A 71,178-nucleotide genomic window follows, 5' to 3' on the forward strand; every position below is an offset into this window, starting at 1 on the left:
TACTGAGGCCATAAACAAGAGTGTCAATTTGTTAAGTCAACAACAGGAGTCACTGTGCACTTACTCCTCATGTAGGATCTCTGTCCTTAGTGTGCTGTACATTGAGATTTAATGCTATAACTAGTACTCAAACAGTATTTTTCACTTTATGTTTCTGTGTGGGAGCAAACTGTTGAAATCTTTACTTAATGTATGCTAAACTGATCTTCTGTATATAAAGAGAATCGAAAATGAATCTTGATGTGAATGGAAGGGGAGAGGGAGTGGGAAAGGGGAGGGTTGCGGGTGGGAGGGACGTTATGGGGGGGAAGCCATTGTAATCCATAAGCTGTACCTTGGAAATTTATATTCATTAAATAAAAGTTTAAAAAAAAAAAGACTGTGGCCAGATGCCTGTATACAGGAGGCACTCATCGCTAGGATTTGCGGGTAGCGTCCTGCACACCCTGTGGACTTCATGTTCCTTATCTAATAAAACATTTTTGTTCTATAAAGCACGAGATTCGGATCAGCTGTCAGATCTGCTGTTAACCTCTTTTTCCCTTCCTTCCTTTTTTCTTTTTTAAAGATTTATTTATTTGAAAGGAAGAGTTACAGAGAGAGGGAGAGACAGAGAGTGAGAGAGAGACAGAGAGAGCTTCCATTCACTGGTTCACTCCCCAAAAGGCCTCAATAGCCAAGTCTGGTACAGGCGGAAGCCAGGAGCCAGGAACTTCATCTGGGTCTCCCACGTGGGTGGCAGAGACCCAAGTACTTGGACCATCTGGAGACAGAGTGGAAGGGACTATGCCTGGACGAGGTGAAGGGTGTGCAATCAACAGAAGTGGAGTTGGGCAGACAGATTTGTGAGTCAGGTGGAAATACTGGGATGGATTCCAATGCTTGGAAAACTTTCTGTGTTCATATATGGATATATGAAGCTAAACACCTGAACCCGTTTCTGATCTGGTGGACACTGCAGGATCCTAAGCTCTCTTGGCAGAAGTACAGCTGAGGATACATTAAAGACACTATGGGATGAAAATCATTAAGAGACCAGGAGTCCAAGACGGCATTGTTTTAGGTTTTGAGGTGGTTCTGTAAATTGCCTGTGTATTACTGTTTTCGTTACAATAATGAGACACCAGAGGCTGGTCACTTTCTAAAAAGGTTATTTAGCTCACAGTTTTGGAAGCTGTACATCCAAGATTGGGTAGCCTCACGTGTGAAGCCTCTGGGGAGGGCCCAGTAGCAGATGGCTTCGTGATGGGAATGTGTGTGAGAGCAAGAGATCAGAGGCTTGCTAACAACCCACTCTCCCAGGAAGTCAGGGTCACGTGAGCACTATCTTAATCCCCTCTAAGGGTAAGCCTCCAGCCACCTAAGGGCCTCCCACTAAGTCCCACCTCTACGAGTCCCACTACCTGCCACACTGCCACACTGAGAGCCAAACCTCCAGTGTAGGAACCCTCGCGGGACAAACCGCACCCCAAGCATAGCACCATACCCGTTCATCAGATTTTCCATCTTTACACAGACTATGTTGAATCTAGTGCAAATGCTATTAAACATTGATACAAAGTATTATTGTCCCGCACTGCATAACAGTATTTCAGCCAGTAACAGGCTACATGTATAACAGTGGTCCAGTAAGATCATGATGGAGCTGAAAAGTTCCTATGCCTAGTGACGTTACAGTTACAGTTGTCGTAATGTTATACAGTTCAACATGCTTAGAGTGATCCTGGTGGAAATCTGTGCTTGTGCTCCCGGGTGCATAAAATTGTGGCACATAAAATTATATACGGTGTATAACACAATGATGATAAGTGGTATTGATATGTGTTTACTATACACTCCTACTACACTTTTTGTCATTCTTTTAGAATGCACTCCTTGCCTGTTTTTTTTTATTTTTATTTTTTGACTGGCAGAGTGGACAGTGAGAGAGAGAGAGAGAGAGAGAAAGGTCTTCCTTTTTCTGTTGTTTCATCCCCCCAGTGGCCGCTGTGGCTGGTGCGCTGCAGAGAGCTGGACTGGAAGAGGAGCAACCGGAACAGAATCTGGTGCCCCGATCGGGACTAGAACCTGATGTGCCGGAGCTGCAGGCGGAGGATTAGCCTAGTGAGCCGCGGCGCCTGTTTTTTTTTTTTTTTTTTTTTTTTTTTTTTTAAGATTTATTTATTTGAAAGGCAGAGGCAGAGAGAGAAGTCTAACATCCGCTGGTTCACACCCCAGATGGCTGCAATGGCCAGAGCTGGGCCAATCCGAAGCCAGGAGCCAGGAGCTATCTTCTACTGCTATCCCAGGCTATAGCAGAGGGCTGGGTTGGAAGTGGAGTAGCTGGGTCTGGAACCGGCACCCATATGGGATGTCGGTACTGCAGGTGGTGGCTTTACCCGCTACGCCATAGCGTTGGCCCCACTCCTTGGTTTCTAACAGGACACCACATAATCCTGCCTGTAGCAGCCTCATCCCTCCTGTGCTGACCACATCTCTCGACGGCATTAGAAGGCCAGGCAGAGTGACTAACCCATACCGTCTCCCCATCACTGGTACATGACTGCATCCCCCAAGTCCCCGCCATGCAGAACCGTCTTTGGGAAACGCACACGGTTATGACTAGAGGAAGCTGCTCGAGCAGCCTCACTCTGAAGTGGGCTGACTTATCACTGTTCTTCAGTAATGAGCCTTAGACCACAAGGCACCTCTGGGTAGGAGCAGAATAGCGAGTGTGTGCTAGGGAGAATTTAAGGGATGAATGGACACTCGGAAGCACCATCCACCACCCGCTTCAGGGACAAAATTCTTCTTCCAGCTGTTGGCAGAGAAACCTCATGGCCAGCCCTCCCTCCCAGAAACTGTCTCCGCTGAAGTGAATGCCCCCTACCCAGGCAGCCACGTCCAGTGACTGATTGATGCAGGGCCATGAAGGCCCAACTCGGGACATGTCCAGAGGGCCATCCGTGTCAAGGTCCCCAAGAACACCCCCGGGTTTGGGGACTCACTAGGACTCATAAAATTTAGAATATAATCTTATTCATGGCTAGACTGACAGAAAACGTACCATTACTCCCCACCCCTACAAAAAAATAAGGAAAATCAGCCAAAGGCACATGGTACAAAATCTGGAGGAAGCCAGATGCAAGACCCCAAGTCTTTTTTTTCCTCTAACGCAGTGACACGAGACACATAATCCCTGTAGCACTCAATCATCACAGTATGTATGCAATGTTGTCTACCAGGGAAGCTCATTAAAGATTCTGTATCAAAAATAAAAACAAAAAGCCCAGAAGGAAAAACTAGGAAGCAAAAAAGATTCAATGACCACATTTTCTTGGGTGCTGGTCATAGAGGCACCTTTTCCCTAACATTCCCAAATTCCAGACTCCCAGACAGGAGGCAGGTGTTTAGAGTAAAATACAGGCCGGCGCTGTGGCTCACTAGGCTAATCCTCCGCCTTCGGCGCCGGCACCCTGGGTTCTAGTCCCAGTCAGGGTGCCAGATTCTGTCCCGGTTGCTCTTCTTCCAGTCCAGCTCTCTGCTGTGGCCCAGAGAAGTGAGCCACTCTTTCTAGTTAGGGAATGCTGGGAAGCCTCCCATCATGCCAGAAAAGATCAAACTCCGCAGGCCTTCCTAGGAAAGCAGTCTCAGGCCTCTGCCGCTTACTTTTGCGTTTCCATCACCTGTTTCAGTTTTCTGCGGGGCTTCAGGTGCCACCTTTATGGACTTATAGAATACAGGAGTAGTGGCCCCATCATTTCATCATCTAGTTCACCATTCTGGCACCTGCAAAATTTAACCAGATCCTGCAGGGTGACAGTCACTAATGCAAACTCACCAAGCAGTAGCCTTGACACAGTTGCCTTGCCAGATGTGCTATTTTTGTTAAAGCGGGTGAACATGACCATGAGTACTTGCTATGGTGCATGCATGCTTTTCCATTCATATTAGAGACACAGATCAGAAGCAAGTTACATCTGCATGGAATGGACAGTATACACGTACAGTCTTGCCCCGGGCTATGTGAATGCTTTTGTTCCTGCTACATTGAAATAGACCTAAACCAGAAAATTGCTTAATTCTTTTATCAGGGAATTACATTAATCCAATGGGATGAGCAAATTGGAGACCCTTTTAAGGCACATGTGCTCCAGAGTGGAAAAAAAAATCTATAATAAATTCAGATGCCTGTAAAATTATTATATTTTGGGGGGGCAGGAAAGTCCACTGATCTAATCTGATAGGACATCATCCCCTCTACAGTCAAAAAACAAATTGTTGCAACTTCCAGCACGAAGGAAGCACAATGCTTGACTGGCCTCTTTGGGTTCTGGAGTCAGCGTCCTCAACACCTAGGAACAGTGCTATCCCCGATACACTGGTGCCAGCTTTGAGTGAGGCCCAAAGCAGGAAAGCACTCCATGGCCAGGTCATGATTAGGGGCGAGCCCAGCGCCACTCAGGTCATCCAATCAAGCAGACGCCATGTTAGAGTGGTTGGTGGACAGAAAAGATGCCAAAGAAATGACAGCAGAATCTCATTTTTCTCTACAAATTTTATTGACAAACTGAATGTATAAAAACCACGTAGACATCTCACTGGAGAAAATACTTTATTTTTCAAATAAATAATGCATTTTTCAACCCTCAATTATTTCTGTAATAATTCTATATTAAAACTAAACATATAATACATTTCATCTTTTCTCAAGTTAAAGACGATGGTATAATTGTAATTATCTTTAGCAACCAAAGTCTGTTTCCAGAAATTTAAACTTGACATGGAAAAAAATGCCACGTCAAGTCCTTCGTACCTGATTTGGTGCTGAGGTTGAACTGGTATACTGGTGTGTTCCAGGATCCAGAGGCTGTTCCGAGCTTTAAAGCGAACTAGAACCCTTAGGCAGCCTTAGCTGCCTGAAGAACGTGTGGATGGGGGGTGTCTTGGCGTTGCTTTGTGCCAGACAGTTCTTCCCGGGCTGGGCTGGGATCGCTGGGAACAGAGGACTGAGGTATATACTGTGTGTATGTATTTGGGATGGTGGGTGGCGAGGATCCTGTTTTGTAGGCTAGATTTCTACTGGAAGCCATTTCCTCCTAAGAATAAAGAACAAACGGGCAGCTCCAGGTCCTTCACAATACCAATATTTTGCTCAAGTTACCTAATTCTCACTGATCTTAGGGACAGTGGCAGAAGTCCAGTGATGTGAACACAAGCAGCCAAAGAGCTTGTGCAGGTGGTGGTGGAAGCAGATGCCAGGACCTTCCTCTTGGAAAGCCCCTCCAGGCTGGATTTATTCTAAGCAGCCAGCAGAGTACTAACACCCGGAGATACTGCATTGGGACACATCCTGTTATTTTCTGTCTTCTAGTGCCTTTTTAAAATTTATATGCTCACAAATAGAGTGAGGGAAAAAGTACATCTCCAAAGTATCTCCGTAATACTTAAGATCACACCCAAACTTGTTACCAGAGTGGCTGTTATGGTTTCAAAATTAAATAACTAAAGTAAATAATGGGTAGCTAAGGAAAGGCTTTGTTTTCTTTTTTTAAATAGTAAAAATGTAAAGCATAATGCTTATCTCTCATAAATGGGTAAAAATCCTATTTAGAGGGAAGGTTTAGAATCCCACATAAAAACATAACATACAATAAAACACAGAAAATTCTTAAGTACAAAAAAGTTCAAGTGACTGTATCCTTACCAATATCAATATAACACAAAAAAAATTACAATGAGCAAATCAGCACAAAATGTGATTCATACTACAACGAAACAACCAATACTCAAACTCTAACCATGATAGCATGAACTTCCAAATGAGGCTCACCTATGTATACATGTGCTTCAAAACAGAGTGTGGCTTTGGCTAGTTTTTATTCTAGTCCAGAGTAGTTATGATAGTTTCAGTTGTTTTTAGTAAGAAATTAGGAGAAGAGCTAAATTTCTGATACTTGGATCAATCAGAAAATAGCTAAGTTAATTTTTTGTATATTCTTTAAGAAGCTATTTTAAACTTGCTGTTTTACTTATTTCTCTAAATAAAAGCCCTTGGTCAATCATCTATACTCTCCTCATTAAAGAAAACATTTTAATCCTCTCAAATTCCTTAAACTAGAAGAGCCACAACTATTAAAATCTTAATGGTTTCATCTATGTTTTGTGTTTTTTAAAAATGTCAGCAAAATTACTTTCTATAAAATACAAAGCAGCATTAAAATTATTCAGCTAATACTGGTATTCAAAAAGACCTTTATGAAGATATACCTTTATGATGAAATAACAGTCATAAAGCAAAATGTCCAGACCTTTCAGAGTAACTAGCCACTTTAAAATAAGACAGTTTGTTTTAAAAGCTATATTGGTTTACATCAAAGTGCTCTTAGTAAGAAGAATGATGTACTGTATTGAAAGACTGACAACTCATGGCTCTTAACGATTTTAAAGCCAACAAATCTTCACCAAGTGTAATTCTCAGTTCAGTATTATGGGAAGCCTTATAAAAAAGACCCTTTAGTATTATTGGCAACTAAAGTACCTTGGATTGGATCCAAGATGGATATATGCTATAAATGAGCTGTGCTTCATAAGTAAAATTCACCATGTCATAAAGTGTATGATATTGCGTTCCTCGGAAGCCACAAGTCTTGTGCTGAAGAAACAGGTAGTTCCTACTACTGTAACTTCACGTGATCTTAGTCTTGCACAATTTTCTTCAGATTTTAACATCTTACAACAGTGACCTAGCACTAGTTCAGGCCTATAAAAACATAATTGTCACAAGTCACACAAAACCATGATAACTACCACATATGACTGTGCATTTTCAAAAAAAGTCTTTGGATAACAACTATAACACAGTATGCTTCAGAGGCTAAAGAAGCACTTTTAAATGATGGGCATATTTAGTGATGGAAATGACAAGTATTTTCTAAAAAGTTGTACCAATGCCAATTTTCGGTAAACAGAATATTATTTCATGAAATATAATCTCTTTCTATGCTCTCCTGACAACACTCCCAACAGAAGGCATTCAGTCTATTTGCTGTTTCTTGGCTTATCAGACATTCATCCTTTAATTCCCTGATTGTCTTCATCAGTGATTTTTGGAAATGTTTTTCTCGTTCTAAAACATTCCGTAGGCTTTCCTTGGTATCTTCCAGCTCGCTGATCACATGATCTAATTTATGCTTAAGTTTCTTTGGACTGTCCATTACACTGTAGCTATGTTCCTAAAAACATAGACATTAAGTTATTAAATCACACAGGTAAGAAGTTAGATAAAAGCTTGTAATTAAGTCTTAGTTGTTTGTTTATAAAACTTAGAGATCTTTGAATTGGCGCTGTTTAGAGGTTTAAAGAACATAGGAAAAGTGGAAGCAATATTTATGGTGTGTAGGGCTTCTCTCCTTTTTTTAAGGCTAGGCACATGTGAGGAGGGGAGAACGTTACTGATGGCAATCACTTTTCATCCTGGGATAGGTATCTGCTATGAACATGATAGTTGCACTGATTACACAGTTTTCTTTCCTTAAGGGAGGGGCCGGTAAGTAACAAACACACTTTCATTGTTAAATTTTCACTGAATTACTTAATTTTGATGAGTACTTCACTTTATAAGGGATGACAGAAAAAGAACACTGGTCCTGGTCCTACAACTGAGATTTATAGGACTCTGGTCTTGAATTTTTAGAGATAATTTAATTTTTTCAACATTCGTTAAGATTATATGTAAGTTTGCCTGGTATATTTTCTTTATTTGAAAATCAGGAAGCTAACACTGGCATATTTTACAGAGGTACTGTAAAATAGCTTTGCAAAGCTACTGATATTAAAATCAGTGAAGAGGACTTTTGCTGCCAGCCAAGATGAAGTAACTGGATGGACTCCTACCTCAAAGAACCAATATATGGCCAAAAGATGTACAAATAGTTTTGAAGATAATGGACACTGTGCAAGGAAGTCAGTTATTGTGGAGACGCTGGGCAATAAAGAAGTGAGCCTGTGACTGCTGCAGCCTACTATCTTGAGAGTTCTAGGCCTCAGTGCCGGGGGGGGGGGGGGGGAGACCCAGGCAGAGCTTGGGAATCCAAACTGAAGAAACAGTGCAAAGTTTCCAGAGAAACCAAGCTGGCTACAAACCATCAGACAAAGTACTAGAAAGAAGTGAACAGAAAACTGGACATCTTCCAAGGCTCCTCGAGTGTTCCATGAGTAAGATCAGTGCATGCCTGTGTGGAAGCTACTCAAGGTTGAAGAAAGAAAACCAGAGGAGATTAGCAGAGTCCTGTGCTCACGAGGACAGGCACTATTCCCACTGGTTAGATTAGAAAACGTCTACACTTTTGGAGCATTGAGTAGAGTCTTCCTTCAATAGTGGACAGCAAATAGCCCTATTTTGAGCACGTTCTAGACCTGCCTAACAAAGCAAAATCTCAAAGGAAACTGTTTCTAAATAACTATCTCAGAGCAATTCTCAAGAAAACAGAACAGAAATATACTAGAATCTAGCAAACTGAAAACAATGGGTGGATTTCAAAATTTATTAGCTTGGGCCAATGCTGTGGTGTAGCTGGCTAAGCTTCTGCCGGCAGTTCTGGAATCCCATACGGCCGCTGGTTCAAGTCCTGGCTGCTCCTCACCCAACCTTACTCTGCTATGGCCTGGGAAAGCAGTAAGAGATGGTCCAAGTGCTTGGGCCCCCACACCCATGTGGGAGACCCAGAAAAAGCTCAGCCCAGCTACAGCCGTTGCAGCCATTTGGAGAGTGAACCAGCGGACAGAAGACCTCTCTCTCTCTCTCTCTCTCTCTCTGTGTCTCTAAGTCTGCCTTTCAAATAAATAAACTAATTAAAAAATTTTATCAGGCATGCAACTAAGCAGGGAAAAATCCACCACAACAGAGATAAATCAATCAATGAAAAAAAACCAAGTCAGGACTTGATACAACTGTTAGAATTAGCAGGCAAGAAGAATTAAGTTATTAAAACCATATTCTAAATATTCAAAAAGGTAGAGGTGTGGAAAACAGTAAAAGATACAAATAGAACAACTAGAGATGGAAACTACAATGTGTGAAGTGAAACACACAGAGAATAGCAGATTAGACATTTCAGAAGAAGACTACTGAGTGTGAAGAAATACCAATAGGAACTATCCAGAACTGACCATAGATGAAAGGGGGACAGAAAGAACAAAAGCATCAGCAAGCTGTGGTGAACTGCAGATAGCCTCAACACATATGGTTAAGAGTCCCCAAAGGGGAAGAAAAGAAGCTAGGATAGAAATAGATGAAGGAAAAAAAAAAAAAAAAAAGCTCACCCAGGGGCCGGCACTCTGGCACAGCAGGTTAACGCCCTGGCCTGAAGGGCTGGCATCCCATATGGATGCTGGTTCGAGACCCGGGGGCTCCACTTGGGCCATCCTCCACTGCACTCCCGGGCCATAGCAGATAGCTGGCCTGGAAGAGGGGAAACCGGGACAGAATCTGGTGCCCCGACTGGGACTAGAACCCAGTGTGCCGGCGCCGCAAGGCGGAGGATTAGCCTAGTGAGCCGTGGCACTGGCCAATAATACATTTTTAAAGAACTCATCATTAGCAGAACTAATGAACTATATGAAATGGTAAAGTAAGTCCTTCTGGCAGAATGATACCAGATGGAAATATGGACTTAAATGAAGGAATGAAAAGTTCTGGGAATTGCAACCACATGGGAAATACCTGGGTAAGATTGTTAGGCAATATTTAGGGAGAAATCACCTCTTTCAAAGGTAATTTACTACTTATTCAATTAATCCTAAAGAAAGCAGAGAAAGAAGAAAATGGGAACAAAAATAAATGGAATAGGAAAATGACACATTTAAACCTAACTTTATCAATCACCACACTAAGTGTAAATGGTCTAAATAACCAAGTTAAAGGGTAGAGATTTATCACACTGGAATTTAAAAGAAAGCAAGACCCAAAAGTATTTGCTGCCGGCAAAAATTCATGCTTCAAAGAGAAAAAGACAGGAATTGGTTACAAGTAACAGAATGGAAAAAGATACCCCATGATAACACTAGTAAGAGGTCTAGAATGAGTATAGGACTGTCAAAGTCAACTGCACAGCAAATATGAGTATCAGGAATAAAGGACACAGCAAATATTAGTTTTAGGAATACCAGACATTTCTATCTAAATCATAAAGAGGTTAATTTATCAAAACATAAATATGTACTTAATAACAATGTTGCAAAATACAATTAAAAATCACTGAAAACTACAAGAAGAATTAGACAAATTATACTACAAGTTTAAATGTCTTTCCCAAAAATAGATGAACAGGAGCCAGAATCATGGTGCAGCAGGTTAAGTCACTGCCTTTGATGCTTTCATCCCATATGACACATGTTTGAGCACTGGCTACTCCACTTCTGATCCAGCTCCCTGCTAATATGCCCGAGCCTTCCATGAGGGAGACCCAGTTGAAGCTTCTGGCTCCTGGATTTGGCCTGATCCAGCCCTGGCCATTGCAGCCATTTGGGGAGTAAATCAGCCAATGGAGAGCTCTCTCCCTCTCAAATTAACATATAAATCTTAAAAAAAAAAAAAAAAAAAGATGAACAAATACACAGAAATTCAGTTAGAATAAAGAAGACCTGAAAAACATTATCAAACAACTTGATCTACTGACATTTATTGAACATTTTAGGTATCATCAGCAAAATGGATATTTTTTGCAGATATACAGAATACATTTACTGAGACAGATTATTCGGTTGTAAGTCTCAATACATTTAAAAGGATTTAAGCTATGATATGCATATTCTGTGACCACAAAAGAATGAAATTAGAAATTAATAATAGAGGTCTAGAAAATCCTCAAATATTTGGAAACTATATAACATACTTCTAAGCTACTCATGGGTTGAGGAACAAATTAAAATGGAATTTGAAGTATTTTGAACTGAATGAAAATGAAAATATACTTAATTAGTAGAATGCTACTGAAAGAAAACTTTGGAAGAAATTACACTAAGGAAGAAACCTCAAAAAATGAATTCAGCTTCTCTCCTGGGTAACTAGAAAAACATGAGCTAATTTTATTGAAATAGACAGAAAAAAGGAAGTAACAATGAGTGAAAATTGATGAAGTAAGAAACACACAAAAATGAAAACTGGGGCTGGTGTTGTGATGTGGTATGTAAAGCTGCCGCCTGTGATGCCAGCAATATGGGTGCCAGTTCATGTCCGGCTGCTCCATTTCCAATCTGGCTCTCTGCCAATGGCCTGGGGAAAGCAGCAGAAAATGGCCCCAAGTGCTTGGGCCTCTCCACCCAACTGGAAGACCCAGATGGAGGTTCTTGGCTTCTGGCTTTGGGCTGGAGGAGTGCTGGCTATTGTGGCCATCTGGGGGAGTGAACCAGTGGATGGAAGATTTCTCTTTCTCTCTTTCTCCCTCTCTCTGTAACTCTTTAAAATAAATAGATAAATTTTTTTTAACAAAAGGAAATCAATGAAAGCTAGTTCTTTGACAACATCAATAAAATTGATAAATCTTGAAGAATAATTAGCAATAAAAGAGGACAGAAATAAATTATCAATGTCAGACTGAATGCTGTAACTACAGATTCTGCTGATAATAAAAGGATAAATAAGGAAATGTTATTAACAACTTTAAGATAATAAATATGGCAACTGTGATGAAATGAACGAATTCTCTGGAAAAGAGAAGCTACCAACATTTTTTTCTCACACAGAAACTGTAGCTTCAGATAGCTTCAATGGGAATTTCTCTCAAATACATATAGAAGAAATAACACTAATTCTACATAAATTCTTCCAGAAAGTTGAAGAAGTTGATAATATTTTCAGCTCATTCTTTTTTCATTAAGATTTATTTATTTGAAAGACAGAGTTACAGAGCGAGGTAGAGCCAGAGAAAGAGAGTGAGAGTGAGAGAGAGAGAGAGGTCTTCCATCCACTGGTCACTCCCCAAATTACTGCAACAGCTAGAGCTGAGCTGATCCGGAGCCAGGAGCCAGAAGCCTGTTCCGGGCCTCCCATGCAGGTGCAGGGGCCCAAGGACCTGGGCCATCCTCCACTGCTTTCCCAGGCCACAGCAGAGAGCTTGATCGTAAGTGGAGCAGCTGGGATCCGAACTGGTGCCCATAAGGAATGCCGGTGCTGCAGGCTGTGGCTTTAACCCACTGTGCCACAGCGCTGACCCCTCAGCTCATTCTTTCAATCAGCATTATTCTGGATTTGAAAGTAGACAAAGATGTTACAAGGGAAAACCAAAAACCGGGCAAATATCCCTCTTGAACATACAAGGAAAGATTAAACAACAATTTAACAAATCTACTCCAATATTATATAAGAGGGTTGACACATAATGAGGAATAGGTTTTACTCCAGGAACAAAAGGTTTGTTTAACATCTAAAAATTGCTGTAATAAAAAGAAAAATAATAGGCTCTTTTTTTTTTTTTTTTTTTTTTTTTTTTTTTTTTGACAGGCAGAGTTAAGACAGTGAGAGACAGAGAGAGAGACAGAGAGAAAGGTCTTCCTTTTCCATTGGTTCACCCCCCAAGTGGTGCTGCACCGATCCAAAGCCAGGAGCCAGGTGCTTCCTCCTGGTCTCCCATGCAGGTGCAGGGCCCAAGCACTTGGGCCATCCTCCACTGTCTTCCCGGGCCGCAGTAGAGCTGGACTGGAAGAGGAGCAACCGGGACAGAACCGGTGCCCCAACCAGGACTAGAACCCAGGGTGCCGGCGCCGTAGGCAGAGGATTAGCCTAGTGAGCCGCGGCGCCAGCCAAAGCATAGGCTCTTTCTCTTCGTGTATATATATATATACATATATATATATATGGCACTTGACAAAACAGTAATTTCTGATTAAAACACTCAGCAAACTAGGAGCAGAAGGACACTAGCTCAGTCTGATAAAGGCCTTTCTGAAAAGCCTAACATTATATTTAGTGGCACAAAACTGAATGCCTTCCTCTTAACATCAGGAAAAAGGCATTAAGATTGGTTCTCAGTAATTCTATTTAGCATAGTCCTGGAAGTTCCAGACAGTACAATAAAGCAAGAAAATGAAGAATTAAAACTGTCTTCAATCATAGAAAACATGCTTATCTATGTAAAAAATCTGATAACCTCTACATAAAAAGCTGCTATAAAATGTGTGTAACAAGTTTCTTGGATATAACAGCAATACCGAAAATCAATTATATTTCCATATGCCAACAATAAACAAAATAATACCAATCACAATAGCTTCCAAACATAAAATACATAAACCTGCTGAAGAAGCGAAAGATCTGAGCACACTTAAAACTAAAAATACCGCTGAGAGAAATTAAAGACCTCTGTAAATGGAAATGTACTCATAATTAATTCATGAGTTGACAGACTTAGTATTATTAAGATGTCAGTTCTTCCCAATTGGATCTGTACATTCAACAGAAGATAGTTTAAATGCAATTACTTTTTGGCAGAAATTTACAAAGTGATTCCAAAAAACACATAAAAACGCAAAGAACCTAATAGACAAAACAACTCTAAAAAAAAAAGTTGGAGGACTAACACTGCCTGATTTTAAGAATTATTATAAAGCTATAGTAATCAAGATAGTGAAACAGATCTGGATCCCAGGCCTGCTTCTAACATGAAAAGGAAGTGAGCTGGAAAAATAAATGCAAGCTTGAAGACTCTGTATGTGTATGAATGATCTTTAAGAAAACCTAAAGACACAGTTATTTTTTATTAGATATTCTCACACAGGAAATAGAGTGCTTAAAGGGAGAAATTATTTTCTTGGTAGAAATATTCTTGCAAGTGCATCTTTCATACTAAATAGTATATAAACAAAGGATTAACTATTGCATGCATATAAATTACAATGACCATGGGAGGCAATATTACTTGTGGATTTTATATATTGAAAAAAAAATCTCAAACACCTAACCCTTACAAGGTTTTGTCTAATATTCTGAAAAGTCTAGTACTAATGGACAGGACACATTTATCTTAAGAGTATCAACATTAGCTCAGTAGGCAATTTTACTTACACAAATGAACTGGGACTGGAATTCTTCAATACATGAGGAAGCACCAACAAGCTTGTGATTGTGATTTGTTACTGGAATGGTTTTAAGGGTGAAATTTTTTCTACAATGAATATTTTCTCTTTTCTCCTGTGAAGAACAGTTAATAAAGAATCAATGAGATACTCTGTTCATTAAATTTTTATTCCTTAACTTTGTTTAGTGAAAATACCACATTTCTTTTCATAAAAACTACTTTAAAAAAAAACAGTAGATTCCATTCAGATTACTTATTAAAATTCATCTGGAAACACAAATTTTCCAAAAAAGAAGAGTCCTAATGAGGGGAGGATATGAGGATATGTCCTACTAGCTATTAAAAATGTGTTACACAGTAATAACAGTTAATACTTTCTTAGCACTAAATAGAAAAAAATTCCAGGAAAAGATAGTCACGCACAAGACTCTTTTCAACACAAGAAAAAATATAGAACTGATTAAAACCTGAATTTCAAAAAATGAAAAATAGGGGCTGGCACTGTGGCATTGTTTAGCAAATACTAAAAACACAACTTATACCAAGGATTAGGGCTGATATGAACAGCTAGTAGATTATACAGCTTTCTGATAAGCCTTTGGGAGATCTGTATTACAAGCAATTTAGACATGTGCATGCTTTTTGATTCAATTTTACTTCCAGGAATTTAAAGTGGAAGGATATGTATAAAGATCTGCTGTAATAATGTTCATTTTTGGGATCGGCATTGTGGCATAGTGGGTAAAGTTGCTGCCTATGATCTCAGCATTTCACATGCGTGCCATTTTGTGTCCCAGCTGTTCCACTTCTGATCCAGCTCTTGCTAATGGCCTCAGAAAAGCAGTGGAGCATGGCCCAAGTGTTTGGGTTCCTGCCATCCATGTGGGAGACCCAAATGAAAGTCGTAGTTCCTGGCTGTTGTGGCCATCTGAGGAGTTATCAGCAGATAGATGCTCTCTCTCCTTCCCATAAGTAAATCTTTTAAAAAGATGTTCATTTTAGTGCAGTTTAAAATCCTGAAAGGTGATAATCTACCATTGATTGCAAAACTGATAACATTTTTCTTTTACAGGGTCAACTGCTGTACTCCTATAATCATTAAAAATATTCTTTAAAACTGGGAGTGGGCATTTAACCTAGCAGTTAAGCCACTCATGTCCCACATCAGAGTGCCTGTATGTACTTCCTGGTTCTGGCTCCTGACTCTAGTGTCCCACCAAAGCAGACCCTGGGAGGCAGTGGTGATGGCTCAAGTAACTTGGTTCCTGCAACCCATGTGGGAGACTCAAATTGTGTTTCTGGCTCTTGGCTCTGGCCCTGGCCAATGCAGGCATTTTGGGAGTGAACCAATAGAAGAGAGTTCACTGTCTGGGAAAACAGAATAACAACAACAAAAACAAAACAAAAAACAAGAAAAAGAGAGTTTAATAAAACTGTTAAGTCCTGCTGACGTTGTGAACCCAGAGAAACTTTTATGTATGACAGGACGTCTATGGTTTGTGAAAATGGACTAAGATAAAAATGAAAAGTACAAACATTCTCAGCAAAGGCTCCATCAAGTTCAAGATACTCTTCTAAGTATTAATACAAGCCATTTAGTCCATCCCTAAAGAACTAAGGATCATGGGAATTTAACCATGCCATTGCAGCCATTTTTACATTATTATGTGAAGAAAAATCGTGCCCTTTAAAGATTTTTTAAGATGAAGAAGCAGGAGTCATAAAGAGCCCAATCTCATAAGATGTACACCTAATGATTTCCCACCAAACTCCTGCAAAATTGTCCTAGATTGCTAACAGCAATGAGCACATTGTTATGGTACAGGAACTCACTGGTGAAGCATTTCTAAGCATTTTTCTGCTGAAGCTTTGGCTAACTATCTCAAAATACTCTCCTAAAAGGCAGATGTTATCATTCTTTGGCCCTCCAGAAAGTCAACGCAAAATGCTGAGTATCCCAAAAAACTGTTGCTATTGGTTTGCTTGTGTCTTGTTTTCAAGATTGTGCTGGTAAAGCCACGTTCTGCATCTTGTTCCAGTTCTTCAGGATCTTTATCCTATTTTGTTGAAAATTTCCATTGTAAACTCTATTCTTGTCTACAGTTGGACAGTGCAAGTTTCAGTACCCAGGGCAGAAATATTGCTGGCCAGCGCCACGGCTCACTAGGCTAATCCTCAGCCTTGCGGCGCCGGCACACCGGGTTCTAGCCCCGGTCGGGGCACCGGATTCTGTCCCAGTTGCCCCTCTTCCAGGCCAGCTCTCTGCTGTGGCCAGGGGGTGCAGTGGAGGATGGCCCAAGTGCTTGGGCCCTGCACCCCATGGGAGACCAGGATAAGTACCTGGCTCCTGCCATCGGATCAGCGCGGTGTGCCGGCTGCAGCTGCCGACCGCGGCGGCCATTGGAGGGTGAACCAACGGCAAAGGAAGACCTTTCTCTCTGTCTCTCTCTCTCTCACTGTCCACTCTGCCTGTTTAAAAAAAAAAAAAAAGAAATATTGCTACATTAAAAAAAAATATTTATTTATTTATTTGAAAGGTGGATTTACAGAGAGGCAGAGGCAGAGAGACAGGTCTTCCATCTGCCGATTCACTCCTTAAATGGCTGCAATGGGTGGAGTTGGGCCGATCTGAAGCCACAAGCCAGGAGTTTCTTCTGGAGCTTTCCCAAGCCACAGCAGGAAGCTGGATTGGAAGTTGAGCAGCCAGCTCTCAAACTGGCACCCATATTGGACATGTGCACTGCAGACTGCGGCTTTATCCCCTACGCCAGAGCTCCCCCTTATTGCTACATTTTTTCCAGTCACACTTGTAGAAGTGGAATCAATTGAGATGTCTATGGTGTTGGCTATGCTTCTGCTGTTAATTATTGATCCTCTTCAATTAGGGCATGAACAAGATTAATTTTTTCCTTCCAATTGATGCGGATGGTTTGCTGCTACAGGCTTTAACCTTATCTCTTCCTAAAATGAGTTACCCATTTGAAAACTGTTTTGAGGCACTGTACCTATGAACTTCCCATACAGCATCAAGGATTTCACCATTGTTCCATCCAAGCTTCACCATAAATTGGATTTTTGTTGGTTCAATTTGAGTAGAATTCATGTTGCTTTGATAGAGGCTCTTTTCAGACTGTTGTCTTATCTTTTGTGCTTCAAACTAGATCTTACTCATACATACTGTAAAAAGTTAGCTACTGAGTTTATTTTGGTGCAATAAATTTTTGAAATCCATGCATAGTTTATAAATAATATACACTTTCTATGAACCTGTTGAAGCCCCTTATATTAATGGTGGGACTGTGAATTTGCAAAACCACTTTGGAAACCATGGCACTATCTACTCAAGCTGAACCAGCAAACAAAATGTTAACACTTGTAACATTTATAATAGCCCCAAAGTGAAAGCAACTCAAGTGTTCCAGAGTAGAAGGGAGAAACCATAGCTTATACAAATGAATACTACATAGCAAAGAAAGCAAATGGATTACTATCACAGAGAGTAAATGGAATACTAACATGGATGAGTCACACAAAATGTAAAACTAAAGAAGCCAGGATATATAATATAGGACTCATTTATGTAATTAATAGTGACTGAAGTCAGCATAGGTTATCCTTGCAGGAGGTAGTGACCAAGAAAGAGCCCTCTAGGGGGCTGTTAATGTTCTGTATCTTGGTCTGGGAGCATTTACTTGAGTGTATATGCTTTGTGAAAATTCATTATTTGTACACTTATGCTGTGCCCACTTTTCCACATTATAGTTCAATAATGTTTAGTTGAAAGATATATTGGCTTCTTTTTAAAATGTGATGTATACAGATTTGCAGCACAATCTTGTGAGAACTTGTTAAAAAAGGCAGATTCCAGGACCAATCAAAATTACTGAATCAAATTTTCTATAAGTAGAGTAAACTCCCCAGATAATTCTTATGGAATCCAAAGCCTGAAAGCCTTCATGTGGGGAAGATATTTAATGTCACAGAAAGTAATAAAGAGTGGACTTTGGAGACAAAATGCCTGCATTCAATTCAAGTCTCTGATATTTAGTAAGTTGTGTGATCCTGGGGAATGCATTCCAGTTTCCTGGGCTGTGCTTTCCTCAAATGATAAAATGAAAACAGTAGTACTTTCCTCTTATGGTTGTTTTTGAGGAGGAAAGTGAGTTTCTATGTAAAGTGCTTAAACAGTGACTGGCACCTAGTAAGTACTGTATAAATACAAAAACAGAAAAACAAGTATCTGTAAATATAGGTGAATTTATACATAAGCTACAAATGACTGCAGAGATATTCATGAAAGTGTTCATACTGTTATCTCTGGATTATGTGATATTTTGAATTTTGCTTTTATCACCTAATTTCCTATAACGAAAAATTTCTTTGTTATGAACAGTTGTTTTTGAAAGTTGGTAATGTGATTTAGTTGACTATGCTTTTCTTAATATCTTCTAAACATTACAGCTAGAGGACACCTTGCTAGTAGGAAACAAAATCTTTAGAGCAAATTGCACATGAAATTATACATTTATTAAGTAGAAGAAAGTGAGGCATTCTCTACTTGGTCACTCAGGCACTGTGACAGGACCAAGTAGAGAGAGTGCCCGAGTCCGCACAGGACCAAGCACAATTCTGCACAACTTTCCTTGTTTCCAGCTATCAGGAAGGAGAGACCTTTCCATGGAGGCTGAGTACTATATTAGGAATCCACAGGCTTTTCCTGCATTTTCCACACTGGAATTAACCAATCAGGCAACAGTTTCTAGAGGCAAGTACACTTTCAGGTATATAAAGTCAAGAGATACTGAGGGTGAGGTAGTCAACCCATGGTACTATCACTGAGAAAAAACAAGTAATTCAACTAGAGTGTACTTATTTAACCCTCTTTCTGGGTTTTCTTTTTTGACCTTTTCTCTCCTTTCTTTCTCCTATTCATCTCTTTTGATTTTCTTCCTTTTGGTCCTTCCTAGGCTTTAAGTTTGCTTGTATGTAGCTCTTAGAAGTTAGTGGCTCTGCTTCTGACTTACGCACCAGTGTGAAGAGTGTCAACTCAGAAAGTTCAATCTCATGTTAATCTTTATTAAATGTTTTTTTTATTTGAAAGGTAGACAGATAGGGCTCTCACCTGCTGGTTTATTCCCCAAATGCCTACAGGGGCTGGGGTAGGGCTGTAGCCAGAAGCTGGGAACTCAATCAGGTCTCCCATGTGGGTGGCAGGGACCTAACTATTTTAGCTACCACCTGCTGCTTTCTAAGGTCTGAATTAGCAGGATGCTGGAATAGGGAGCTGGAGTCAAGAATCAAACCTACGAACAATGATATAGGGTGTGGGCTTGGTAATTAGCATCTTAACCACTAGATCAAAGGCCTACCCATAATCTCCATTTTTTAGTCACAAATCTTGAATTATGCCAACTCCTAAAGTCAACACTAACTTAATCAAACTTTAGTAATGTACAAATATTTCAGTGGCTCCTTATAAAATACTTCTTTGTACCTAAGACATTTTAAAAGTTTAAGGTACAACCTACACATTAAATAAGGAAGAATGGATTTCAGATGAACAGCAAACAATAAAAATGTTAGCAGAGTGGTGAAGGTTCTTTAACAGCACCCAAAAAGTGAGTAATGATGGTAAGCAGAATCTCATAAACAAACCTTTAAGTGAAATGAAGAATCAAAGATAGATGGTATGACTCCAGGTTTCAACTTAATATTTGGAGTACTTCTATCAAAATCTGACTTCTTAAAGTGCCTTGAGCATAACACATCTCCTTTTTTAGGTTCCCAAATGCCTGCAGCATTCACATCAAGTCTTTTCATTGCCAATACCCATTTTCTTTTGATGTTTTCATCTGTGGGGAATCTAGAAAAGAATATTAAAAATTAAACAGTATGGATATACTTGAATTAAATCTGTCTTATATAACTGGCTAAGGCTGAATTAATTCCTTCACTAGTTTGTTACCACTCTTGGGAACTGAAATATTCAGGGAACTATGTTTTATGTTTTCATAAATCTCAATTTTAATGTTCAGATTTTCTGCCAATTATGCTGTAGACTGTAGCCCTCATTTCAATTCTTCGCCTAAGGAAGAAAAATTTCAATGGATATTCAGCACTTTATATTAAGATCCACAGTTGAAAGGTTTTTCTTAATCCATAAGTGATAAAGAATGTCCCTTAGCCTTTTCCTATCTGAAGTGATTTCCAGATTTTCTCTCTGGTGAATAGGGCTCCTTGTACTTTCATTTTTCTGTAGCACAAGAAAATTTCTTAGTCCAGCATTTAATACACAGCAGGTCTACAAATGCTTGGTGACTGAGAAGTTGCAGAGTTTGGAGTTCTGGGGATCAGACCTTTTTTGAGAGATCTGGACGCCAATAAATTTCTAAATTTTCCAAGCTGGTTCAGATCTTTTTTGGAATACAGTAGGGTACATGTGGGTAGCAAATCTCTAGCAGATAGCACAGTGCCTGACACGTAAGTGGCAAAATAAATCTTCAGGAAATGAATCATTTTAAAATCTTATTGCTCATTCTCTCCTGCGGTTGTGAGGAGTATAGCTAAAACACTAAATTAGGATCATCTGGACTTACCTGTAATGCAGCTAAACAACCCTCGGTCGAACATGTAATTTATTTTCCTACAACCTATCCTTGGTCTATTTCTAAACAGAAAAGACAGTATATATTTGAGCAAAGCAGCTTCCTTCAGATTGTCAACTACATATAAGCCACACTGAATTTCCTTGAAGGTATGTTAAAATGCAAAGTAATATTAGCAAATTGATTTGGATATATATATATTTTGTTAACTAGTCTCTTGAAAACCTTGGCAGGTATCTTAAACTACATTGCAAAAGTGTAAGGTTGTCACTGTCACTTCAAGTTTAACTGAAAAGGTGATTTTAAAAGCACTTGGGCACTCAAGTTCAAAATTGAATACTTCAACAGAACGATCTTGGCTTTCTATCCGTCAACAGCACTCTGCTTAACCATGGCCGAATCTTACACGTGAAACGTCAGTCCCTTCAATTTGGAATTTGGCAAGCAGCGGGAAGCGCATCCAATGGCAGAGCAACATTTCACCATGATTTTAGCAGCTCATCAAGGAACTGAAAGAACAGGAACACGCGAAGTTAGTGACTTCAGAGCAGCCTGGGAGCCTCCTCACCTCTCCCAGGACGTTTTAGGACACATGTAACAACGCGACAAAGCCGAAGGCCAATGTTCCCTTCCAAGCCCTGCAGCTCTGCGCATCAAATGTTCCGGGGGCTTGGCGCTTTCATAAGGCGAGGGGTCTACCTGCACTTCTGGAGCCTTGCACACGGCCAGCCCCGCGCCCCCCAAGACCTCCTGGCGCGCTAACCGCGGCTCGCCTGGCCGCCTACCCGGGCACCTTGCTGGGCACCCGGCTCCGGTCAGTGCCTGGCACCTCGGGCCTCCCAGGCCCCCGCTTCTCCCTCGCACTTGGCCGTCATTCTACATTTACCCCCGCGACTCTGACCAGTTTTCCTCCCCACCCGGCCGGGCGCTGCGTGAGGGGGCGGTGGGACCGACTATGCTTTCACTTTTTCGTCCTCACGGCTCAGCCGCGGACGGGGCCCACAGTCAACGTGAATACACTGAATGAATGACTGAAGCAAGAGCGAGCAGAGCCGAAGGGGACGGGAGCAAGCAGCAGGTCGCGGCGCCGGCGCGCGCACGGCCCGGCTCCCGAGCTCCAGGCCTGGCGGCGCTCCGCCCCCTTCTCGAGGCTCCCGGCCGCCCGAGGGAGGGAGGGGCCGCCCTGTCACAGGTGCCGGTCCCCTTCCTCGAGGGCCAGCTGGCGTCTGCGCGCCGCTGCAGTCCTCCTCGCTCCGAGACGCGCTCCAGAATTCGGGCGGGCAGCGATGCGGAGCAAAGCAGCAGCGACATAAGAGTAATTACCGTTCGCAGCGAAGACAGCGACTACCATCGACGACAGATATTGCGTCTCCCCTCGCTTCCGCCCCGTCGCCCCGGGAACCGGAAATCGGCCTGCCCCGGGTCACGTGCCCCTCCGCCATCTTGGCCCCGGTGGCAGCCGCGGCCGGGAGGGGGTGCGCCCGAGCGGCGCTGCTTCTCTGGGCGTGGTTTGCATCCTGGGGGAAGGGTCTGTGGTGTGTGAGGGGAGGTGGTGGAGATGGCGGCGACGGCGCGGGAAGATGGCGCCCGCAGCCGGCAGCGAGGGCAGCGGGGCTGCGAGCACTATGACAGAGGATGTCTCTTGAAGGTGACGGCTTCAATGGGCTCATCTCCGACGAGCTTCCGCCGGGCAGGGCTGGGGGCGGGGTGGGCAGGGCGGTGAGACTTGGGTTTGGAGTTTGAAGCTAGGTTGTTTGTCGGGCTACCTCGCTACCTGAAATGTTTTGGCCAGGCGACCATAGGCCCCGTATTTCTTTTCTGTGTGGTCTTTTGCAAGCAGAAACTCTTTTTGCTTGGGATGAGGGTCGGCTTGTGCAAATCCGTTTCCCAATGGGTTTATTCGTCTCTTGCTGCTGGAAGTAGACTGAGGTAGCCCCTGGGCCCACTTCCGGCGTGTGATGAAATAATGAGAGGAGGGTGGGAAACGGGAGACTGGAAAACGAGTTCAGCTCCTGTGGTGATAGTTCAGAGCCTGCTAGCTTCATTTGAGAGGCCATGCAAATATCCAGAGCTGTGAAGGAGAAAATATGTGTGTGAAGTCGGAAGTGTGAGCGCTGTGAAATGGAACATTACGTATGGAAAAGTGCGTCGTGTGTATATATGGCGACTTTTGCTGTTTGAATAATCCGGAGGTTTTTGAATTGGCACCCATCCAATTGAAGTGTCCCGATTTTTCTTGCAAGAAGTGGTAGCTTTTGCTTAGAAAGGTTGAGGGTTGGAGTTGCACGGCCCTGTCTCCAAATCTGAAGACGTTCCCATTAATCGCTGTGATTTGGAGCAAGCTGCTGTTTTAAATACCTCTTATGTTCCACAGGAATGATAGAAGTTCCGCTTCATAAACAAGTATGAGGGTTATAAACTAAAGAGCATATATGGTGTTTTAGCAGGGTGCTTTGCCTGGGATGAGTGTAAATGTAGACCTAGCACCACCGCTGTTGTCATCACCCAGTCGCCGTCCTGAATTCTTTGGTGGTTCCACTTCACCAGCCAGCCGTGCCGATGGTCATTGACTGGAGTCATTAGATACAGGTGGTAGTCTCAGGCTGGGACGAACCACATAAACTCTTTTCTGTAGGCCATGGTTAGGGAAACGTTCCGCTGTGTTGGATGGGGCCATTCAAATGTTGTGTAAGGAAATGGAATGCTATCCTTACTTTCCATTTCTATTGAGATATTCTTTTACTCTTTTTAAAAAAAGATTTACTGTATTTATTTGAAAGACAGAGTTACTGTTAGAGGTAGAGACACAGAGAGAGGTCTTCCATCCGCTGGTTCACTCTTAAGATGGCCACAATGGCCGGAGCTGTGCCGATCCAAAGCCAGGAGCTTTTTCTGTGTCTCCCACGTGGGTGCAGGGGCCCAAGGACTTGGGCCATCTTCTGCTATCCCAGGCCACATCAGAGAGCTGGACTGGAAGTGGAGCAGGCCAGACTAGAACCGGCGCCCATATGGGATGCAGGCGCTTCAGGACAGGGCTTTAACCCACTGTGCCACAGCACCTGCCCCGGAGATGTTCTATTACTCTTTCAAACTTGAGATCTAAAACGAATTTGATATCTTGGACTCTTCTGTCCCCTCTGAAGAAACCACAGAACTAGATCTGTTTCATAGCATTCAGATAGTTGGCCCCGAGTGTCACTTTTTTGCCTTCCTCCTCCCTTCTTTTTTTTTTTTTTTTTTTTTTTGACAGGCAGAGTGGACAGTGAGAGAGAGAGAGACAGAGAGAAAGGTCTTCTTTTGCCATTGGTTCACCCTCCAATGGCTGCTACGGCTGGCACGCTGCGGCCGGCACACCGCGCTGATCCGAAGGCAGGAGCCAGGTGCTTTTCCTGGTCTCCCATGGGGTGCAGGGCCCAAGCGCTTGGGCCATCCTCCACTGCCCTCCCTGGCCACAGCAGAGAGCTGGCCTGGAAGAGGGGCAACCGGGACAGAATCCATCGCCCCGACCGGGGCTAGAACCCGGTGTGCCGGTGCCGCAAGGCGGAGGATTAGCCTAGTGAGCCTTGGCGTCGGGCCCTCCTCCCTTCTAAACATGGGAGGCCAAATAAAGTGTTTCAAGACAAGAGTTATGAACTAGATCAAATGCATTGTTTAAGTAATATAAAAGCTGAGAACTGAAGTTTGAATTTGGCGAGGAGGTCCCTGGTGATATTGAAGAGGAGTGGCGGTGGAGTGACTGGGGTAAGCCTCATTGGTGTGGACTCAAGAGATGCCATGAGAAGTGAAACTGGAATTACAGACAGTCCTTTTGCTATAAAGGAGAGCAAGAAAAAAAAAAAAACAGACCTTGGTTGCTGGGAGATGTGAGATTATGGGATCCCTCTCCCCCCTTTAAGGATGGAGGTGTTACAACATGTTTGTTTTTTCTTAGAAGAAGTGAGAACATTTTATAGTGGAGGAGGGAGAGGGTAAACTAGGGGCACGGGCCTTGAGTAGCTAGAGAGGCTGAGATCCTGTGCACAAACAATTGGCCTTAGAAGCCGGGACTGTACATTCTTTGTGAAAGAAGTGAAGGCAGAGGATGAGGCTTTTTTGCAATAGGTTGACCAGGCAGTATGCTGATGCTTTTTCTCTAGCCATATTCAGCTGTTCCTGAGAAAGGCTGAAGAGAGTTGGGTTTAACTCGGTTTAGGTTCCGGAGGACTTTGGTACAGTAACTATGCAGAGGAAGCCAGGAGGGAACTGGGCTGTATGCAAGGGAGGACTGGGATCGAGTTGAAAAGAGAGGTGGCAGAGAAGTTTCCTGCTTGAAACTGGAGCAGCAGTTCAAGTGGTCAGTGGTCCCCGTGGGTCGCTGAGGCCCCTTCAGGGTGTCTGTGAGGTCAAAACTGCTTTCTATCAATGCTGATATATTATCTGTCCTTTTCAGTGTGATGGTGAAAATCAGTGCCTAAAACTGCTAACACCTTTGTATAACTCAAATCAGTGGCACTGAACTGTGCTACACCTGTTGTTTTAACAAAAAGGGCCAGTGAACTAGTGGACAGAAGATCTCTTGATCTCTGTCACTCTGCCTTTCAAATAAATACGTGAATTTTAAAAAAGGGCAGTTTCTCTTACAATGTTGTTAGTGAAGCAGTGACAGTATTTTATCAACTCTCTTTAATGCCCTGTGGAACCAAATGGGACTTTTTCCTCAAGTACTTCAGCAGATTGAAATGAGATGGTTGTTTTGAGGCAGAGCTCTTGTGCAGTTGGATTGTGAAGGGAACTGATGGTTCTTTTCAAGGAGTAGCATTTTTTACTTGAAGAAAGTCATTCAGACTTGGATATATTTGGCAGACATTTTCTTGGAAAGGAGGGAAGCAAGACTGTTTATTGCAGGTGATTGAGTTGAAGCTTTCTTGTAAAAATTAAAATTTTGGAAAATTTTATTAGCTTCTCTGAACTTGAAAATTTCTCAAGACCAGCAGACTTTTCTATTGAGATTGTCTTCCTAGTCCTAAAGACTTCAAGTGAATGATTTTTTTCATATTGTATGTGAATGTATGAACATTTGGAGGGCCTACATAATTCAGGGTACTGGCATTTTCCAAATGACAAATGCAGGTTAAAAGATGTATTTGAAATGTGAGATAGATTAGTCAGTTTTAATGTAACAGACAAAGGGTCATTGATTGCATTTTAGATTCCATGTTCTAAGTAGTAAGAATTGTTGAAGGCCGGCGCCGCGGCTCACTAGGCTAATCCTCCGCCTAGCGGCGCCGGCACACCGGGTTCTAGTCCCGGTCGGGGCGCCGGATTCTGTCCCGGTTGCCCCTCTTCCAGGCCAGCCCTCTGCTGTGGCCAGGGAGTGCAGTGGAGGATGGCCCAGGTGCTTGGGCCCTGCACCCCATGGGAGACCAGGAAAAGCACCTGGCTCCTGGCTCCTGCCATCGGATCAGCGCGGTGCGCCGGCCGCAACGCGCCGGCCGCGGCGGCCATTGGAGGGTGAACCAACGGCAAAGGAAGACCTTTCTCTCTGTCTCTCTCTCTCACTGTCCACTCTGTCTGTCAAAAAAAAAAAAAAAAAAAAAAAAAAAAAAAAAAAAAAAAGAATTGTTGAATTTTGATGTAATATTAAAGAAAATCCATACTTATATGAAAGTCTTTAAAAATTTTAACTTTATTTTTAACAGATACATAGAAGTTTACATATTATGAGATACCATTAACAGGCTTTTTTAAAAAATTAGAATATTTGTTTTTATTGGTACACAATAATTGTACATATTTATGGGGTACAATGTAATATTTCAATACAGGCATACATTTTAATGATCAAATTAGGATAATTAGCATCCATCACTTTTTATATTCAAGATTTCTTTGTAGTGTGAACATTCAAAAGTCTTGTAGCTATTTAGAAATATACAATATGTTTTGTTAACTATTGTGACCTTACTGTGCAATAGAACACCAGAAGGATTATTTTTACAATAAGAAAAAAATACTTTTTAATTCAATAAAGGTAAACATTTCTGAGGTTTAATTTATATATATATTTTATATTTTTAAGTTTTTTTATTTGACAGGCAGAGTTAGACAGTGAGAGAGAGAGACAGAGAGAAAGTTCTTCCTTCCATTGGTTCACCCTCCAAATGGCCGCCATGGCTGGCGCGCTGCGCCAATCTGAAGCCAGGAGTCAGGTGCCGCCTCCTGGTCTCCCATGTGGGTGCAGGGGCCCATGCATCTGGGTCATCCTCCACTGCCTTCCCTGGCCACAGCAGAGAGCTGGACTGGAAGAGGAGCAACCGGGACTAGAACCCGGCACCCATATGGGATCCCATGCTGCAGGTGGATGATTAACCAAGTGATTACCACAGCGCCGGCCCCCCTAAGCATTTTTTGAGAAAATTAACTTTGAAGAACCCAAGAGTGATACATCTTTTGTTAGCACTTAGACATAACTGTAGCTTATAAGACATAAGAATACTGAATACGCTAAAACGGAGTAAATCTTTGAGAACAAGTTTTACCATTTACTCTCACAGTCCAGCTGTTTGAGGACAGAGGTTCTGCATGGAAAGTTAGTGCACAGTGACACCTGTTGTTAATTTAACAATTAACACTTTCATGTATGACATCAGTGATCGCCCCAGGCTCTTTTTTTTTTTTTTTTTAAAGATTTATTTATGTGAAAGTCAGAATTACAGAGAGAGGAGAGGCAGAGAGAGAGAGGTCTTCCATCCGCTGGTTCACTCCCCAGATGGCCTCAATGGCCAGAGCTGCGCCAAACAAGCCAGGAGCCAGGAGCTTCTTCCGGGTCTTCTGCGCAGGTGCAGGGGCCCAAGGACTTGGGTTATCTTCTACTGCCATCCCAGGCCATAGCAGAGAGCTGGATTGGAAGAGGAGCAGCTGGGACTAGAGCTGGTGCCCATATGTGATGCCGGTGCTTCAGGCCAGGGTGTTAACCACTGTGCCACAGTGTCGGCCCCTCTCTCTCTCTCTCTTTTTTTTTTTAAAGATTTATTTATTTTGCTTGAAACTCACAGTTAGGGAGAGAGAGAGAGGTCTTTCATCTGTTGAGAGGTCTTTCATCTGTTGGTTCACTCCCTGGATGGCCACAACAGCCGGAGTTGCGCCGATCTGGAGCCAGGAGCTTCTTCCAGGTCTCCCACATAGGTGCAGGGATTCAAGGACTTGGGCCATCTTCTGCTTTCCCAGGGCATAGCAGAGGGCCGAATCGGAAGTGGAGCAGCTGAGTCTTGAACCAGCATCCATGTGGGATGCTGGCACTGCAGGTGCTTTACCCACTACACCACAGAGCTGGCCCTGCCCCAGGCTCTTGACATGAGCTGCCTAGGTTATGGAAGCCTTTTGAATCCACAGACTCCTTCAGTATTTAGACAAGGCCGTAAGAAAAGTAGAAGCTCTCTCCTCCCTTCAGAGAAAAGTACATCCTTCTTTGATGACCACTTCTTTCCACTGGGGTCTTCCCACAGAGGTCCTTCATGTAGGACCCTTTTTGCTACAGTGTCTTGGCTTTCCGTGCCTGAAATGCTCTCATGAGCTTTTCAGCCAGACCATAATGCCTTAAGGGCTGGTGTGAACAGGCTTTTAAAATACTCCTTTCCTTTTCCAGTTAGGTATTTGTGTGAGGCCAGAATTCTTCATATGCTTCAACCACAACTGAATGTAGAAGCAGATATGAAAATCCAGCTATTCTGGGGGAAAGTAGTTGCTTTTCATTAAGTTTTTTTTTTTATTTTATTTTTATTTTTTTTTTAAGATTCAGTTTATTTGAAAGGTAGAGAGAGAAAGAGAGGAAGAGTGAGCTAGCTCTTCCATCTACTGGTTTACTCTCCCAGTGGCCACAACAGCTGGGCCAGGCCAAAGCCAGGAGTTAGGAGCTCCATTTGGGTCTCCTGTGTGAGTAGTAGGGGCCCAAGATTTTAAGCCATTTTCTGTTGCTTTCCCAGGTACAGTGGCACGGAGATCCATTGGAAGCAGAGTAGCTGGGACTCAACTAGCACTCTTGATATGGATTGCTGGTGTTGTAGATGGTGGCTTAACCCACTAACCACGATGCTAGCCTTATTCATTAAGTTTTATTTATGTAATATGTAATAGATTTAACTTTTTAAAAAAGTAATATTTAACAAATTAGCTTTTTTTTTTATAAAAGATTTATTTATTTTTAAATCAGAGTCAGAGGGAAAGACAGAGAGAGAGACTCTTTCATCTGCTGGTTCACTTCCCACATGGCTGCAGTGGCCAGCGCTGGGCCAGGCTGAAGTCAGGAGCTTCAGCAGGGTCTCCTGTATGGGATGCTGGTGTTGCGCGTGGAAACTACCTATTACTGTTTTAATTTGTGCTGTAGTGTACATCAATAGATAGAATCCATGTGAACTGAAGCTCTTTGGGATCTTTGGTAATTTTTAAGAGTGTAAATTGGTCCTGAGACCAAGACTTTTTGAGACCATTCTTTTACAGTGTTAGAGTGACGGCAGGCGCATGAGGAGGATTGGAGGACAAGGCAATTGGAAGTGAGAAGGCCAAGGAATTGAGAGTTTGGGGTATTGAAGGATTGTCATTTTGGATATGGATCACTGAGATTCAGGACCAGAGTAGTGGTGGAGAGAAGGGAAGCCAGTCAAGTGTTAAAATCTTAAGAATAAGCTGTTACGGTAAGTCATGGCATAGGAAGCCTTCAGAAATGAGTGATTTTGCAAGGTTTGTGTACTAGAAAGTAGTGGGTTAGCTCACTGGCTTGGAATCTTTTGGTATACTAGTTAGGGCAAGGTTCCATGGCTCTAATGAAAAGACAGAATGGTAACGTGGTTTAAAAAATAGTTTGTTTCTTCTCACTTAATAATTCCAAGGTGAGGGATCCAGGTTGGCAGTAAGCCTTTGTTCCATGTGGTCACTCCAGGGACAGATTTTTTCGTTGTGTAATCTTGCCATGTTTTGGGCCATATGACCCTTTATGTGATCCAGTTGTAACAGAGGTGGGCAATCATGTGCCTCTGTAGAAGGAGAGTGTATATTTTGGTGGCAGTCTCTGGCATTTTTGAAAACAACAGGTATCTCTTAATATTTGTTGCATCTTCTTCAATGTTAGATCTATAGTTGCAGATTAATATACACTAATGAAGTAATATAATTATGTATAAGGTTGAGTATGTTAAGTAAATTTATCTGGAAATGTCTAGGAAGAGGTTGTCCATTTGCCATTTAAGCTAAGAATGAAATTAGTGTTTTCTGGGATTCGTTTCTAAGTCTAGAGATTCCCAAACTTCTTAATTCTTGCTAAGGTTATGTATAACTTCATATGGATATATATATGTTGCAGGAAGTAGTTAAAATAGGCTAAGAAACAGTGAAACATTAGCACCTATTCCATTTCTGGTAACCTTTGACCTTTTTCCAGGAGGAGGAGGAAGAAAAAGAAATTTTCTCTTGGCACAGCAAACTTGTTTTCTCTCTCTGCTTATATCTCTTTTTTTCTCTCCTGGGGTCAGGCACCTTGCTGTGACAAGCTTTATACTTGCCGCCTGTGTCATGATAACAATGAAGATCATCAACTAGATCGATTTAAAGTAAAGGAAGTGCAGTGTATAAACTGTGAAAAGATTCAACATGTAAGATTTTCATGACTTATTTCTATTTTGTAAAATCTTTTATTGAAGTGCTTTGAAAATTTAATCAAAAATTTTGCAAGTGATACTATAACTTAGATAATTATCTTTGATTTAGATGTTTTAAAATGTGTAAAATAAATAAAACTGCATGTACATCAACATAAATCCTGGACATTCAAATAGTCATTAAAAATGTCTCCGTAAGTTTATTCCAGTTTTTAATTTCTTGTGTCTTTTTTAGGCCCAGCAGACTTGTGAAGAGTGTAGTACATTGTTTGGAGAATATTATTGCAATATATGCCACTTGTTCGACAAAGATAAGAAGCAATATCATTGTGAAAACTGTGGAATTTGTAGGTACTGTGTGTAAAATGTTCTTTTCTAATTACCTCTAATGTTTCTGGGCAATAACAGTTTTTAAAATCAACTTTATGAGAATATAACTTACATCTGATAAAATGTATTAAGTGTCTAGTTTATCAAGTATTGACAATTAATTATATATATGTGTGTTACATTATTCTAAAAAGTGTCTTCATGCCTCTTTGTTTTTAATTTAGAGATTTATTTATTTATTTGAAAGTAAGGGTTACAGAGAGAGGGAGAGGCAGCGAGAGGGAGATGTTTTCCAAACATTGGTTCACTCTCCAAATGGCCAGGACTGGGCCAGACTGAAGCTAGGAGCCAGGAGTTTCATTCAGGTCTCCCTTGTGGGTGCAGGGGCCCAAATACCAGGGCTGCTATCTGCTGTTTTTCTAGCACACTAGCAGGGAGCTGGATCAGAAGTGGAGCCCATAAGGGATGCTGGCACTGCAGGCTGTGGCTTAACCTGCCATTAAACAGTGCTCACGTCCCCTTCATGTCTCTTCTGCAAAACTCATTTAAATTTAGCTTTAGGATATTTTTATGAAGTGTTTTATAGGCAACTGGGCTACAAAGTTGGGCTAAATTTTTCCTTTTTTATTAAAAAAGAGTTTTTAAAAATTACCAAAATATACTTATTGGTTTTATGAAAGTGAGAAAACAGGAAAATAGAGAGAGTAAAAATAAAATAACCTACAGTCTACTCATTTACAAGTGTACTACCTGCATCACTGAGAAGTTCAAACTTTGCCTCTAAAAGTTTTGATAGTCGAGTCTGGAAAATAAACTGAAGACATACAGGTTAGCAGGAGAAAAACCATCGCAGGTTTATTAATATACATAGGCATGGGAGCCATACAGGATGGTGTCATGTGTTGATTAATTACAGGGACATGGGCCAGACTGAAGGTTAAGCCTCTGCCTGTGATGCCAGTATCGCATATGGGTTCAGGTTCAAGTCTCAGCTGCTCCACTTCCTATCCAGCTCTCTGCTAATGCATCTGGTAAAGCAGTGGAAGACCCATGTGGGAGACCCAGAAGAAGCTCCTGGGTTTGGCCTGGCCATTGTGGTCATTTGGGGAATGAACCAGCAAATGGAAGATCTATTTCCCTCTCTCCTCTCTGTCTCTCCCCTTCTCTTTCTGTATCTCTGCCTTTCAAATAAATAAATAAATATTTTAAACAAGTGATGGGGATACATTTTCGGAAACTTTGTTAGGTGATTTTGTTGTGCAGACATCACTGAGTGTACTTACATGGTACAGCCTACTATACTCCTAGGCTGTGTGATACAGCCTGTTAGCTCCTAGGCTGCAAACCTGTGCAGTGTGATGCTGTACTGAATACTGTGAGCAGTTGTAACACAATGGTAAGTATTTGTGTATCTGAACGTGGGAAACAATAAAAATAGGATGTAAAATAGAGGACACTTAACCATGAATGGAGCTTGCAGGACTAGAAGTTGCTCTGGGTGAGTCAGTGAGTGGGGAGGCCTAGAGCATTACTGTCCACCACTGGACTATCAACACTGTATGCTTAGGCTACACTGAGTTTATATAAAAATAGTAGATTAATCAACTTACTGTAACTTTTACTGTATAATCTTTAAAGTTTTAGCTTTTTGACTTGTAATAAACATTTAGTATGAAATATAAGCACATTGCACAGCTGTGCAAAAATATTTTTCCTTTATATTCCAGTTATATAAGCTTTCTTGTATTTAAAAAATTTTTACTTTTTTCCTAAATTTTTTTTTTTTTTTAAGTTTTTTTGAAAGGCAGAATTATAGAGAGAGGGAGAGACAGAGAGATCTTCATCTGCTGGTTCATTCCCTGAATGGTTGGGACTGGGCCAGGCTGAAGCCAGGAATCCAGAGCTGCTTCCTGGTCTTCCAAGTTGGTGTGGGGCCCCAAGCACTTGGGCCATCTCCTGCTGCTTTCCCAGGCACATTAGCAGGAAGCTGGGTTGGAAGTGTAACAGCTGGTCTGGAACTGGTGCATATGGGATACTGGCATTGCAGGTGGAGGCTTAACCTGCTAAACCATAATGCCTGCTCCTATTTTTTACTTTTTAAACTTTTTGTTAGAAACTACAACACAAACACGCACATGAGTGTATACTACACAGGATGAGGATCCTCAGTATCACGGTCTTCCACCTCCACAGCTTGTCGCACTGGAGATGGCCACTGTCTTGAGTATTTTAAATCACTTTCTTGCTTTTCTTTGATATATTGTTGTTTGTAGGGAAGATGACAAACATACCAAATGATACATAAATTAAAAGTAGACAATTTTGTGAATTCCAACACAGTATTCAAATTCTGTAACCACCACCAAGAAACATTCTCAGAACCTTCTTTATGTCCCTCTTAAGTTAATACAGTCTGCTAAATGTTACCACTGTGCTGACTTTATGAACTTTTTACAAATGGAATGATTCATTATATGTTCTATTTACATCTTGTCTTATATATTTTTTGTTTGTTTTGAGAGACAGGCAGAGAAAGCTCCCATCTGCTTGTGTTTACTTCCCAAACTACAATAGCTAGAGCTGGACTGGGAAAAAGGAACTCAGTCCAGTTTTCTTTTGTGGGTGGCAGGACCCAACTACTTGAGCTGTCTCACCTGCTGCCTCCCAGGGTCAGCATTAACAAGAAACTGAAATTGAGAGCCAGAGTTAGGATTTGAACTCAGGCAGTTGTTAGATGCAGGCATCCTACTGGCATCTTAACTATTAGGCCTAATGCGAGCCAATTTTTATCTGTTTTAAGCCTATGCTGTTAGTTGCCCATATACTTAGACTGTTACGTATTTTTCCTCGGTAATTGATACATTTGTTGTTATATAATATTTCTAGCTTTTTTTTTTTTAAACTTTTTGATAGGTAGAGTTATAGACAGTGAGAGAGAGAGAGACAGAGAGAAAGGTTTTCCTTCCGTTGGTTCACTCCCCAAATGGCCGCCATGGCCGGTGCTGTGCCGATCTGAAGCCAGGAGCCAGGTGTTTTTTCCTGGTCTCCCATGCAGGTGCAGGGGCCCAAGCACTTGAGCCATCCTCCACTGTCCTCCTGGGCCACAGCAGAGAGCTGGACTGGAAGAGGAGCAACCGGGACTAGAACTGGGCACCCATATGGGATGCTGGTGCCACAAGGCGGAGGATTAACAAAGACCTTAAACACCGATAGGGTTTACATGCTGTTGTCATTTACTTGCTATACCTGTTGTCCTGTTTCTTTTCTGAGTCTCCACTTTCATCTTTGAGGTTATTTCCCTTTTGTTTGAAGAATTCTCTTTAATGTTTTCAGTGAGACTCTGCTGGTGACAAATTCTCTGAGTTTTTGTCTTTTTAAATATGTCTTTATTTTACCTTGACTTTTGAATGACATCTTTACTGGGTATACATTCTAAGCCGCAAGCTTTTTCCCATCATCTTGTGCCTCCCAGGGAGTGTATAACAGGAAGCCGGAATTGGGAGCAGAGCTGAAACATGAGCTAGTCTGGAATTTGGGCATCCCCAGTGGCATCTTAACCACTAGGCATTCCTTTTCTTGAATGAGACTATTTAACTAGGATATCGTCTTCTACAAACTGTAATTTTTTTTAATTGCTTATAAGATCAATTTCATTTCAGCCTTAGAGTTCTCAACTGGGGATGTTTTTGCCCCAGTAGATACTTGGAAGTACTTGGAGATACTTTTGTCACAGCCAGGGGATGGGGGCAATACCATGGCATTGACTGGATAGAAGCCAAGGTGCTGCCAGGAACCTATAGTGAAGAAGACAATCCCCTGCCACAGAGACTTAGCTGGTCCACAATGTCAGTTGTGCCTAGGTGGAGAACTCCTGACTAGAGTGTTGCTACCTGTCTCTGCCTTTATCTCCTGCCGTGTCTAAATTTTTCTGTCAGTGTTTTTCTGTTTGCCATCATGTTTTCTAGCAAAGAAATTAAAAGTTCTGATTTCTTAATTTACAAAAGGAAAACTTAAAAAGTTATAAAGAAGATTATAGCTGGGCATTTTAATAACCTTCATGAAAGATGATGTAATAGTTTGAGCAATACAGAAAGAAAATTGAAGGCTGATGCATAATGATTTATTCCATGTTGGTTCACCTTTTGAGGTTTTTTTCAACATGCTTCTTGTATTAGTCTTTTTTGTCAGGATAGTTGGGAACAGCTAATAATTACTATGAGAAAGTTCTTAGGGTACTGAATATTAAAATGCCTTAACATAAAGGAAAAAACGAGATCCTTGAGATCCCATTATGTATCAAATTTATAAAAGGCTTCAAGGAACCCATATGATAACTGCAAAATAGAATCAGTATATTCTTTTACAAAATAGCTCTTCTGAAGGTCTCTAGGAAAGAATAAATGCCATAAAATACTAATCTTTAGAGAACAGTGAATTATAAGAGGGACTGGACCCTAGCATAGGATGGATGTTGATGAAAAGACTTGCAGTCATATAGGTTTGGTGAATGCTGAATTTAATCTGCATCCTTTATTAGAACTTCTGACTTGTTAATACTGCAATGTAAATCTAGAATGTTGGTTTTCTAATTCTTGCTCATAGAACTCATTTCGTGTTCTAAGTATCTAAAGTATAGAATAAGAAATTTTCATATTATTGGCTGTCATAAAATTATGTGACTCAGGCATTAAACCAAAGATTATGATCACTTCAAGTAGGTATTTTAAGAGGCGTCATGTCTGTTTTCATTGTTCAGTAATATTTGAAATGCTTATTTTGCAGTTGCTTTTAGTCTATTATGAAGCTTCATCATTAGTTTTAGTATACTGAACGTCTGCAAGGCAAGGATGAGCAGGGCTGCTTGGCATGGCTTTCTTGCTTTCATTTCTTCTACTCTTGGCTCTTATCTGTTCTCCTGGGTTGTCCCTGACTGTGATTTGGAGGTAGAGGTTTGAAAAGTTGCGGCTCATCCTTAGTAGTCACTGTGAGCAAGTCAGTGTTTTGCACAGAGTTTAATTTTGTGCTTTTCCTTACTTGACATTTTAAAATAGCTTCATTATTGTTGTAGATTATCTTTCAACTGTGGCAACATTTCTCAGAGCAATGTACCCCAGAGACAGGAGTCAATTTTCTTTTCATCAGGAGCAAATATTTGATCTTAACTTTTTAATAGTGACTGTATATAATCTCATTGGAATGTACTAGAATGAGTTTAAAAAAATGGGAGAAGGAAGTATCATTATAGTCTTCGAATTGTTCTATGAACTACATTTAACCTGTTCTCTTTTTATTAACATGAGAATTGTGTTGTAATTATCTTGCATTTGCTGTGACCCTGAGAATCTAATGTATTAATTCCTTAAATAAAAAATACTTCCCCATTGTTATTAAATTATTTGTTATAAAACAGTATTATATAGAAGTAATTATTGTGTTCTAATTTTTTTTTTTTGACAGGCAGAGTTAGACAGTGAGAGAGAGAGACAGAGACAGAGAGAAAGGTCTTCCTTCCATTGGCTCACCCCCCCCAAATGGCCGGGACTAGAACCCGGCGCCCATATGGGATGCTGGTGCTGCAGGCGGAGGATTAGCCTAGTGAGCCACAGCGCCGGCCCTCTTGTGTTCTAATTTAGAAAACAATGTTTGAACATTTTGAAGATGCAATCCCATTTTTAAATTATCTCCAAGAAATAAAGATGTGTACCAGTAATTATTAGCAGAATATTTATTGTAGAATTTAATATAGTGAAAAATTGGAAGCAACCAGTATGTTTTGGAGAATTGTTGGATTTGGGAGCCCTATTAAAATATGACTTGAATAATGTTTAGGGATTGGGGAAATGATTGACAAAAGGCTGGCCAATATATCCTATATACTAAAATATTAGCAATAATTGGCACATTAAGCCGGCGCCGTGGCTCAATAGGCTAATCCTCCACCTTGCGGCGCCGGCACACCGGGTTCTAGTCCCGGTTGGGGCGCCGGATTCTGTCCCGGTTGCCCCTCTTCCAGGCCAGCTCTCTGCTATGGCCAGGGAGTGCAGTGGAGGATGGCCCAGGTGCTTGGGCCCTGCACCCCATGGGAGACCAGGAAAAGCACCTGGCTCCTGGCTCCTGCCAGGATCAGCGCGGTGCGCCGGCTGCAGCGGCGGCCATTGGAGGGTGAACCAGCGGCAAAGGAAGACCTTTCTCTCTGTCTCTCTCTCTCACTGTCCACTCTGCCTGTCAAAAAAAAAAAAAAAAAAATTGGCACATTAGTGGTGGAATCATGCATGATTGAAGGTTTTGTATATTGTCTTTATTTATTCATGCTTCTCTATGTTCTGCATGTTTTAAATGAACACACCTTTTAAATTTATAAAGTTAAAAAACTTGTAATTGAATTGGAGAAATAAAATAACCATTAATAAAATGATACTTTAACCTAAGGGTTGGATCCTGTTTTCACATTTTTGTAAGCTATTAAATAAGCATCAGACAGTTCTGTGCTATGTGTCACATGGCATTGATCAGAAAGCATAATTCTTGTCTTGAAGTTTGTATTAAGTATTAAGGAGCAGTCTCAGCTGTGGTGTTTGATTGTAGGGGTTGCAGCTGTCCTTTGTAGGGAGACTTGAGTAAAATTATAATGGTGATAAGTTGAAGTTAAATAGGTTGAGGTGAATCCTAGGCTCTAGCCCCCACCACCATGGCTGGAAGCCAGGTGACCCCATGGCCCAACCACCAGTGTCAGCTCCACCCCCATCCTAATGGGATTCGCTGCTCCTACTTCCCTGCCCACTCCCTGGAAAAGTTTTAAAAGGACCTGTTCCTGAACACGTGGCTCTCTTGATCTCTCTCTTTCTGTCTCTTGATCTCTCTTACTCTCTTGTTCTCTCTTATGCTTTCCTTCTCCCTCTTTTCCTTCTTTGCCTCTTCCCTCCAGTCTGTTGGGTTTCCCCTCAATAAGCCCTTTCCCTTAAAAAAAATAGGTTGGGGTGAGCTGGGGTGTAAATAAATAACTAAGCCTAAGGGGAGGTAGTGAAAGATGGAGGAGAGGTATTGCAGGGAGAAGTAGAGACTTAGGTTGAAGTCAGGAGTTAATAGTATTTATAGAATTGTGTTTTTTTTTTTTTTTTTTTTGACAGGCAGAGTGGACAGTGAGAGAGAGAGACAGAGAGAAAGGTCTTCCTTTTGCCGTTGGTTCACCCTTCAATGGCCACCGCGGCCGGCTCACTGCGGCCGGCGCACCGCACTGATCCGATGGCAGGAGCCAGGTGCTTCTCCTGGTCTCCCATGGGGTGCAGGGCCCAAGGACTTGAGTCGTCCTCCACTGCCCTCCCTGGCCACAGCAGAGAGCTGGCCTGGAAGAGGGGCAACCGGGACAGAATCCAGTGCCCCGACCGGGGCTAGAACCCGGTGTGCCGGCGCCGCAAGGCGGAGGATTAGCCTAGTGAGCTGCGGTGCCGGCTATAGAATTGTGTTTTAAGTTGAACTGATTTTTGTGTCATCACAACCACAAAAGAAGATAGAATAAAAGAGGTCTGAGTGTGTCATACACAGTAAGGATAAGTCTTGCTCTGTGGAGCTTGGGCTTGTATTTGGAGTGTGAGTGTGTGTGTGTAGGGAGGGAGGAAGTCTGGGGGTACCCATCACAGTGTAGAGACATTTGCTCCTGTGTGTGGAGGTTAAGGTCGGGAAACACTGCTGCAGAGTGTGTACGTCAGTGCTAGCTGATCACAGTACCAAAACCAAATCAACTGCTTTTGTTATGAAGAGTCAATTATCTTTGAAATAGTTTTAAATAATGTTTACTTACTCATGCAGTTAACATTTTCAGTGCTCTTTAGTTCTTTGTGTAAACCCATATTTCTAAGGAAAAAAAATTTTTAACGATTTATTTATTTACTTGAAAGTGAGAGTTACACAGAGAGAGAACAGGAGAGGCAGAGAGAGGTCTTCCCATCCGCTGGTTCACTCCCCAATTGGCTGCAATGGCCGGAGCTGCACTGTTTCAAAGCCAGGAGCTAGGAGCTTCTTCTAGGTCTCCCACGTAGGTGCAGGGGCCCAAGGACTTGGGCCAAGGACTTGGGCCATCTTGTACTGCTTTTGCAGGCCATGGCAGAGAGCTGGATTGGAAGTGGAGCAGCCGGGACTCAAACTGGTGCCCATATGGGATGCTGGCACTGCAGGCAGTGGCTTTACCCGTTATGCCACAGCGCTGGCCCCCGCTAAGAAATTTTTCCACGTTTTTTTCCTGTGCTTGTCTCCTATAACAAGTCATTTTCACTTTTATATGTTTGAACCCTCCTTATTTTTCTTTTGTGTTTGAAAATTATTTTTTTCTGGATGTAGAATTCTAGTCTGACAGCTTTTTTTTTCTTTCAGTACTTTAAAGATGTTGATCTACTGTATATTGTTTCCAGTGAGAAATCTGAAGTGGTCCTTAGCTTGCTTTCTCTATACATACCTTTTACTCTTGCTACTTTTAAGGTTATTCTTTTATCCCTGATTTTGAACAAACAGTTTGACTATGATGTTCTGTAGTATCGTTTTTTTCATGTTGACTGTGCTTAGGGTTTATTGAGCTTCTTCAATCTGAGTTACAGTTTTCATCAATTACTTGAAATTTTTGGCCATTACTTTAGAACTTCAGCTGTGTTTTCTGTCTGCCCTCTCTTTCTGCCTTCTGCCCTTGGGATCTTCAGTTACATGCATAGTAGTTGCTTGAAGTTGTTTACTAGCTTATGCATGCTGTGTTTATTTATATTTTTTAAGATTTATTTGATGACCGGCGCCGCGGCTCACTAGGCTAATCCTCCGCCTTGTGGCGCCGGCACACCAGGTTCTAGTCCCGGTCGGGGCGCCGGATTCTGTCCCGGTTGCCCCTCTTCCAGGCCAGCTCTCTGCTGTGGCCCGGGAGTGCAGTGGAGGATGGCCCAAGTGCTTGGGCCCTGCACCCCATGGGAGACCAGGAGAAGCACCTGGCTCCTGCCATCGGATCAGCGCGGTGCGCCGGCCGCAGCGCGGCAGCCATTGAAGGGTGAACCAACGGCAAAAGGAAGACCTTTCTCTCTGTCTCTCTCTCTCACTGTCCACTCTGCCTGTCAAAAAAAATATATATATATATTTATTTGAAAGAGTTACAGAGAGATGGAGAGGCAGAGAGAGAGAGAGAGAGAGAGAGATCTTCCATCTACTGTTTGACTCCTCAAATAGCCTCAATGGCTAGGTCTGGGTCAGGCCAAAGCCAGGAGCCAGGAGCTTCATCTGGATATCCCATGTGAGTGCTAGGTCTCAGGGACTTGGGCCATCTTCTGTTGCTTTCCCAGGTACATTAGCAGAAAGCTAGACTGGAAGTGGAGCAGCCTGGAACTTGAACCAGTGGCCATATGGGATGCTGGCACCTCAGGTGCCAGCTTAAGTTGCTGTGCTACAGTGCCAGCCCTGCAGTTCATTTTTAAAAATTCTTTTTTCTTCATTTCACTTTGGGTAGTTCCTATTACAATGCCTTCAAGTTGGCTGATCTTTGCTTTAGCAGTATCTACCTTGCCATTAATTCTAACAGTGCAGTTTTTCATTTAAGACTGTGGTTTTTATCTAGAAGTTTGATTTAGGTCTTTTAAAAATGTCTTATATAGGGGCTGGCGCCATGGCTCACTTGGTTAATCCTCCGCCTGCGGTGCTGGCATCCCATATGGGCGCCGGGTTCTAGTCCCGGTTGCTCCTCTTCCAGTCCAGCTCTCTGCTGTGGCCTGGGAGGGCAATGGAGGATGGCCCAAATGCTTGGGCCCCTGCACCCGCGTGGGAGACCAGGAGGAAGCACCTGGCTCCTGGCTTCGGATTGGGGTAGCTCTGGCCGTAGCAGTCATTTGTGGGGTGAACCAACGGAAGGAAGACCTTTCTCTCTGTCTCTCTCTCACTGTCTAACTCTGTCTGTCAAATAAATTAAAAAAAAAAAAAAAGAAATCCAAAAGGGAAAAAATGTCCTATATATATCTATATTAACTCCTTGAACATGCAGAATGTAGCGATGGCTATTTTAATGCCCTTCCCTCCTAATTAACAGAGTTCTGGATAGGTGCTGATTGATTATTCTTCCCTATCCAGGGCTTGTTTTTCTGCCCCTTTGTATTTCTGGTCATTGTTGATTGGATACCAGACATCATGATTTTTACCTTGTTGTGTGCTGGATACTTTGGTATTTCTGTAAATCTTTCTAGTTTTATTTTCGGATATGGTAAGATTTGAAATAGCTTGAGCTCTCTGGGACTTGCTTTTGTAGTTTATGAGGTGGATCTGCGAGTGCCTGGTCCTCGCTGTGGAGGCAGTATGTTCCTGAGTATTCTGCCCCGTGCTCTTGAATTACGAGTTACTCCGTTCTGGCCATGAGTGACTGGCAGTGTTCCTTCTAGTTCTTTAAGGTGCTTCTTTCCCTGGCTGTGAGTAGTTTTTTCACAGCCTTGTGTTGCATATCCCTAAATACTCAAGGGGCTCCTCCTTGTGCCTCTATACTCTCTGGTTATGTGACCTACGAACTCAAGCAGTCTAGGTTCCCAAAACTCTCAGCTCATGATTTCAGTCTTGAAGTCTACCTGGCTTCACTTTGGTTCCTCTCTCCTGTTCTGGCCTGAAAACTTGAGGCACTAAACTGGAGCCCTTGTTGGGCTCACTTAGTTTGTTTTCTGTCTCTGTACCTACCATTGCTCTTTGTTGCTTGATGTTCAGTGGAACTGTTGTTCCATGTATTTTGTTGTTCAGATGGGAGGGTAGATCTGATCTCTGTCTTGGGCAGTAGTGGAAGTCTCCCTGCAGGATTTGACCTGTGGAATGTGACAGGCTGCAACATTCACCTGTAAGAGAAAATTCATAGTAGCTAAGCACATTTTTTAAAGGAAGGACAACAGAAGGCATTGTCTTTTCACATATCAACACATTGTGAAGCCATAGTAAGTCAAGTGGTTTGCTCTTTGTGCAGGAGTAGACAGATAGGTAAGTGGAAAAAGATGCAGTGTATGTATATACAGACATATTTATTATACACATGAATTTACAACAAGTGGCATTTTAAATTGAGGAAAGGCTATTATTAAGATAATTTATTATCCATTTGGAAAATACAAGTAGATTCTTAAACCCTGTGGGTTCATTATAATATGTTTTAACATCTTGTGGCAGAAAGTGAACTAATAATGACTTAAGAAAGATAGATGTTTGTTGCTGTGGCCAGGGAGTGCAGTGGAGAATGGCCCAAGTGCTTGGGCCCCGCACCCCATGTGAGACCAGGATAAGTAGTACCTGGCTCCTGCCATCGGATCAGCGCGGTGCGCCGGCCGTGGCGGCCATTGGAGGGTGAACCAACGGCAAAAGGAAGACCTTTCTCTCTGTCTCTCTCTCTCACTGTCCACTCTGCCTGTCAAAAATAATAAAAATAAAAAAAAGAAAGATAGATGTTTGTTTCTAATGGAAAAGTGTAGTTACACAGGATTCCAGGCTGTTGGTATTTCTGTCTATCTAGTGTAAGCTGCTTCAGTGCTGTGTTCTGGCCAGTGGGAAGGAGGCAGATTCATGAAGGGAGAACATACCTTTTCTTTTCCTTCTTTTCTTTTTCTTTTTCTTTTTTTTTTTTTTAAGATTTGTTTTATTTATTTGAAAGGCAGGGTGACAGAAAGAGCTATTATTTGCTAGTTTACTCCCCAAATGGCTACAACTGTTGGGGATGGGCCAGGCCAGAGCCAGGAGCCAGGAACTCCGTGTGGGTCTCCCATGTGGGTGGCTGGGGCCCAAGCAATTGGGCTATCTGCTGCTGCTTTCCCAGGCACATTTGCAGGAAGCTGGGTTGGAAGCAGAGCAGCCAGTACTGGAATTGGTGCTCATATGGGATGCTGGCATTGCAGACCACAGCTTAATTCACTGTGCACGACACTGGCTTTATACTCTTTCCTTTTAAGGTAACAACACAGACTGCTATTTTTCTCTTCTGGTCATAAGCTCCAGAGAGTCTGGAAAATAGTCTTTGTTAAAGACAGTTCTCAGTTGGTTATTGCCTTGCCAAATGTGCTATAGAAGAAGCAGAGAATGGGCATTTAGGGGCAACTAGTAAATCTCTTTACCATATGTAACACATATCTAATGGATTGAAGTAGATTTAAAAATGAAAAGCCAAGGACAGACATGTGCCAGCATCCCAGTGCCAGTTTGAGTCTTGGCTGCGCTGCTTCTGATCGAATACTTGGGCCCCTGTCACCCATGTAGAGACCCAGATGAAGTTCCTGGTTCTTGACTTTGGCCAGGCCCAGCCCTGGAGTCATTTGGGGAGTGGACAAGCAGGTGGAAGATTTCTGTTTCTCCTCTCTAAGTCTGCCTTTCAAATAAATAACTTTAAAAGAAGAGAAAATCTGTAATTGTTAGCTGTGTATGTAGGAGAACTATAAAGACCTTTAAGTCAGTGAAAGATAAATATTCTAGGCCGGCGCCGTGGCTCGCTAGGCTACTATGTAGCTATTAAGAAGAATTAAGTGGTTTGGTATAGACAGACATATTGTGAAGTAAAAAAAAAAAAACAAAAAAACTGCAAAATAGCTTATATACAAAGAATTCATTCATGTAAGAAATAAAACCCAAAGTGTGTCTCTATATGTTAAGGTATGTAATTTTGTTTAAAAAAAAAAAAGGCTTAGTGGATACCATTCTTTTTTTTTTTTTTTAATTTATTTATTTGAGAGGCAGAGAGAAACAGAGTGGGGTGGGGGTCTTCCATCTGCTGATTCACTCCCCAAATGTCCTCAATGGCCAGAGCTGGGCCCATCTGAAGCCAGGAGCCAGGAGCTTCTTATGGGTCTCCTACATGGGTGCAAGCACCCAAGGACTTGGGCCATCTTCTGCTGCTCTCTCAGGCCATAACAAAGCTGGATTGGAAGTGGAACAGTGGAGACTAGAACTAGCACCCATATGGGATGCTGACGTTGCAGACTGGGGCTTTACCCACCACACCACAGTACCAGCCCCAGTAGATACCATTCTGTTTACAGTGGTTCTGTATGGAGAAGAATGTGGGGAGATGGGGGTTTATCTTACATAAGTCTGTATAGTTTGGATTTTGTTTATAATGAGACTAAATGTATGTATTATATAATGACAGATTATCACTGTAGTACAGGTAATCTAATCTTTTGTATTTCATGTCTTTTGTTAGGATTGGCCCAAAGGAAGATTTTTTCCACTGTTTGAAATGTAATTTATGCCTAGCCATGAATCTTCAAGGAAAACATAAGGTATTTAATTCTGTTTGCATAATTTTTAAGGTTTTTTTTTTTTTTTAAAGATTTTATTTATTTTGTTTATCTGAGAGGTAGAGTTACACACACACAGAGAGGGAGAGACATAGAAAAAGGTCTTCCATCCTCTGGTTCTCCCCAAATGACTGAAACAGCTGGAGCTGGACTGATATGAAGCCAGGAGCCAGGAGCTTCTTCTGGATCTACTACGTGGGTCCAGGGGCCCACATACTTGAGCCATCTTCCACTGCTTTCCCAGGCCACAGCAAAGAGCTGGATTGGAATAGGAGCAGCTGGGATTCGAACCAGCCACCATTTGGTTGGCCAGCGCCACAGGCGGAGGCTTAACCCAGTACGCTGTCCAAGGTTTTCATAGTGCTTTGGAAAAGCAGCTTAAATTCTAGTATGATTTGGAATATTTCTACTTGCAGCTATGATTAATTGCTTTCTAAAAAGGCAGTATTAAGAAGTAGATGCTCTAAAATACATACCTCAGAAAGTCTGACTTATGGTTCCTTTCTTCTCTGAAGGGTAAGAATGCTTATGTTATTAGCAGAATGTTGATGACTTTTTTTTTTTTTTTTTTGACAGGCAGAGTGGACAGTGAGAGAGAGAGACAGAGAGAAAGGTCTTCCTTTTGCCGTTGGTTCACCCTCCAATGGCCGCCGCGGCTGGTGCATTGCGCTGATCCGAAGCCAGGAGCCAGGTGCTTCTCCTGGTCTCCCATGGGGTGCAGGGCCCAAGTACTTGGGCCATCCTCCACTGCACTCCCTGGCCACAGCAGAGAGCTGTCCTGGAAGAGGGGCAACCAGGACAGAATCCGGCGCCCCGACCGGGACTAGAACCCGGTGTGCCGGCACCGCAAGGCGGAGGATTAGCCTATTGAGCCACGGCACCGGCTGGACTTTTTTTGATAAATATTTAATTTATTTGAAAGTCAGTTACAGAAAGAGAGGGAGAGAGATCTTCCATCTGTTGGTTCACTCGTCAAATGACGGCAACAATAGGAACTGAGCCAGGTTTCCCACATGGGTAGCAGGGGCTTAAGACTCAGGCCACCTTCTGCTGCTTTCCCAGGTACATTAGTAGGGAGCTGGATTGGAAGCTGAGCACCTGGTTTACAAGCTGGTGCCCACATGGGATGCCAGCATTGCAGGCAGCAGTTTTACCTGCTGTGCCAGCCCTGTTGACGACTTGTGTGTTGGTTTATAGATTCATAACATTGGTATGCTACCTTAAAACAGAAAAAAACCCCGAGCAATCTAATAAAGTACTAGATGTGTATACTGAGTTTGCAACCATATGAATTTAGAGAGTGGGAGATCAGTATAGTTAGAGTGAGGTGGAAATGATATCCTACAAGTGTTGGAAAGTCTGGATAAGGGGGAACGGTAAGTAACAACATTGTGTGGTGTTCACAGAGAGAGAGATTAATTGGAAAGAAGAGTATATGCAGTTGCTTACTTAGCACTGTTATCAGGTTCAACAGAAGAGAAGGATGGCCGGCGCCGTGGCTCACTAGGCTAATCCTCCGCCTTGTGGCGCCGGCACACCAGGTTCTAGTCCCGGTCGGGGCGCCGGATTCTGTCCCGGTTGCCCCTCTTCCAGGCCAGCTCTCTGCTGTGCCCCAGGAAGGCAGTGGAGAATGGCCCAAGTGCTTGGGCCCTGCACCCGAGTGGGAGACCAGGATAAGCACCTGGCTCCTGCCATCGGATCAGTGCGGTGCGCCGGCTGCAGCGTGCCGGCCGTGGCAGCCATTGGAGGGTGAACCAACAGCAAAAGGAAGACCTTTCTCTCTGTCTGTCTGCCTGTCAAAAAAAAAAAAAAAAAAAAGAAGGATAAGGGGCTATTGCAGAAATCCTGCCCTCGGGGCTGGAGCCATGGCTCACTTAGTTAATCCTCTACCTGTGGCTCCAGCATCCCATATGGGTGCTAGGTTCTAGTCCCGGCTGCTCCTCTTCCAGTCCAGCTCTCTGCTGTGGCCCGGGAGGGCAGTGGAGGATGGCCCAAGTGCTTGGGCCCTGCACCCGAGTGGGAGACCAGGAGGAAGCACCTGGCTCCTGGCTTCAGATCAGCGCAGCGCTGGCTGTGGCGGCCATTTGTGGGGTAAACCAACGGAAGGAAGACCTTTCTCTCTCTCTCTCACTACCTATAACTCTTCAAATAAAAAAACTTAAAAAAAAATTAAAAAAAAAATCAAGACACACAAATCTAATTAAAAAAATAAAAAATAAATCCTGCCCTAAATAGTAGAGTGGTGAAAATTGAAGTGGACGATGAATGTATAGAATGTGATAATGATGTATTAACAGAGAGGAATGGTACTATAAGATTTCAGCTTCAGGTACAATAGATTTTGAATTTATTGGAAATAAAAGGTTGCACTTGGTTTTATAAGCTAGAATCTGGGGTGGCAACAAGATATGCTACCCTAGATAGCCAGTAGTCAATAACTTCTTAGCAGTTATATTCAGTGGTGTTCTTGTAGTTTCTAGAATGTGTAGTGTGTGTGCACAGGCACCTACACAACCAAGTCATTGGATGCTCACTCAAAAGATGCCTTTGATGATCAGATATAACATGATTGTGGGAAGTTTTTTTTTACAAATTTTATTTGATGCAGCAAAGTGATAATCTTTTAAAAAAGATTTATTTATTCATTTGAAAGGCAGAATTAGGGGGAGAGATCTATCTGTCTACCTACCTACCTACCTACCTACCTATATATCTTCCTTCGGCTGGTTTACTCCCCAAATGGCTGCAGTGGCTGGAGCTGAGCTGATCCGACAACAGGAGCCAGGAGCTTCTTCCAGGTCTCCCACGTGGGTGCTGGGGCCCAAGTACTTGGGTTATCTTTTGCTGCTTTCCCAGACACATTAGCAGGGAGCTGGATCAGAAGTGAATAGCCTGGACTCACACAGGTTCCCACATGGGATGTGGCATTGCAGGTAGCAGCTTAACCCAGTTGCCACAATGCCAGCTCCTTTAAAAAAAATTTATTTATTTGAAAGGCATGCACTGGGGTGGGTGGATGGAAGAGGTCTTCCGTCTGTTGATTGTACTCCCCAAAATGGCCACAAAGCCAAGGCTGAGCCAAGCTGAAGCCAGGAGCCAGGAGCTTTCTCTGGGTCTCCCACATAGGTAGCAAGGGGCCAAGCACTGCTGCTTTCCCAAGCCATTAGCAGGAAGCTGGATCGAAAGTGGAGCAGCTGGGACATGAACTGGCTTTATTGGTGTGCTGGCATGGCAGACGTTGGCTTAACCATGTATGCCGCAGCACCGTCCCTGTGGAGATGTTGAAGGTGTGTGTGTGTGTGTGTGTTTATGTGAAGTGTACTTTAAAATCAAATGAAGTATACATTGGATTTACTTTTTAAATAAGACCTAAGAAGTGGTAGTTTGTCTAAAATTTTAAAGGTTTGTGAACAACAGAACTGGGTTTATAATCCAGGTCATTAAATTTACTGTTTGTAAGGGTTTTCTCCCAATTATATTCTACCTCTTAACTAATGTGTAGCTTTGGAAGTTATTTTGCTTCTTTAGGCCTCAAATACCTCATCTGTAAAATGGAGTAATAATTTTGCTGATTCCATCTAGGTTATAACTGGACTTAACACATGGCAAGCTATTATTAAGTAGTTCTGCCTACTAATTTAGGATAATGGCTTTGGAATAAAACACTATATAGGAAAGAAAGGCTCCAGACCTTATTATGTTTGGATCTTTGGGAAGTGTATTGAACCCCTGAGTTAGTTTCCTTATGAGAAAATGGAGGTAACCTGAATACTTAATATTTAATAGTCATTTTCATTCTTTCAGGTGATGTGCCAAGCCTGAAATTGTAAAGAAAATAAAAAACTGTTAAAAAAAATAAGAACTCCAAACATGTATTAATGTTAGTTAATAAGTTGATATTATTGTTTTTGTTAATACTACTGTGATGTGCCATATGAAAATGTAGCTTTTTCATCTGGGTGAGCTTTTTGGTAATGTGAGTTCTTTTTTAAACAGTGTATTGAAAATGTTTCCCGGCAGAATTGCCCAATATGCTTGGAGGTAAGAGGAAACATCTTTGACTTTGGATGCCTCCTGCCTTGAATTTAAAGTCTGGGTGTCTGTGTTGTCTTCATACCAGCACTAGCATTGTTTTCCTCAACAGGACATTCACACGTCCCGTGTTGTGGCTCACGTCTTGCCATGTGGACATCTCTTACATAGGTAAAATAACTTTTTTCCTCTCAAAAATATTTGAGAATAGTGGATATAGTTTTTGTCTTACTAAAATAATGTTATATTTTCTTTCAGAACGTGTTATGAAGAAATGTTGAAAGAGTGAGTATTTGATGGAATTTTAAAAAATTGTAATATAGTGTGTCTTGTTTTTGGTAGGGGTGAGGAGGTGAGCAAACATTGCTGCTACTTATGCTGTGTTGGATTTGTGTTCAGATTGGCAGGGTAGATAAGTAGTGTTAAACTTGACAAAGCATCTTGTCTAGAGGGTATGGAGTATACCTTTGTTCTTGTGTTTCTATTATACCTTATATTCTCCTGCAGTTTGAGATAGGTACCTGTTTTCTGGCAGTCTTTACCAAGGAGCACAGTCTATGCCAGTCATGATACTGGAAAAATGCTAGGGAATGTTGCTCAGAATTTTGTTAGGTCATTATATTGGTCTGTTAGAATGAACTGCAGAAAAGGTTACTAAAGAGGTTATTTAAAACTGAGGCTAATAATTAGGAAGGAGGCGACTGTGTCAGTTAATTTAGGTCCTGCAAATTGATGAGCAGAAATTTCAATGTAAGAGCCAGATAGAGGAGAGCTTTTTAAAACATTTTTAGAAAGGATATGATATCTGAATAATTTTTAAGGAATATGGTCTTCTTTAGAAGAATGTATTAAGAAATTGAGGTTGTTTAGCTAAGGAGTAGCTAAATTGGTTCTCTTAGGTGTTTTTGAGGTATGATCTATAAAGAATATGGACTAATTTCTCTCCATTTTAGAGAGCTGAGTACAAAGACTAGGTTTAAAAAATACCACAAGAAAATTTAATTTAAAGCTTTCATAATATGAAGGTTCCTAAGAGATTATCTTGCAGTGTAGAATAATGCCTTGTTTTGGGTGGCTTATTTGCATCATCTTATGTACTTGAGGTGAGGTACTCTCCATCTGATGTTTGGAAAATAACCTTCTCTCTCTTCTAGAGGCTACCGATGCCCATTGTGTATGCACTCTGCTTTAGATATGACCAGGTACTGGAGGCAGCTGGATGATGAGGTGGCACAGACTCCAATGCCCTCCGAGTATCAGAACATGACTGTGGATGTGAGTGGAGTAAATGCCTAAAACTTGGCAGATTCCTTGTTGACATTGTTTACTTTTGCCCCTTTGCTCAAATTTGTCTAAAAAATAGTAGATGTCAGTGTGATGATTAATGGGAACAACACAGTGATCTTTAAATTTTAATTGCAGTCAAACCAGAAAGAAACTCAGTGCAGTTTTTTTCCAACACTAGATGGCAGACAGAATCTTCATTCTGAATTATTTACACATTATTTGTCAGTTAGTCACTGGCTAGAGGTAGATCACTGGTCTGATGCTTTACTTCTATTATCTTAAATTCTGTTTCAGGAGAACATGTTTGCTGATTGAAGTTTACTTTTAGGTTTTTAATGTTTACTATCATTTTTATTCTATCTTAGACTTTATTTGGTCTTAATTAGCCTACAACCTAAAGTGTAAAAAGTGTTTCTGTGTCTTGCCTTTTGGAGAATGATCATCTTTTTCCATTAATTGAGATGTGCTGCTGTGTGGTCTCAGCGTAGTAACAAGTATAGATCAGAATGAGAAAGCTGGATAGCTTTCTGATTCTTCAGTAATTTTAGAATGTACAAATTTCTCAAGATCCTCAACTACTTCCATATACAAGGATAGAAACCACATAACAAAGGCAGTAAAATTTTTCTTTTTCTCCTTCTCTCTCTGTTATCTACCTTTCAAATAAATAATTAAAATTATTTTAAAAATTATTTAAAAATTATAAAAAAAAAAGTGGAGCCAATGCTGTGGCTTAGGGGGTTAAGCTGCCGCCTTCAGTGCCAGCATCCCATATGGATGCCAGTTTGAGTCCCAGTTGTTCCACTTCAGACTCAGCTCCTTGCTAACACTCCTGGGACAAGCAGCAGAAAAACGGCTCAAGTGCTTGGGCTTCTGCATGTGGGAGACCTGAAAGAGGCTCCTGGCTCCTGGCTTCAACCTGACTCAGCCCCGGCTGTTGCAGCCATTTGGAGAATGAACCAGCAGGAAAATCTCTCTTTCCCTCTCTCCTTCTCCCCCTCTCTTCTTCTCTTTCTCTCTCTCTCACCCCTTCCCCTCTTCTCTCTCCGTATCTCTGCCATTCAGATAAATAAATAAATCTTTATTTAAAAATATTTTTTGTTTTATTCACACTGGAGTATCTCATAATTTATGTGGGTAATTGCATTGTTGGGTATCTAATAATTCATGTGGATAATTGAATTGTTAGTAAGATCAGTGAAAGATCACTTTGGAATACAAACCAATAATCATGTGATTTTTCACTGGAGGCTGAAGTGAGCTAAGATCCATGTGAATAATTTTTTGAAATTATAGCTTTGTTAAGAGGTGATTCACACACCGTCTAGCTCATTCCTTTAAAGTGTGCAATTTAGTGCTTCTTACATATTCATAGTATATTGCTTTTTATATATTCATAGAATATTTTCTTTTTAAATTTTTATTTATTTATTTATTTTTATTTTTTGACAGGCAGAGTGGACAGTGAGAGAGAGAGAGAGACAGAGAGAAAGGTCTTCCTTTGCTGTTGGTTCACCCTCCAATGGCCGCCGCGGCTGGCGCGGTGTGGCCGGCGCACCGCGCTGATCCGATGGCAGGAGCCAGGTACTTATCCTGGTCTCCCATGGGCTGCAGGGCCCAAGCACTTGGGCCATCCTCCACTGCCCTCCCTGGCCACAGCAGAGAGCTGGCCTGGAAGAGGGGCAACTGGGACAGAATCCGGTGCCCCGACCGGGACTAGAACCCGGTGTGCCGGCGCCGCAAGGCGGAGGATTAGCCTAGTGAGCCGCGGCGCCGGCCCAATATTTTCATTATCCCCCCAAAAAATCCCATACCCATTAATAGTTCCCCCAGTTCCCCAGGCCTAGACAGCCACCAGTCTACTTTCTGCATTTAGACTATATTGTTAAAAGAATTGTTTTTTCAATTATAATTTAGAGCAAATTTGGACATTTTTTTTTCTTATTCTGGTATGACTATTGTAAAGCTTAGTCTTTGTTCACTTGCTAATATATTAATCTGTTTTCAGGTTAATATGCTTTTCATTTTTCAAGATCTCATTTAGTACTAGAAGAGATTAATTCCTAAATAGCATCTTAATGTCATTTTAAGGATGATCCAAGAACCTCTGTCTCTGTCTCCTCAATTTTAGGAACTATTCCTTTTCATCCTTAATTCATTCTTGAGGCATAGGAGACTAGGAACTTCATATACTGAACCTAAAAAATGAGCAAAAATATTATATAATTGTAAAAGCTTTTGTTTTACTAACTAAGATAAATTTTAAGTGTCATTGAAAAATAATGAAATTGGAGCTGGCGCTGTGACATAGCGGTTAAGCCTTGGCCCGCAGTGCCGGTGTCCCATTTGGGTGCTGGTTCAAGTCCTGGCTGCTTGACTTCCAGGCCAGCTCCCTGTGAATGTGCTTGGGAAAGCAGCAGAAGATGGCTCAAGTGCTTGAGCTCCTGCACTTATGTGAGAGACCTTGATGAAGCTCCTGGCTCCTGGCTTCTGGCTTTGGCCAGGCCCAACCCTAGTAGTTGTGGCCATTTGAGGAGTGAACCAGCAGATAGAAGATATCTTTCTGTCTCTCCTTCTCTCTCTCTGTAAGTCTGCCTTTCAAATAAATAAATTTAAAAATAATGAAATCATTTTGAGTTGTATCTGGTGGTGGTCTGATTATACCTAGGTTAATTTTCTTGCTCGTGTTATTTACGTTATTTGGGAAAATTTTTATGATAAGTTTTCATTGCTCAAATATTCATTTTCATATTTGAAATTCAGAGCTACTTTAATAGCTTCTTAGAGTTTTTATTGAAAAAATGTATTTCTTTATGGAGCTGTTTAGACATATATATATATATATAGAGAGAGAGAGAGAGAGAGAGAGACATCTTTAAGATAATTTCAAGAGAGTGTGTGATTAGCCACTATGTCTATATGGTTTAAAATATTTAATTTGGGGTTAAACTTGTGATTATAAAGAAAATTGTAAGTATATCATTATAAAAATTAAAAGGAAAATAAGAAGGGGGGTGAGACTGAGGGAGGGAGGGGAAGGGTAGTATGTATCATGTTCTTCACACTGTATGTGAAATACATGAAATTTGTTCCTTTTATGTAAATTTTAAAAAGTAAAGAAAAACACCTTAATTTTAATTAATCTCTTTTCAGATTCTCTGCAATGACTGTAATGGACGATCCACAGTCCAGTTCCATATTTTAGGCATGAAATGTAAGATTTGTGACTCCTACAATACTGCTCAAGCTGGAGGACGTAGAATTTCACTGGATCACCAGTGACCCATTTACGCTTCACTGCCAAACCCAACATTTTCTGATACACAAGTGGCATTCGTTAGCATTCTGTTGTCATCATGTATCATAATCTATGCATTAGAGTTGATGTGCTTTGTACCAGAGTCACAGCATACAATCAATCATATTACAAGTACTTTAAAGAATTCAGGGTCTCTATAGAGTTATCATAGCTATGTCTTGGATAAAGGCCTTGTCCTTGTGTTTTGATTGGAAAATCTTTTAATGTCAGTTGTGGAAATCAATGTTTGCCACTGCTAATCACATTCATAGAAATATGTACTATTTTAATGGGATTTTAAGTGGTACTATGTGCACAAAGTTCATTTCTAGTTGTTTCTAGAACTGCACTTAATTTTCAGTAGTATTCTTGACTTTAGAGGCTATGTTATAATAAATTCTACCTTATTAAAATCTTAATTATATATGTTTTAAAATTTTCTAAGACAGTCCTTTGGAGTCTATAAATGAATTTTGATGTAATAACTGCTAATAAAATTATATTAAACATTTATAGAAAGCTTTTTTCCAAGGTTGTCTATTTTTGGCTCAGAGTAATATAGTCAGCTTTATAATGTGAATTTCTCCATTCTTTCTCTCTTTGGTATTCTTTGGTAAGACTAGTTGGGGAAAATGTTATATAAAATAATAAGGATTCTTCCAGAGCTTTTAGAAAAATATCAACATTGAAAATAATTTTAAGTCATCCTAAATTATTTCTTTAAGGAATGATTCATGCAGCCAGTGTTTCTTGAGCAGCTACTGTGTGCCAAAGTTCTAGGTGGTGTTGAGACAACAGTGAGTAGTAAAGCTGAAAGTCCCTGCCTTGTGGCACTAGATTCCAGTGTTCTGTGTGTTTGGTCAGCGTTCTACTTGTTTTTCCTCATGTAAGCAGTGATGTGTTCATTGTGAATGAATGGACTGTTTCTTCCCTAACTGTTTGAATGAAGGGGGTAGATGAGTGGGAGGGGCATGGGCTATTCCTGGCAAGAGCTCTTCTTCACAGTACATTTTGGGCTCATGTAAATAAATATTAAATATTCTAATTTAATAATAAGTATTAAATACTCTTTCTTAATTCAGGAACGAAGTTAGCAAATATGCTTGATGTTCCAGCCAATTTCACGGTAATATTTCAACATTCAGCTAAACATTAGGTTAGGAAGTTACTTATTAATTGACTAGTGCTTATTAAGCTGTGTTTATATTTCCAACTTTGAGCTAGTTGAATAAAGAAGACAGTTGTATAAACTAGAAATCCTAACAGTGCTGATACATTTAATTCTTCTTTTGTTGGAGATCTTTACCAGAGCAATAGTACCAACATTGACTCAGATCTTAATTCTCTCCTACCTGTCTGTCTTCTGTTACTATGTTCTCTCCTTTTAGTGTTTCCTTGGCCTGGGCAAAGCAGCAGTGCTGATATTTCAAAAAATTTATTTTTGGACAGTTAGCTTAGGGTTAAGATGCTGATTCTGGCTCCACTCCCAATTTCAGCTTTGTGCTAATGCTCACCCTGGGAGGTAGCAGATGATGAAGTGGTTTAGTCCCTGCCACCTGTGTAGGGGAGAGCTTGACTGAGTTTCTGGCTCCCAGCTTCAGCTTGGCCCTGTACCCCAGTTGTTGTTGTCATTTGGGGAGTAAACCAGGGGAAGGGAGTTCTTTGTCTCTCAAATAAATAATAAAGTTTAAAAAAATTTAATTAAAAAATTGACACATAAAAATTGTACATATTTACGGGGTGCCATGTGTACCAAGGTGGCCTTAAAGATTGTCTATTATACGTCAGTTCTTAAAATCTTTTGGCAGGTCTCATTCACAATCAGAATAAAATCTAAATCCACTAGTATTTGTGTGCAGTACTTAAAATATATAATCTTTTTTTTTTTTTTTTTTTTTTTAAGATTTACTTATTTAAAAGGCAGAGTTAACAGAGAGGCAGAGGCAAAGAGAAAGTCTTCCATCCGCTGGTTCACTCCCCAAATGCCAACAACAGCTGCAGCTGGGCTGACCCTAAGCCATGAGCCAGGAGCTTTTTCCGGGTCTGCCACGTGGGTGCAGGGTCCCAGGGACTTGGGCCATTTTCCATTGCTTTCCCAGGCCATAGCAGAGAGCTGGATTGGAAGTGGAGCAGCCAGGACTTGAACCAGTGTCTATATGGGATTCCAGCACCTCAGGCAGCAGCTCTATCTGCTATACCACAGCACTGGCCCCTAAGATATATAATCTTAAAACTTGGTTTTTCTGATTTCAAAAATATCTCTATTAAAGGAAAGAGGTTAGGAAAGAAGGTTAAAAAAAAAAAAATCTTCCAGAGAAAACTATGAACAGTTTAGCTGATAACATCACTGTTTTTTTTTTCCCCCTGTTTATAGAAATTTAAAGAACTTAAAGAAATGTTAAACACTTACCCTAATCTTTAGTACAGTAGACTTGTCTGTTCTTGAAATAGGGTAAAATTGTGGTTGCTAAGTCGGGTTGCCCTGCCCCAGTATTTGAAACTGTAGTTCTATTATTTTTAAAAGCCAGGAACAAATACGTTTATGAATTACTAGAGGATAGCAGCTCATTGGCTTCTTTTATCATTAAAAAAGTTTATATCAAGTTGTTCAATTTTTAAAAAATCCTTTTAGTCTTAACCAGCACATGGAGCTCAGTTTGATACTAACTTTGGCTTATTTTTGAAGTACTAAAATAATTGCAGTGTCACAGGTTTTAAAATGAAGCTCAGTGTTTATTCTTGCACCAAAACCTATGTTCATATTGTATACATGTTTAAGTTTCTTATCTTTGAATTAAAACTATTTTTTTAAATACTGATTTTAATTCTATTGGGTGTATACCCAGAAGTGAGGTTGCTGAATTATATGGTAATTCTTAGCTTTCTGAAGAACCTCCATACTGTTTTCCATAATGATGGTATTACCTTATCCCATCTGCAGTGCAGCGTTCCCTTTTCTCCACATCCTTGCCAGCACTTAATCTTTCTTCTTCTTCTTCTTCTTCTTTTTTTTTTTCTGTTAAAATTTATTTATTTGAAAGAGTTACAGAGAGAGATAGAGTTGGGGGGAGAGAGAGAGAGAGAGAGTTCTTCCATCTGCTGGTTTACTCCCCAAATAATCACAATGGCCAGGGCTGGCTGAAACCAGGAGTCTGGAACTCCACCTGCATCTTTCACATAGTGACAGGCGCCCAAGCACTTGGCCCATCTGCTGCTGCCTTCCCAGGTGCACCAGCTGGGAGCTGGATCAGAAGTGGAGCAGCCATGACTTGAACCAGGTTCCCATATGGGATGTTGGTAGTCAGCAGTAGTGGCTTAACTTGCTGTGGCACAACACTCGCCCCCATCTTTCATCTTTTGATAATAGCCAATCTCTAACAGGTGTGAGATAAGATCTTGTTTTAATTTGCATTTTCCTGATAATTAATAACATTGAGCATTTTTGATACATCTTTTGGCCATTTCTGTATCCTCTCTTGAGAAAGATGTAGATTTAGAAAGGTTTATATCTTTACCCATTTTCTAATATGGTTCTTGCTATTGAGTTGTTTGAGTTCCTTATATATTTTTTGTTTGTTTTTGTTTTTTCCTTATATATTTTCAATATCAGCCCTTTATGAAGTATATTGTTTGCAGATATTTTTTCTCCCAACTGCGGCTTATCTCTTCAGTCTTAATTGTTGCCTTTGCTCTGCGGAAACTTTGCAGTTTGATGTGATCCCATTCATTTATTTTTGATTGCCAGCGCACGAGCTGCCATATGCAAGAAATCTGCTGAGACTTACATGGTGGAGCATTTCCCCTGTGATTTCTTCTGGAAGTTTTAGAGTTTGAAGTCTTATATTTAAGTTTCCTGTCCACGTTGATTTTTATATAGGTTTGAGATAAGACTCCAGTTTCATTCTTTTGCATTTGAGTATCTAATTTTCTCAGCAGCGTTATTGATGAGACTATTCCTTCCCCATTGTGTATTCTTGGCAATCTTTTTTTGAAATTGGGGTCGGCGTTGTACACTGGGTTAAGCTGCCCCTTGCATTCCCAGCATTGTATATTGGAGCACCAGTTCTGATGCAGCTGTCTGCAAATGCACCTGAAAAGGCAGCAGAATATGGTCCAAGTACTTTGGTCCCTGCCACCCATGTGGAACACCAGCATGGAGTTCCTGGCTCCTGGCTTCCACCTGGTACAGACCTGGTTTTTGGGACCATTTGGTGATTGACCAGGATAGGACCAGGGACTGGAAGATTTTTCTGTTTTTTTCTCTCTCTATAGTTCTGCCTTTCAAGTAAATATTTTTTTTAAAAAAGATTTATTTATTTGAAAGAGTTACACAGAGAGAGAAGGAGAGGCAGAGAGAGGTCTTCCGTCTGCTGATTCACTCCCCAGTTGGATGAAATGGCTAGAGCTGGACCAGTCAGGAGCCAGGAGCTTCTTCTGGGTCTCCTACATGGGTACAGAGGCCCAAGGACTCGGGGCATCTTGTACTGCTTTCCCAGGCCAGGGAGAGAGCTGGATCAGAAGTGGAGCATCCGGGACTCGACCAGCACCCATATGGGATGCTGGCTTTACCCACTATGCCACAGCACTGGCCCCAATAAATAAATCTTTAAAAAGTAAATTAATTGACTACAGGTGTGTGGAATCATCTCCTGGTTCACTTTACAATTCCATTGATCAAGATGTCTGTTTTTATGCCAGTACCATTTTGAGTATTAGCGCTTTGTAATAGATTTTGGGTCATGTAGTGTGGTACCTCCTAGCTTCGTTCATTTTTCTCAATGTTGTGTTGATGATTCTGGATCTTTTATATTTCCATAAGAATTTTAGGATTGTCTTTTATAGTTCTATGTCTTTGGTCTTTAATATGGACCACATTGAAATTGTAGATTGCTTTGGGTAGTATGGAAATTTTAACAGCTTTCTTAGAATTTATAAACATGAGATATTTTCCTATCTATTTGTGTTGACCGTTTCATTCATCATTATACAGATCTTTCACCTCTTGTTAATTGTACAACTAATATATTTTTTGATGCTATTGTGAATGGGATTGATTTAATATTTTTTCCTGATGGTTCTTAATGTAATGAAATGCTACAGAAAAAAATTTTTTTTTGGTGTAAAGTTTGTATCCTGCAACTTTACTGAATTCATTTGTCAGTTCTATTGGTGCTACTTTAGGGTTTTCTAAATATGAGTTTGCAATACGTCATTAGCATAAAGGGACAGTTGCACTTCTTCATTCCTATTTGGATACCATTTATTTATTTTTCTTCTCTAGTTGCTTTGGCTAGAACTTCTATATTGTGTTGAATAGAAGTGGTGAGAATGGGCATTGTTATCTTGTTCCTGATCTTTGAGGAAAAGCTTTCAACTTTTTATCATTGAATATAATGTTAACTGTGGGCTGTTCATCTATGAGGTACATTCCTTCTATGCCCAATTTGTGGAGTTTTTTTTTTTTTTTTTAAATCATGATTGGATGTTGATTTTGTCAATTTTTTTTTTCAGTTTTATAAAGTCTGTTCTTATTTATTTGAAGGGGAGGAGAGAGAGAAAAATTGATTGAATGATTGATTCTCTGTCATCCATTGGTTCACTCCCAAATGCCCATAACAGCTAGAGCTGCGCCAAGACAAAGCCAGGAGCCTGAAACTCCATCCAGGTCTCTCATGTCGGTGGCAGAGATGCAAGTACTCAGACATCACCTACTGCCTTGCAGAATGCTCATTAGCAAGAAGGTGGATCAGCAGCTGAGCGGGGACTAGAACCCAGGCACTCCATTTTTGGGTTGTGGGTTTTCTAAGCAGCATTGTAACTGCTATTACAAAAACCCACCCCATTCAATGCTTTTTCTGTCTCTATTGAGATGATCATACGGCTTTTGTCCTTCATTCTGTTAATGTGTTGTATCATATTTATTCATTTTCATTTGTTGAACCATCCTTGCATTCCAGGGATAGACTCCACTTGATCATGATGAACAATCCTTTTACTGTGTTGTTTAATTCAGTTTGCTAGTATTTTGTTGAGGATTTTTGCATGTATGAGGGCATTGTTAAAAGCTTGTGGAAAATCAATTGAGTTTATTTTGATGTGAGATATTTTGAAATCCATGCATTAAAAAATTTTACTTATAAGAAAGAAAGGGAGAGAGACAGAGGTGTAGGAAAAAAATCTTTCATCCACTCTCTCAAATGTCTGTAGCAGCCAGACCTGCTACAAGCTGAAGACAGTGGCCAAGAACTCCATCTAGGGTCTCCCACTTGGGCAGGAACTTAAGTACTTGAACGAATATTCTCCACTTGAATCAACACTCAGATATGGGATGCAGGCATCCCAAGTGGCAGTTTAACCTGCTGTGCCATACCTATCCAATGGATAGGTTTTTTATAGTATTCATTTTCTATGGATTTCTTTAAAACCCCTTGTAAATTAATCGGTGTTATTGACCTGTCATTTTCTTTTTTCTTATTGTCCCTATCTGGCTTTGGTATCACAGTAATGCTGGCATTGTAAAAGGAGTTTGGAAGTAGTCTCTCCTCTTCAATTTTTTGAAAGCCTTTGAGAAGAATTGGTATTGTCTTTTTAACTGATTATTAATTAATTATTAGTGACTAATTCTTCCTTAAAGCTATCTGATCTTTGATGGGAGTTTTTTTTTTTTTAATGCAGAATTATGCACCCTTACAGTTATAAACTTAATACACTTTGTAATTACAACTTTAGGAACATGGTGATTCTTCCCACCATGTCCATCCCCTCCCCATATTCCCAAACCCCTCTTCCTCCCTCTCTTATTCCTACTCTTATTCTTACTAAGATCTATTTTCAATTGACTTTATACACATATGATTAACTCTGTGTTAAGTAAAGAGTTCAACAAATAGTATAAAAAATGTGCCTCAACAGTAAAGAGAAATGGCTATTCAAGTCATTGCTTCTAAAAGTGTCAGTTTCACTTCTACAGACTGCCTTTCTGGTGCTCTATTATCACAGGCCAGGGAGAACATATGGTATTTGTCCCTTTAGGACTGGGTTATTTCATCATGCTTAAGTATGATGTTTTCCAGATGTATCCATTTTCTTGCAAATGACCAGATTTTTTTTATTATTTATAGATTTATTTACTTGAAAGTCAGAGTTACACAGAGAGAGGAGGAGAGTTAGAGAGAGAGAGAGATCTTCCATCCGCTGGTTCGCTCCCCAGATAGCCACAACGGCTGGAGCTGCACCAATCTGAAGCCAGGAGCCAGGAACTTCCTCTGAGTCTCCCACGCAGGTGCAGGGGCCCAAGGACTTGGGCCATCTTCCACTGCTTTCCCAGGCCACAGCAGAGAGCTAGATTGGAAGTGGAGCAGCCAGGACATGAACCAGTGCCCATATAGGATGCTGGCACCACAGGCGGTGACTTTAACTGCTACGCCACAGCACTGGCCCCTGGATTTCATATATATATATTATATATATATACATATAATATATATGTAATATAATATATATTATATATATTAAGCACTGTGTAGTATTCCATATAGTACATATCTGATAATTTCTATTTTTTAACTTTTATTTAATGAATATAGATTTCCAAAGTATAGCTTATAGATTACATTGGCTTCACCCCCCCCATTGACTTCCCTCCCACCCGCAACCCTCCCCTTTCCTGCTCTCTCTCCCCTTCCATTCATATCAAGATTCATTTTCAATTTTCTATATATACAGAAGATCAGTTTAGTATACATTAAGTAAAGTTTTCAACAGTTTGCACCCACATAGACACACAAAGTGAAAAATACTGTTTGAGTACTCGTTATAGCATTAAATCTCAATGTACAGCACATTAAGGACAGAGATCCTACATGAGGAGTAAGTGCACAGTGACTCCTGTTGTTAACTTTACAGATTGACACTCCTGTTTATGGCATCAGTAATCTCCCTTCCCTATGCTCCAGTCATGTGTTTCCAAGGCTATGGAAGCCTTTTGAGTTCACCGACTCTTATCTTATTTAGACAAGGTCATAGTCAAAGTGGAAGTTCTGTCCTCCCTTCAGAGAAAGGTACCTCCTTCTTTGAAGACCTGTTCTTTCCACTGGGATCTCACTCACAGAGATCTTTCATTTAGGTTTGGTGTTGGTTTTTTTTTTTTTTTTTTTTTTTTTTTTTTTTTTTTTTTTGCCAGAGTGTCTTGGCTTTCCATGCCTGAAATACTCTCATGGGCTTTTCAGCCGGATCCGAATGCCTTTAGGGCTGATTCTGAGGCCAGAGTGCTGTTTAGGACATCTGCCATTCTATGGGTCTGCTGTGTATCTCGCTTCCCATGTTGGATCGCTCTCCCCTTTGTTTATTCTGTCGGTTAGTATTAGCAGGCACTAGTCTTGTTTATGTGATCCCTTTGACTCTTAGTCCTTTCATTATGATCAATTGTGAACAGAAATTGATCACTTGGACTAGTGAGATGGCATTGGTACATGCCACTTTGATGGGATTGTATTGGGATCCCCTGGCATGATTCTAACTCCACCATTTGGGGCAAGTCTGATTGAGCATGTCCCAAATTGTACATCTCCTTCCTCTCTTATTTCCACTCTTATATTTAACAGGGATCATTTTTCAGTTAAAATTTAAACACCTAAGAATAACTGTGTGTTAATCACAGAGTTATTGATTTCTCTTTTGATTTCTTCTGTGTCCCACTGTTTATTCAGGAGAATGTTGTTCAGTTTCCATGTGTTTGCATATGTTCTAGAGATTCCTGAATTGCTGATTTCCAGCTTCATTGCCTGATTTTGATTTTTTGATTTTGCTGAAATTTGCTTTATGGCCTAGCATATGGTCAATCCTAGAGAAAGTTCCATGCACTGGTGAGAAGAAATGTTTCTCTGGAAAATTCTGTAGATATCTGCTAGGTCCATTTGGTCTATAGTGTTGATTAACTCTGTTGTTTTCTTGCTGATTTTCTGTTTGGCTGATCTGTCCATTGCTGAAAGTGGGGTATTGAAGTCCACCATTACTATTGTATTTGAGTCTATGTCTCCCTTTAGATCCCTTAACATTTCTTTTAAATAGCCAGTTGCCCTGTAATTAGGTACATATATGTTTTTAATAGTTAATCATTACACAGTGCCCTTCTTTGTGTCCTTTAACAGTTTTTGTGTTAAAGTCAATTTTGTCTGATATTTGGATAGCTACACCAGCTCTTTTTGGGTTTCTGTTAGCATGGAATATCTTTTTCCATCCTTTCACTTAGTCTGAATGCATTTCTGTTGGTGAGTTCTGTTTCTTGTAGGCAGCAAATAGATTTTTTTTAAAAGATGTATTTATTTATTTGAAAGTCAGAGTTATATACACACACAGAAGGAGAAGCACAGAGAGAGAGAGAGAGGCCTTCCATCCACCAGTTTACTCCCCAGATGGCTGCAATGGTTGGAGTGGCACCAATCCGAAGCCAGGAGCCAGGAACTTCTTCCAGGTCTCCCGTGGATGTAGGGGCCCAAGGACTTGGGCCATCCTCTACTGCTTTCCCAGGCCATAGCAGAGAGCTGGATCAGAATAGAAGCAGCTGGGACTAGAACCGGTGCCTGTATGGGATGCCAACACTTCATGCCAGGACCCCAGCCCACTGCACCACAGCACCGGCCCCCTGTACTTTGTCTTCTAAGTCTGATATTCTTTCTTCTCTTTCACCAATTCTGTTGTTAAGGCTTTCCACTGCATTTTTTATTTGTTCTATTGAATTCTTCATTTCCAAGATTTCATTTTAATTTTTTTGTAAGATCTCAATTTTGTGGGAGAAGTTTTCTTTCATGTCATGTACTGATTTCTTCCATCATACATTTGCTTCTGATTATTTGCAAGTCATCCTATGATCAGGTATTTGAATCCCTTTTCTGGCATTTCTTCAGTGTTTTCTTCATAATCTAGTATTGAACTGTTGTATTCTTTTGGGGGCATCATATTCTCTTCCTTACTCTTGTTTCTTCAATTGGTGTGTTTATTATTTGGCATTTGGAGATACTATTTGGTTCCTTCCTTGTTTTTTTTTTTTTTTTTTTTTTTCTGTGGTGGCTTTTTTTTTGGACTGTGCCTCTGTGGATTAGTGGAGTGTCTGCTCTTTCAATGACTACCTAGAGGCGTGTGATAGGTGTGGCCAGGGAGCTCTATTCAGTGCTCCAGGGTGAAGGGAGTGTTCAATGTGACACCTAGGTTGAGTGTGCTGAATTTTTTTTTTTTTCCAATTAGAAGGGAGGTTTGTTCTACTCTGTTGTTGTATACTCAGCTCACCTCCTCTGCTCAAAGGAGATCAGTGCTAGCCCCACTGGGTTTAATATTCTTCCATGCTACCACAAGAACCACACAAAGGATCTGTTCAGTCCTCAGTGTAAGCACAAATTCTACAGCAATGTCCCTCACCAGGGACCCAGGGATCCCTGAGTGTGTGGAGCCTCCCACAGTGATTGCCCAAAGTCCCAGCCACACCCTGAGTCCTCCCACACAGCCTCAGTGTTTTCACAGTCCTGGCACATGAGCCTTCCACAGTCACAAGCACCCAGCACCCTGTCAGTTCTCCCTGACAGACTCAGGAGTCTGTTCAGCTGGTTTCTGGGCATGGACATGAGCTGGCACAGCTGTTACATATGTCCAAAATGGCACCTGCTTGTTATAGGACACTGTTGCAGGGTGATAGGGGAGAGAGAAATGTGCCCCACCTCCTTCTTTTTTCCCTTCTCTTGTTTTGTAGGTACACTGTCCCCTACTGGGCTCCAAGCTGGATTCCCTCTAGGTTCTTCCTGCAGCTTTATTGCCACTGGCTTGGGCTGCTGCAAACTGGTCTCACCTCAGTCTCCACAGCTGGTGCAGAGGCTCTTGGCTGCTGGCGCCCCGAGTTGTGTATGTCCACACCCTCCACATAGGTCCACAGTGTCCCTCTAATTTGCATAGAGTTTTATTTGCCATTTTCTGCCTAACTCTTCCCTGAGACTGAACTCTCTCCACTTTTTAAAAACTATTTTCTGGACTAGAGCAATAAGCTCCCTCCCTACTCTGCCATCTTAATCCAATCACCAGAAGGTGGTTTTTTTTTTTTTTTTTTTTTTTTTTTTTTTTTTTTTTTAATTGATTCAGTCTTGTTATTGGTTTGTTTTTTCTTGATTCTGTCTGGTTGATTATATGTTGCTAGGAATTTATTTGTTTTTTCTCTGTTACCCAGCTTGTAGACACAGAATTGTCCATACTACTCTCCTAGGAGCCTCTCTATTTCTGTAGTATCAGTTGTGTTGTTTGCCTTCTTGTTTCTGATTTTGAATCTTTTTTTTTTAGCCTGGTTAAATATTTGTTTATTTATTTTTTAATGATTTATTTATTTTGAAAGGAGATTTACACAGAGAGATCTTAAATCTGCTGGTTTATTTCCCAGATGGCAGCAATGGAAATACTGGGCCAGGCCAAAATCAGGAGCCAGGAGCTTAGGCAGGGGACTAAGCCATTGGGCCATCTTCCACTGCTTTTCCTAGGCCATTAGCAGGGAGCTGAATCAGCAGGAACTTGAACTTTTGCCCTTATGGGACGTTGGCATCACAGGTTGTGGCTTTACTCAGTGTGCCACAATGCCGGCCCCTTTACCTGGTCCTTTTACATCTGGTTTCACTTTCTGTCTTCCGTTGCATATGTCCTGCCACATTAGCTGGTCCTTTTACATCTGGTTTCACTTTCTGTCTTCTGTTACATATGTCCTGCCACATGACTTACCTGTGATGGCTGGGTCAAGCTCACACCTAGCATCAGGAACTTTTTGGCAGGAAACTGGAAGAAGAAGAAGCTGGAGGCAGGTGTCAAACCCATGAACTCTGGTGTAGGACCTGGAGATCTTAGCCATTAAGTCAAACATCTACTCTGGGGCAGCCATTCTTAGTTGTCAGAGGCCTGCATGATCTTAATGGTCAAGCACATGGTTTACCTTATCCTTGAATGTTAGTTAAAATCCAGATTCTTTAGTAATCTCTTTAAGCTCTTCTAAACTCTTTGCACTTTGTATCATTCTTTTTTTTTTTTTTTTTTTTTTTTTTTTGACAGGCAGAGTGGACAGTGACAGAGACAAAGGTCTTCCTTTGCCGTTGGTTCACCCTCCAATGGCTGCTGCGGCCGGCGCACCGCGCTGATCTGATGGCAGGAGCCAGGTACTTATCTTGGTCTCCCATGGGGTGCAGGGCCCAAGCACTTGGGCCATCTTCCACTGCACTCCCTGGCCACAGCAGAGAGCTGGCCTGGAAGAGGGGCAACCGGGACAGAATCCAGCGCCCCAACTGGGACTAGAACCCAGTGTGCCGGCACCGCAAGGCAGAAGATTAGCCTAGTGAGCCACGGCGCCAGCACTTTGTATCATTCTTAAAGGACATAGCCATTTGCCATACTTTTCAATTTTTGTCTTTCCCTTCATTTCAACAGTGTATACACAGCTTGTCTTGGGTTAAGCTAGGGTGGGGTGGAGGTACAGCTGAGAATGAGATGACCGGAAGCTAAATGGGAGATAAGTGATGAGAGCTAGAGGAGGTAAGTAAAGCAGGTGGAGGAAGGACCCTAGCCCAAAGGAGGTTGGGGTGAGAGAGATGATTATGTTTTAGAGACAATAATGAGATTTTTGTCTCCTATAGTGCCTTGCTTTATTCTACTCATAAGAATTTGTTCAAGTTCTATGGAGATATAAAAATTATTCCCTAGTTTTTACCATGCATAGGAATGATTAGGAGTATGTCTCCATGTGTTTGCAGAAAAGCTACTTGAAAAGGTCCCCTTTTGTGTGTGTACACACACACACACACACACACCCCTAGAACTCCCATCTGCTGGTTCCTTCCTCAGATGCCTGCAGTAGCTGGGGTAGGAGCCAGAAGCTGAATTCACTCCATTTCTCCCACATGGGTGGCAGGGACCCAGCTACTTAAACCATCACTTGCTGCCTCCCACAGTCTGCGTTGGCAGACAGCTGGAATCAGGAGCCAAAGCCAGGAGCTCTGATGCAGGATGTAGGTGTCTTGACCTGCATCTGATCACTAAGCCGGACTCACACCCCTGCTATTTTGAAACATCATGATGTTACTCTTCTCCAACTAGAAGTCATGGGGGTCAAGTAAGTCATGTTGAAATCTGGTTATTAGGCTTGTTTTAAAATTCCAGTTAACAAACATTTATTTTATACCATTCATGTACCAGACACTCTATTTAAAACTGACTTATAAAAAAAAATGGACATGGTGGAGTTGTTCTAGGACTAATGCGGTGGATGTGTGACTGAAGGGAAGTGCTGTAGGAGTGCTTTTGGCTGATTTCCAACATCCATGTTAAGTGGCTCAATAAGGAAGGGACCTTTAGAAGTAACCTCTTCAGGACAAATTTTGTCTTGATTGTGCCACACAGTGACCGCAAAAGTACAGTATTTTAGTCAGCCTGTGAATTTTGTGGTCTGTATTTTAGGATAAGCAGTCAAGCTTAAATTTCCTTAGATGTCCATTATCGGAGAGGTGTGGTTCGTGATGCATGATTCACAGGATCCCTGATGTCAACACCTACTGTTCTCCAGCTCATTAAGGCTTTCCCCAGATTTTGTCCCTTTGGTGTGCCTAGAATTGAGTCTTACATATCTCATCAGATCAAGTGTCAGACTGCTTGAAGGTTTATTTTTTGAGAGTCAAGCAGCTCGTGATCAAGTTGGAGTCAAAACTTCTTGTCATGGGGCCAGTGCTGTGGCGCAGTAGGTTAATCTGCCTGCAGTGCTTCCATACCATATGGGTGCCAGTTCATGTCCTGGCTGCTCCTCTTCTGACCCAGCTCTCTGCTTATGGCCTGGGAAGGCAGTGGAAGATGGCCCAAGTGCTTGGCCCCCTGCTTCCGCGTGAAAGACCTGGAAGAAGCTTCTGGCTCCTAGCTACAGATCGGCTCAGCTCTTGCTGTGGCGGCCATTTGAGGATTGAACCAGTGGGTGGAAGACTTCTCTGTCTCTACCTTTTTTTGTAAGTCTGTCTTTCAAATAAATGAAGTAAATCTTTTAAAAAAATCATCCTTAATGAGTAGTTTAGAATAGTAGAGAATGAAAGTCTGTACATTTTCTTAGAGTTTTCCAAGAAAAGTTTTCTAACTCCTCTGGAGTTCTGAATCATGTTCTGAATCAGCTGAGTAGTAGAGATGGGAATCAGATATTGATGATAAAACTGGAAAGGAGATTGTGGCTTGGAACCAAGGCCAAATTGAATTTGTTCTTTGCTCTAAATTGAGCTCACATGGTTCATGACTGCAGGTCTCCCTCCACCACATAGGCTCTGCCCTGGGAAGGGGAGCTGTGAGTCCCAAGCCCTGCAGTTACCTGGGGAGAGACCAATGCCCAGAAAGGAGCTGGATCACGCTTAGCCATTTGTTGTTGTTGTTGTTGTTGTTATTGCAATTCTCACCGATAGGACAGCTCCTTCCTCTGATGGGGTGGCATGGGTGGTGAATCCAGGAAGACTGAAGGCTTTCTTCCCAATACTTCCAAAGGGAGCAGACTTTTCTGTTTGAGGCAAGAAGATGGAGAAATTCCTCTCTCTCTCTCTCTTTTTTTTAAGATTTATTTTATTTATTTGAAAGAGTTACAGAGAGAGGTAGAGACAGAGAGAGGTCTTTCATCTGCTGGTTCACTCCCCAAATGGCCTCAACAGCCCGAACTACGCCGATCCGAAGCCAGGAGCCAGGAGCTTCTCCCAGGTCTCCCACGTGGGTGCAGGGGCCCAAGCACTTGGGCCATGTTCCACTGATATCCCAGGCCATAGCAGAGAGCTGGATCAGAAGAGGAGCAGTTGGGACTAGAACTGGTGCACATATGGGATGCCGGCACTTTAGACCAGGGCTTTAACCCGCTGTGCCACAGCGCCAGCCCCGAGAAATCCCTCTTTATGAAGGTGCTGCCACAGCTCTTGTGTCTTCCTGTCATTCCGTGGACGGAAGGTCATCCAGGAGAAGTCTGTTCTCTGTGTAAGCAGCTAGTGGATTTTAGTGAGGTTGTGATGAGGGAAGGAGATTCCTTTTGGAGTTACTTACTATAATAAATTTTTATTTCTCAACAAATTGCTTCCTAAATTTAGAAGGGAAAAGTATCTTATTTAAGATTCCAAGTGGCTAACTTGTAAATGGAGACCTGAATTACTTCTTAATTGCTCTGCTTAGTATGGGACAAGAAATTTTCCTGACAATTTTCTTTAAGGTAAGAGTAATAATACATAGTAATAATTCTTGACACATTTAAGGAAGTTCCCCTCCCCCTTCCACTAATTGTCATAACAATTTATTAGGCAGCAGAGTGAAAATACAGATGGGTAGATATTTGGCCTGGTGATTTGGATGACTGCTTCTATTAGAGTACCTGGGTTCAAGTCCTGACTGCTCTTGATTCTGCTTCCTGCTAATGTGGAGCCTTGGGAGGCAGCAGGTGATGGCTCATGAAGTTTGATCCCTGCCATCAACATGGGAGAACTGGATTGAGTATCTAGCTCCTGGCTTTGGCCTGACCCAGCCCTGGCTCTTGCAAGTGTTTGGGGGGTGAACAGATGGAGGCTCTCTCTAATAAATAAGTTAATAAATGCAAATTTAAAAAATACAGACTCTGGATTCAGATTGCTGGAGTTTGTAACTTAGGTCTGCCATTGACTTGCTGTGTGATCTTAGTATATTTAACCTTTCTGTATTCTTAGGTTATTTGTCAAGATATAAAGAGCTTAGACAAGGCTAGCTACAATAGGATTTTTTAAAAAGATTTATTTATTTGAAAGAACTACAGAAAAAGAGAAAGAGGATAAGCTTGACTGCTTATCCTAAAATAGAGACCACAAAATTCACAGGCTGACTCAGATACTAGCCTCTTCCATCTGCTGGTTCACTCTCCAAATGGCTGCAATGGCTATGGCTGGGCCAGACCGAATCCAGGAACCGGGAGCTTCTTCTGGGTCTCCTATGCAGGTGCAGAGCCCCAAGCACTTGGGCCATCTTCTACTGCTTTTTCCCAGGCCATTTAGCAGGGAGCTGGATCAGAAGTGGAGCATCCAGGACATGAATTGGCGCCCGACTTGACTTTACTTGCTGTGCCGCAGTGCCGGCTCCTAATATGATGTTTTTGATATCTGCTACCTCTTAAGATTCTCCATGTAGTTCCCTTTCCTCTTTCCTACATGTTGCCATTCAGATACACACTGATTCTATTGTCATTCATTACTTTTAATATCTGGGCTGCCTAAGGCCTATGTCTGTACTTCTAAATTATACTTTTATATCTTGATAAGGTGATTGGCAGCTGATGGTGTAAGGATGCTGGAGAATCATGCAGGGAAAATGAACCCTGGGTGCTTTCCAACTTTGTTTTTTGACAGCAGAGGGTGCCATTATGTTTCTGGTGACAGAATCTTGTGTGCAGGATTTTTTTTTTCCTACCTTGTACTTAAAAGCTTTTCCAGGTCTCTGACATTGGGAAGTTTTGTTGCTCATTATATAATCATGACATAAGCCAGCATCAAGAATCACAGTCATTGAATAATCTTAAAGTTTAACTAAGCATGAATATTGCCACTGTATTTCATATCTGCCAATTTGTAATTCTTGGATCAGGTTTGTAAAGGCAGGATATTTTCAGGTGTGTACGGTCAGTGTAATCTGATATTTTGGCATGGGGAAGAGGGGGTGGAGAAGGAATAGAGAGGTTTAAAGTGTAAGGGGCCGGCGCCGCGGCTCACTAGGCTAATCCTCCACCTTGCGGCGCTGGCACACCGGGTTCTAGTCCCGGTCGGGGCGCCGGATTCTGTCCCGGTTGCCCCTCTTCCAGGCCAGCTCTCTGCTGTGGCCCGGGAGTGCAGTGGAGGATGGCCCAAGTGCTTGGGCCCTGCACCCCATGGGAGACCAGGAAAAGCACCTTGCTCCTGGCTTCGGTTCAGTGTGATGTGCCGGCAGCAGCGCGCCGGCTGCGGCGGCCATTGGAGGGTGAACCAATGGCAAAAGGAAGACCTTTCTCTCTGTGTCTCTCTCTCACTGTCCATTCTGCCTGTCAAAAAAAAAAAAAAAAAAGAAAAAAAAAAAAAAAGGAAAGTGTAAGGGTGGAAATGTGGGAACAAGCAGTACTGGTGTGTGAATATCGTGAATTTTGATGCTTTGGGGAATCTGCAAGCAGAGCAGGACCAGATAAATGATAGCTCTAAGCAGTAGAAAACCACTGTTTAGCTCACTGATATTTGGAAAATGCTCAGAGGCAGAGAAACAAATGTGCTTACCTAGGGAACCCAAAATATGGCAAATTGAATCTTCCCAAGATGGCTGCAATAAGATATTCACCCCATGCACTCGCCTTCCAGTGTGACACTGACACTCCACCAGAAGGTGGGGCCTGTGTTTTCTCCCCTTGAAGGTGGTAGGATATTGGTTGTGACTGAAGTGATGTTTGCTAGACCAGGTCCTAAAGGTGATTGACCTACGCCCTGGGATACTATTAGGGTGCTAATTCTTGGACCCTAGCCACCACCCTGAGGAAGCTGGGCCACATGGAGAGTCCCTGTGTGAGCGTCCTGCCTCTGCTGACATCCTCTGCCTGCACTCCACCTGACTGTCCGTGGTGGTCACCAGACCTGTGGGCGGGGCTGCTTTCAGATGGCTCTTGCCTCAAGCACCTCCTGATTGTAGCCACATGACAGACTGAGGGAGAGCCACCTGTTCACCCTAGTAAACCCCGGGGGCCATAAAGAGATACAAATGAAGTGACTGTTTTACTCCAACAAGGTTTGGAGTGACTCCTTTTTTTTTTTTTTTTTTTTAAACACAGCAATGAGCACTGAAGCACAAAATTAAAGTCATCAACCAGCGGGACTAGGGTAAGAGAATTAAGTTAGGGGTGTGTTTCTAAAGTGAAAACTAAATAGCAGGAAAGAGTTGAGCACACTGGGGTCAGCACTGTGGCATAATGGGTTAAGCCACTACCTGCAATGCTGGCATCCCATATGGGCGCCAGTTCAAGTCCTGGCCGCTCCACATCCCATCCAGCTCCCTGATAAAGTGCTTGGGAAAGCAGTGGAAGAAGGTCCAAGTCCTTGGGCTCCTGCACCCATGTGGGAGACTCTTGGCTTCAGCGTGGCCCAGCTCCAGCTGTTGTAGTCATTTGGGGAGTGAACCAGCGGATGGAAGATTTCTCTCTCTCTCTCCCTTTCTCTCTCTCTAACTCTGCCTTTCAAATAAATCTTAAAAAAAAAAAAAAAAAAACGTTTGAGCACAGAATGATTTGAAATCAAGGGTAAAGTGGGCAGTAAAGTGTTCACAATGAAGCATTGAAGCATGCTTGCTCGGGTTTCTGTGGGTGTGGCAGGCCACTCACTGTCTTGCTCTTGGTTCCTAAAAGCATGCTCACAGTTGTAGCCTCGCCAATGCCTAACGTTTAACCATTGAAAATGTCAATGTCAATGGTAGACAAAAGTGGGGAGACTAACACAGTGAACCTCATATTCGTTGTCCAGTTTCAACATTGACCAACCAATCCTATTTATCTACATTCTTGCCCACTCTCCCCCTTCACACTATTTTAAAGCAAATCATATCATATCATTCCATACTTACATATTTCAAGTGTAACTGTAAAAGATAAGGATTATTTTAGAAATATAATCACAATATTATCAC

General features: G+C 41.6%; 2 protein-coding genes across 4 annotated transcripts; one reads left to right on the plus strand and one right to left on the minus strand.

Moving 5' to 3' along the window:
- Window positions 1–4,577: 4,577 nt before the first annotated feature.
- Window positions 4,578–22,110, minus strand: THAP6 (THAP domain containing 6). 2 transcript variants are annotated; one of them, XM_002717110.6, is made up of 5 exons: window positions 21,983–22,110; window positions 21,066–21,168; window positions 19,710–19,917; window positions 14,042–14,167; window positions 4,578–7,214 (listed from the first exon to the last, which is right to left on the minus strand). In XM_002717110.6, the coding sequence occupies exons 2-5, from the start codon at window positions 21,143–21,145 to the stop codon at window positions 6,960–6,962; spliced, it is 669 nt and encodes a 222-aa protein (XP_002717156.1). In that variant the 5' UTR covers window positions 21,146–21,168; window positions 21,983–22,110; the 3' UTR covers window positions 4,578–6,959. The 2 variants fall into 2 exon arrangements, with proteins under 2 accessions (XP_002717156.1, XP_089159351.1); XM_089303225.1 differs by lacking the exon at window positions 4,578–7,214 and adding an exon at window positions 11,847–12,223.
- RCHY1 (ring finger and CHY zinc finger domain containing 1) lies at window positions 21,809–53,025 on the plus strand. 2 transcript variants are annotated; one of them, XR_016212495.1, is made up of 10 exons: window positions 21,809–22,307; window positions 30,163–30,282; window positions 30,524–30,639; window positions 43,793–43,871; window positions 47,886–47,930; window positions 48,034–48,092; window positions 48,180–48,206; window positions 49,076–49,196; window positions 51,593–51,793; window positions 52,362–53,025. XR_016212495.1 is itself a non-coding variant. In XM_002717011.6 (9 exons), exons 1-9 carry the CDS (start codon window positions 22,218–22,220, stop codon window positions 52,488–52,490), a joined length of 786 nt encoding a protein of 261 aa, XP_002717057.1. In that variant the 5' UTR covers window positions 21,809–22,217; the 3' UTR covers window positions 52,491–53,025. The 2 variants fall into 2 exon arrangements, 1 of the variants encoding a protein (XP_002717057.1); XM_002717011.6 differs by lacking the exon at window positions 51,593–51,793.
- The last annotated feature ends 18,153 nt before the right edge of the window (window positions 53,026–71,178 follow it).

The sequence above is a fragment of the Oryctolagus cuniculus genome, chromosome 8, assembly GCF_051225735.1.
Source record: "Oryctolagus cuniculus isolate XC-2025 breed Fujian yellow rabbit chromosome 8, ASM5122573v1, whole genome shotgun sequence".
In the NCBI taxonomy this organism is placed as follows: Eukaryota; Metazoa; Chordata; class Mammalia; order Lagomorpha; family Leporidae; genus Oryctolagus; species Oryctolagus cuniculus.

Excerpts from the sequence above, each read along its gene's own strand:
- RCHY1 (XM_002717011.6), top strand. The coding sequence starts at position 22,218 with ATGGCGGCGACGGCGCGGGAAGATGGCGCCCGCAGCCGGCAGCGAGGG. Across the intron at positions 22,308-30,162 it reads ACAGAGGATGTCTCTTGAAG|GCACCTTGCTGTGACAAGCT; the intron begins GTGACGGCTTCA and ends TCCTGGGGTCAG. Across the intron at positions 30,640-43,792 it reads GAAAACTGTGGAATTTGTAG|GATTGGCCCAAAGGAAGATT; the intron begins GTACTGTGTGTA and ends GTCTTTTGTTAG.
- THAP6 (XM_002717110.6), bottom strand. The coding sequence starts at position 21,145 with ATGGTGAAATGTTGCTCTGCCATTGGATGCGCTTCCCGCTGCTTGCCA. Across the intron at positions 19,918-21,065 it reads AAGGGACTGACGTTTCACGT|ATTCCCCACAGATGAAAACA; the intron begins GTAAGATTCGGC and ends ATTCTTTTCTAG. Across the intron at positions 7,215-14,041 it reads TCCAGTCCCAGTTCATTTGT|GAACATAGCTACAGTGTAAT; the intron begins GTAAGTAAAATT and ends CTATGTTTTTAG.